Source organism: Pinus tabuliformis, chromosome 2_2 (genome assembly GCF_031772625.1).
Source record: "Pinus tabuliformis cultivar Carrire ecotype Pingquan chromosome 2_2, CPIR1, whole genome shotgun sequence".
NCBI lineage: Eukaryota > Viridiplantae > Streptophyta > Pinopsida > Pinales > Pinaceae > Pinus > Pinus tabuliformis.
Window position 1 is genome coordinate 975,733,121 of NC_142300.1, and position 72,089 is coordinate 975,805,209.

Sequence of the window (72,089 nt, forward strand, 5' to 3'; positions counted from 1 at the left end):
ATCTCTATTAAACCACCAATGTCATCCATTTCCCAATATTTTCTCTTTAAAAAGCTAAAAAAAAAAAAAAAAAAACCCCATTGTATTACTTATTGACTTTGGAACAAATGCATATAAACATAGCATACAAGAATGCACCCAAGAACAACTTTGAATTATTTTTTATATCATAACAAAAACTAAAAAATATCATCATTGTATTAATTATTGTCTTTGAAACGAATGTTAGAAATATATAGTATACAAGATTGTAGTTAATAAGCAACAACCATGCATAACACCCACGTACTGATTCTGAACACACTGAAAGGACTTCGCAAAATATATACGCTTTTTGGAACACATTGAAAAGACTTCGCAGAACATATATATGTTTTTTCTAAACACACTGAAAAGACTTCGCAGAATATAAATGCTTTTCTGAACATAATGAAAAGACTTCCCCAAATATATACACTTTTCTGAACACACTAAAAATACTTCGTAGAATATATATATACATTTTCTAAACACACTAAAAAGACTTCGTAGAATATATACGATTTTCAGTGTGTTTAGAATTTGTACATGGGTGTTATGCATGGTTGTTGCATACATAGATTGATATGTTTTATGGAAGTCACGTATGCCTTGTAAGGTTTTGCAATATGGCTTGTTGATGACATTTGATCTGTTATGTTATGTTTGTTGTTGTCTGTCAATGATGTATCTATCATGATAATCTGTGTTTGACCGTACTGGTTGAGTTGAGCTGGTTATGGAATGAAATGTTGATTAGTAAATATGATAATGTGTTGTGATATGTAATTAGATTAATGATCTATGATTGATTTAGTAATTGGTTAAGCGGTTATTTCAGTATTATAGTGATTATTATTCAGCTGTCAATATATTGAGATCTATACGCAGGTCATCTTTAGAGGGATCATGTACATACACAGGTGTGCTTCATAGAAGTAGCATATACATTCTAACATGTGTTTGATCAGGGTTTACAGTGACAACATTTAGTTTATGTGATGAATAGTATATGGTCTAGTATACTTATGAGTGGTTATGCATTGATATGATATGATATGAATTTCTTTGATTTAGTTGCATTGGTTGACAAAGATTCAGTGATTGATTTGATGATTTAGTTGGTTCAATGATTAGGTGATTTGATTCAATGATTGATTTTATGATTTAGTTGGTTCAATGATTGGGTGATTTGATTCAGTGATTGGTTTTACAATTGTTACTTGGTTTGAGCTTAGTGATAGAAGTGGGTCTGATATGAAAATATGATGAAAGGTGGCCTACATTTTTGATATGTTGAGTCAGGTGGATCTAGTATGAAACATTATGAAACATGGTCAACAAGAGGTGTTGAGGGTTAGAGTCTTCATTGAGGGAGTTGAAGCTTCCTTCGAGTAGTAGCTGGAGAATTTGTGTAGGGCATAGGAACTCCCTTCTGGTAGGAGCCGATAAATGAGATTAGGGGGTTGGAGCTCCCTTCCAATGGGTGTTGTAGAATGAGAGAAGGTTGTAGCCTTCTACAGGTGGGTCCCTATATACTAGTATGAGTATGCGCCAATACAATATTGTATTGTGTTTTCCTTTCTAATAAAAGAAGAAGACAAAGACGATGATGACGACGATTTTGTCCCACATTGGGTTTCCACATAAAATATCAGTGTTCTATGTGTGTTGCTTATGTTTTGTATTATCGTCTCTTACCTCTCATGGTTTCTTCTTAATAAATGAATAATGACATAATGATGCACTAGTTAAAGATGAATATTTAATGGAACATATGAAAAGTTAGTTAATTGAATATGTGTGGCTTTACTTCATCGAAATTGTGTATATACGTCATTTGCATAAATCACAGTAGCGTACAAAATGAAGAATATTAAATGAAAAGTTTAATGTTAGTTTAAAATACTAATTCACCCCCCCCCCCTCTTAGTATTTTTCCCAACACTAAAAGGTCTGAGGGAGGTCAAATTGCTTGGGGAAAGAGGTGCCTTGTTTATCCAAGGAAGGAAAATTAGAATTTGTATGAAAACCATTAGAGTGTGGTCGGTGTGCTGTAATAGGTAGGTCTTCTGAAGAGTCATTGGGCTGAATACTCTAGTGAATGTGATTGTTATGCATACATGTTAGTTTTCAATGTGTTGGTTGTGCATGCGTTGTGATTATTATGTTTATCATGCATAGTAGGTTAGACATGCATTGTGGTGGTCATTACTGCAATTGTTTCATCATGATGGTGCTGGTGTAATTATGTATATTATGCTAATATCAATTGATGTTGCATACAGGATAGCCTCCCTTGAAACACACTAAGGTATTATTTGATTATATCTATATTTGGTTTATCTAACATACCATGTTTCCAGGTGAAAAAAGACCAAATATGACGAGCAAAATGGTGGATTACAATTCACGCAGCTCTCCTTATAGATCATTCGAGTAGAAAGGAGATGAGTATTCTCCTAATTTAGCAGATACACTGAGAAGTTTGAAGGAAAAGATCAGAAGTTGCAAGGCAGACAATAACAGGTTGATTGAGTCACAGGAAAGACTTGTCAAAGCTCAGGAAAATGAAGTAGAAGGTAATGCAGTAATCCTTCATAGCCTATCAAATTTGCAGATACAAGAACAGTTGAGGATCATCCATGGGCAAGATGAAAGGACTGATGAGGAATATGATATCAGGTCTTAATCATAATACATTTTTGACATGGATGATAATTTGAGAGGTGGTAGATGGGTTGATACACCTGACAGGATGCATTAGAGGCCGTCCATCAAGCCAATATTGTGACACCAACACTCCTTGCTACTCTGATAGTGGATAATATGCCTCAAACCATTTACTATGTCTTTGAGTAAGAAGCCCCATGAGAAGTTCACCCATGTTCTTTTCATCACCATACCTCTCACCCTACGTCAATCTCTAGCAAGAAAGAGAAACAAATGAAAACAACTACCCCAAACTCAGCCCCTTTCAATGTTAGAAGCCATCTGTATATGGAAGCATTTTTTTATATGCATATAGATATGCAAGCAGATATAGAGAAATCCACTTTCCTAAATGCGCTTTCATTCCTGCATATGAAACTATCAATATATTTAATCTCTTTTTGATATTTAAGCATAGTTTCATTTCTAAGTTAAGGTCCCACCTACAACCGTCATGTAGGCTCCCAATTTTTATATACACACTTATATTAAAGTGCACGTATATGAAAGAAATATTTTGTATATGTGTGAATTTTGTAATTGCACACAAATATAACAACATGCATATCTAACAACCACACATGTATATGTGGAAGCACATATAGTAAAATATTTATAATATTATTGTCATATTTGTTGTTTTCCTAATACTTCAAATTTTTATAGGTACTCTATAAATGCGATCTCATGCAAAATGAGTCCATGCATGTCTGCCACTTGTCATTGGTGAATGATTTAGTTAAATGATGTGTCAAAAACATTAAGAAATTTTAATCAAATAAAAAAACAAATTCTTTTTCAAAAATTTGAATTTCCTATATGCACTTTCATATAACACTTCACTTCTAATGGCTTTAATGGAATCCATATGACCAAGTGTAGACAAGAAATTTAAAGGTATTTCACCTATTCATTTATATTCATATCCAAGCTTAAAATTTTATCGACTATATTTCTTTATACCCGAAGGCCCAAATAACCAAATAACCTCTTATGCACAAAATCCAGACTGTTTTTTGAACCTCAACCAAATTATTTTTCTTTTGATGAATTGAGATCATGACTTCAATCTCATGTGCATGCTACCTACACCCCTAGACAATAGGATTCTTGCATGGCATGGTATGGTCCTAGAGAAAAATAAAATAAAAAGAAAAATTATACCAAACCAATCCCACTGCAAGTCCTGAGACTTTGGGAGTTCTCATGCGGAAATTTTGAGAACCAATCAAAATTTTCCACTTGGTTCTCTTGCCATGTTATGTCTTCCATGTCACTGGCACATCATCACTTCCATGTCACTACATGTCATCACTTCAATGTCACTGCCACCTAATCTTCCAAGTCAACACATTTCCATGTGTTATTCTCTGCTACCTCCATGTGCATTTACCACCTATCCAATTAATCACCTAAAAGTGAGAAAAATGAATGTCACTTGTCATCACCTTTGGCTGCCACGTTGATGTCCTCTGCCACCTATGCCCACCTATCATTCCATCTATATCACCATTCTTTTGGGGTCCACATGTTGGCTAAGGTAAAGAAATATACATCCTACTATTTTCTTAAGCATTTCTCAGTTGCACTTGTGGAGGTCCAGATGCCTAGATATAAACAAATTATCCAAATGTATCCTATATCCAATTATCAAGATAATCTGATGCGCAAGAAAGGGCTTGATTATTGGATGCCTCAGTCCATCCCGAGATGGTCTGGATTCAATTATAGTATGACAAGTGGTGGGAATGCATGGCCTCATTTTTCATGAGATACCATTTATAGAGTACCTATTAAAATTTGAAGTATTAGGAGAACAAAAAATATGGCAATAAGACTTTATAAATATTTTCGTATATGCACTTCCATATCTACATGTGTGGCTTTTAGATATGCATGTTTTTATATTTGTGTGCAATTTCAAAAGTCACACACATACAAAAGTTTGCTTTCATATATGTTCACTTTAATATATGTGTGTATATAAAAATTAGGAGGAAACATGAGCATTTTAGGTGGGACCTTAACTTACAAAAAGAAATATGCTTACATATAATGAATGTGTTCATAGTTGAGAATTTGTGTCAAATATGAATCTTGGAAGGTTAGATACATTTTTCTATTTTTTTTGTTCATCATCATGAAGAGTTACTTGATCAACAATGAAGGCTTTGGACTCGGCCAACCTTTGTTTCTCTACTCTCATTTCGGCTTGAAATATTTTTCTTTCAAGGGCCTTGGCTTTAAGCCTTTTCTCTTCAATTATCGCCTTTCAAAGGGCCTCTACTTTTGAAGGGAATTGCTTTCTTTGTTTTTCACTTTTCCTTATTTTGCGGTAGTGAATAGGAAGCAAGTCATCATATTCTCTCTATTGCATTTGGTTCCATAACTCTTCATATGTGAGCATGTCTTAGAACACGAGTTCTTAGGGAGAGACTAATGTTCATATGGATGTAAGAGTTACATATACTTGCAATTCTCTTTAACTACATGATCAGGGTTGTGTCTTTTAAAAATTCTTGTTTGGAGCTCAAGCTCCTTTTTTTCCTGCCCATGTAAACTTTGCCAGATCATAGCTGTATATTTTGATAACGAAGCCTAACCATGACCTTGTATTGATGTTTTCTAAAAATAATGTTATCCCAACTTCCATAGTTTGATCGACATATTTTAACATATATGTATTTGAATCTTGTTTTATGCATGCCCGTGGTTTATCTTTTATGGTTTTTATTTCATGTTATTATGTCATGTTATGTATATGTATCTTTTATGATTATGGTAATGGTGTCGGTATTGGTTGCATCACCCCAGTTGGGCGAATTGGGGATGTTTCAAGTCCCAATATATAAGTATCAAATTCTTGATACAACATCATTGGTGATTGCTTTAACCCATACAAGGAATTTTTTAGCATGCATATCAACTCTTTATTTCCTTTCACAAAAAATCCTTCGAGTTGCTTCATGTAGTTTTCTTCTTCTAGATCCCCACAAAGGAATGTTATGATTATCTTTTATAATTATGTTATCTTTTATGTTATGTTATATTTTATGATTATGGTAATGGTGTCGGTGTCGGTTTCATCACCTTAGTTGGGCGCATTGGGGATGTTTCAAGTCCCAATATATAAGTATCAAATTCTTGATACAACATCATTGGTGATTGATTTAACCCATACAAGGAATTTTTTAGCATGCATGTCGACTCTTTATTTCCTTTCACAACAAATCCTTCCAGTTTCCTCATGTCGTTTTATTCTTCTAGATCCTCACAAAGGAATGTTATGTTCACATCCATTTGTTCTACTTCAAGATCAAAAGCAGTACAATAGATATAAGAAATATAACAGAAGTAAACTTAGGAACGAGAGAAAAAATATCAACAAATTTAATTCCTTGTAACTGGGAATAACCCTTTGCTACTAACTAAGCTTTCCTTTTCTCCTTTTTTGACAACCTATTTTTACCATGTGCATCCTTAATGCATTGTAAGTTAGGAGAATGTTGAAACTATCTTGGTTGTCCTAATGATAACAACTCCTTCTCAAAATGTGTTATATAATGGGAAAATTTTACAATACTCCAATGGTGTAAAGATACGAGCTTTTCACCATTGGGAAAGGTTCAATTCCAGTGAGGCTTCCCTAGACCCATGGGACACCTTGACTAGTTGAACTTGTGGTTACACCTAAAGAGAGGATGCAATATTGAAATGAGAAAACTCATAGTAGTTTCTTACATCTTGAGCTAGGAAGTTGTCTGTGCATTCTCCCTTTTCACTATTGATCATACCACTTTTGAGATTGGTGTGATTGGTAACTTATTTGATCAATCTATCGTTGAAAATGCTAATGCCCTTCCCACTACCAAATGTAAAGTTGATTTCTTGATAAAATTGAAAACAAAATCATCTACCTTTCATTGGTATTGTTAACTATATGATGTGAACTATGTGTGTTCTTGGACATAGTATACTCGTATTTCTAGGATATAATCATCATCAACAATCATATGCTTTCTTTTCTATCCCCAAATCAAAGGATCCTCATATCCAAATTTCTCTTTGACAATGAAATAACATTTGATCATCTTCCTAATTTATATTCTTCCTCATGTATCATCATAGGGATAGATGTTATGACTGCTTCCTTAGCCTTCATATTTGGATTATTTGGATATTTCCACACTACAACTCCTTTTTGTAGCATTTCTTTGTTTGACCCTACATGCAAAAAAAAATCCAATTTTTTATATAGAAAAAGAAAAAGGATGGGAAATGTTTGGAAATTACCATGAATAACTCTAAACTAAGGATGATTTCACCTAATGTAAAATATGAAGGTTGCATCTCAAATCACTTAATCATAAAACAATAATCAAATATAATTAAGTGATATCACCATGTATTGAAACAATAGTTGCTTCATTGTTTCACTTTTGTTTGAATTTTTTTTATGGAATGAAACATTACAAGATTCTAGGTGAATTTAAATCCACCTGGGCACCTAATATATGTTATTTATGACAAAATTTCTAAATTGTCTAGTCCTAATTTAGTAGCATATGCTCGAATCGACATTGATTGCTGGTATGATGTTCCAAGCACATGAAACTTCCATTTGGTGATTTCAAAAGGATTTTGGATGAATTCGTCAATGATTACCCATTAGTGGATGACATTATGGATCGATAATCAATGTTATGTATTTCAAGTTTTGATGTTTTCCTTATGGTTACATTGATGCTATACTAGGTAAATTCCATCAATTATTGATTTTCGACCATCACAAATAAAATTTTCACGTTAAATATTTGTTGATTGTGTCAACAATGACATGGAATTACATGGTTTGATCATTGGGACTACTTTATGATAAGATCGACTCGCTCAAATCAAACTTTATATTTTAAATGGATGGTTCAGAAATATTATTAGTGCCCTATTGGGTGATTTGGTTAACATGAAAATCAATTTACGATTTCACTAATGTCCATTAAGTCATTGAATATTGATGACCTTTTGGTGATGGATAAACTCTATGATATCAATGTCATCCTCTAGGCAACACAATTTTCTAGACACTTATGGGATTCATTGGCCATCAATGAATTCTTTTGAGTTACATCATGTCCAACCAAAGATACTTCATTGTCATTGATAGGATTATTGGTGATCGATGAAATGCATTGTGTCACACATTATGTTACCCATCAAATCTCGTTCAACACTGATAGGCCTGTTGGAGGTCAATGAAATATTTTGGGTGACACATTTTGCTACTCATCAAATTTCTCTAATCATTGAGAGGGGTGTCAAAAATAGGTGAAATATGTTAGGTTGCACATTATGTTTCCCATTGAATTTTTACTAATGCTAATAGGTTTGTCAGTGGGTGGTGAAAAAATTCGGGTGCCACATTATGTTGGAAATAATACTGAGAGGGGGGGTGGGGTGAATCAGTATTATTAGGTCAATTATTTTTCATTTCACAATCATATTTTCATACGCTACTCTAATTAGTAAAAACCACGTATGTATGCAACTGCAGTTAAGGAAACTAGTGTATAACCAGCAGACTTGTAATTTAAATTATTCTTCATATGTTGTTCATTAATCTATGCATCAAACCATATAAACAGTAACCGGGAACAGTAAACCAGAACATGAAGTCACACATAAGAACACAAGATATAAGGTGGAAACCCAATGTGGGTGAAAACCACCTGCTGTAATTCGTCTCTATCTTCTTTTAATTAGAAACTTCTTTTTACAATGATTCTCTACTGGTGCAGTCTTATACTAGTACGTAGACTGCTACTTGCAGAAGGCTACAACCTTCTCTCATTCTCCAGCTTCTCTTGGAAGGAAGCTACAACCCCCTTAGCTCTTTACTATCTGAGGTACTAGTACGTAGGTGCTGACCTACAGAAGGCTACAACCTTCTCCTTTCTTTCAGGGACCACGTTTCATAAATTTTTAGACTGGATCCATGAATAACATCAATCAAACATCAATTATATCTGCATCAACCAATCTCCTTTGCACCAAACAAAATAGAATCAAATAGTCACTTCTCTGAATGTTGTACCCAGAAAATAGTAACAATAACCAAACACCAATTCTGAACCCAGAACACTGCAGCAATAAACAGAAGTAGCTAAAACACATTTCAAGAGATGTACGCTACTTCAATGTGTACACCCTCCATGCATACGCTGTTGAATTAAGGCCAACCTACATATATGCTATTTTGAATTCTAGAACCAGCATGTGTATGCACCTTTGCTTCGGTGAACCTACGTACAGATCTATAAAATATAATTTATACTTTTCACTTATTCAGATATCAGTTATAGCGATATTATCAGATTTATAGATCAAGTCATGTGCCAAAAATAACAGATCAAAATCACACAAAGATACTACTCTTCAAGCCTTAAGATCTCGACCCATCAATAGTACTTATCCTTCTTCTTGCGCTAAGGTTCCTTCTTGATTCAGATCTAGCTATGCACCATTACCCAATGACCAGTATTCTAGATCTTTCTCTTCATAAGATATTCAATACTTGAGTGAATGCCTTTGCCCAATGATCTCCTTCCCCTTTTAAAATCTTAGGCCTTACTCAATACCATGGTCCAAAATCATTAATAATCAATACCTTGGACCGAATACCTGGGTTCAACACTTCAGACGAGATACCATGGTCCAAAACCATAGGTCCAAATATCAAGGACTAAATACCATGGACAAAAAATAAGTTTTCCCACATGTACGTGCTTTTCCTTGCATGAAAGTGTGTGCATACGTATACGCAGCTTTTGATCATCAAGCCCGCGTGTATATGCGACTTGCTTAAGAGAAAACTGCATATATCTCTTTTTCTTTCATTTTCAGGTCCTGAATAGTGATTTGTCATTTCAGTGAGTTGCCATCAAGGACAACACCTGTGTCATAGCACCAAACCTGTGTCATAATGCCAAAAATATCCCCCTTTGGACTTGATGGCAACCCCAAGTCACTCAAAGTCATTCTCCCCCTTTGTCGTCAAGTGAAAAAGGTTATGCTCCCCCTGAGTTTATGTTGAAATCTCTACTCTGCTGTGCTGTCCATGCTCCCCCTGACTATAGGCAAGGTCTTCAAGAAGATGTTATAAAACAAAGAACATGACTCTATACATCGTGAATGACCTTCCTATCACCAAAAGGCTCATACATCCATCTCCCAACCAAGTGGGGATATACCAATATTGACTCATCCACCGAGCCAAGTGGGTATACACCAAAAGTTTACACATGATAAAACAAGAACATTACATCATCCATCCCAGGCATATTGGGGAAACCAAAATAGGCCGTTACATGACCTTGATAAGAAAATAAATACATGAAATAGAGACGAAATATCTTGAATAAGAGTATGATAGTCATCAACAACTATCATTAGCAACATATGTCAATCATCATTCAGACTAGCAACCATGTTCTTCCTCAACACCTGTTCCACCTGAAACCAAAAATAACTATGAAATTGAACCAAGATATTCTAAGATAACGCCAACAATGAATTATTAGAAGTATATGCTCCCCATGAGCCTGTGCCACATGGCTTCTATCATACCTATATTAGAATCTTTTCATCTTTAGTCTGGCCCACTGATTCCTTCAAACCAACATATACGCGATTGTATCCACTGAAATCAGCGTATGTACGCAAATTCTCCTCATGAAACCTGCTTAGAACCACTTTTCTCTGCAACAGATAAGTTTCAACAGCAAGATGATGCATCAACTACTCCCATCTTTTGTCTGAGGTATTCAAATTTCTCCCTGGGCAGTGGTTTGGTGAGTATATCAGCAACCTGTTCCTTGGAGGGAACATACTCAAGTTTAACCTTTTGTTCAAGCACTTGTTCTCGGAGAAAATGATATTTGATAGGTATGTGCTTGGTCTTTGAATGCATGACTGGATTCTTTGAAATAGTTATTGCACTTGTATTATCACATAAAATGGAGATAGGTGGAGTACAAGCGATTTTAAAATCTTGAAAATTTTGCGTCATCCAAAGGAGTTGTGTGCAGTAAGATGCAGCAGCCACATATTCCGCTTTAGTTGTAGGTAAAGCAATTGAACTTTGTTTCTTGCTGAACCAAGATACTAATCTGGAACCCATAAAGAATGCACCACCACTAGTGCTTTTTCTGTCATCCACACTTCCTGCCCAATCTGCATCTGTATATGCATGGAGTGTGAGATATGTATCTCTAGGATACCATAAGCCATAGTTTTGTGTCCCTTGAAGATATCTAAAAATTCTTTTAATCGCCTGAAGGTGTGATTCTTTCGGATTTACCTAGAATCTTCCAATTATTCCCACTGCATGCATGATGTCTGGTCAGGTACCTGTCAGGTAGAGCAGAATACCAATCATGGATCTATAGGTTGCCTGATGTACTGCCACTGAATCATCATTAGCGCTGAGGCTGCATCCTATTACCATAGGGGTACATACTAGTTTCGAATCTTCCATGCCATATTTCTTCAAGATCTCCTTGAGGTACTTGGTTTGTGACAAAAAGATACTGTCTTTATTTTGTTGGACTTGTAAGCCAAGAAAATATGTTAGCTCACCAAGCAAGGACATTTCAAATTCTTTCTGCATCATCAAAGCAAAATTTTGACTCGTGGCTTCTTCATTTCTACCAAAGATGATATCATCAACACACACAACAAGTATTAGCAATTTACCATTATCTATTTTTACATATAGATTGCTATCGGCTGATCCTTTTGAAAAACCTTGTTGATGGATGTATTTGTCTAGATGATAATACCAAGCCCTTGGAGCCTGTTTAAGACCATAGAGTGCCTTCTTAAGTCTTCATACAAGTTTTGGATCATTTCCAAGGATCAATCCATCTCATTGCTCAATATACACTTCTTCTTCCAAATCTCCATTTAAAAAAGAAGATTTCACATCCATTTGAAATACTTTGAACTTCTGAAAGCTAGAAAGAGAAAGGAACATACTTATGGCTTCAAGTCTAGCAACTGGTGCAAAAGTTTCTTCAAAGTCTATACCTTCTTGTTGAGCATACCCTTTACAAACATGTCTGGCCTTGCTTCTAATAACATCTCCATTTTCATTCAACTTATTTTTGAATATCCATTTTGTCCCTATGACATTCTTATCATTTGGTCTAGGTACCAACTCCCAAGTGTTATTCTTTTCAATCTGCTCAAGTTCTTCATTCATGGCCTTGAACCAACATTCATCTTTGCATGCTTCACTTACATTTTGTGGTTCAGTGGAGGAGAGAAATGCTAAATAGCTTGAAGCTTCTGAAGTAGTTCTTCTTGTTTGTACACCTGCCTCTTTCTGTCCCAAAATTTGAGTTTCTGGATGATTCTTTTGAACATACCTGGATGGAGTCCTTTCTTCTACCCTTATCTGTTCTTCTGGTGCCTCAGGGGTTTCTTCTTCATCATAAGTCCAATTTGATGTTGAAGGATAGTCTTCATCATCTTAGAAATCTTCAGATTTTACCTACCTAGGGATATTTCCTTCTTCGTCAATCACTACATCAATAGTTTCAACAATTTTTCCAAGTCTTTTATTGTAACACTTATATCCTTTGTTGTGGGGAGAGTAACCAAGGAGAGTGCCTTCATCTGCTCTAGGTTCAAACTTGCCAAGGTTTTCACCACTCCTTTTGATGTAACATTTGCTTCCAAAATTTTTGAAGTATTTTACCGTAGGAGTCTTACCATACCAAAGTTCATGAGGAGTTTGAGTACTGTTTACCCGGACGTTTGTCTTGTTGAGAATAGTAACTACAACAAATGCAACTTCACCCCAAAAGGTTGCGGGAGTTCCAGACTCATCAAGCATAGCATGAGCCATTTGTTGAACCATTCTGTTCATCCTTTCCACTACTCCATTTTGCTGAGGAGTCCTTGCAATAGAGAATTCCCTTCTTATTCCACGTTCTTCACAAAAATTGGAAAATTCATCCAAGGTAATTTCCCCTCCTCGATCAGACTTGAGGCATTTGATTCTGCGATTTGATTTATTTCCAACCAAGGCTTTGAATGCTTTGAAATTTTCGAAAGCTTCATCTTTATGCTTCAGAAGTCCTATCCAACACATCCTTGAAAAGTTGTCAATGAACAATATGAAGTATTCTTCTCCTCGAGGTGACCTCTTCCTAGATGGACCACATACATCAGTATGGACAAGTCCAAGTGGCCTACTAGCTGATCCTTCCTTCTCAGGGAAATTAGTTCTTGTTTGCTTACCAAACTGCCATGATTTGCATATTGTATTGTCTGGAATTATGATGTCAGGGAGATCACAAACCGCCTAATATTTTCATGCTTTCCTTATCTGAGAGAAGCTTAGATGCCCCAATCTTCTGTGCCATAGTTAGTGCTCAGCATTCTTGCTTAGATATCATTGTTGTTGTCCTCCCTTGAGTATGTATAAATTATTTGGAGTTCTTATGCCTTTGATCATTGTTTCTCTTGTATCTAGCTCATGAACAATACATCCATTTGATCGAAATATTACCTCATTTCCTTGATCACACATTTGACTGACACTTAATAGATTATTTTTTAAGCCATCAACATACATAACATTCCCAAATTTGACTTTTTCTTTCAACATAACAGAACCTTTACCTTTTATGATTGCAGGCTGTCATTTCCAAATGAGCCCTTCCTTTCCTTTTCAAAGGCATTATATGACTGAAGTTTTTCTTTATCACCTGTCATATGTTTTGAGCAACCATTGTCGATGTACAACTGATTTTCCTGTCCTTCTGCATATAAGGCTATACCACATCTTTTTGGTTGTGGTTCTTTCTTCCTCCATGTTTTGGGACTCTGTGAAGCTTGATCCTTCTGAGTTGTTTGCCGAAACCTACTCCTGCATTCAGAATATTCATGACTGAAGTTGTTATAAATAGAACATTCTATTTCATTTTCAAGAGAAGAAAAGTTATTGTAGGTTCCTTTCATGATTCCAGTCACACTCCTTTGATTTCATACTTATTTGGTCATGATGGTCATGTAGGCAACACATTGAGATGCTTTGTGTCCAAAGTTATGACAAGAGAAACATTGGCCATTGAAGAAATTCTTGCAATTATCAAACCTTCCGTCCAGGTGATTGTAATTTCCATAGCCATTCATTCTTGAGGCAAATTGAGAATGATTTACCTATGGTTAGCTATAGCTTTTGTTCATCCTTAAAGTAAGATGTGCTTGATTTACCTGGTAATCTGCATTGTGCCTTTCCTGTCGATTGACAACCTGTTCACTTCTCCTTGCTGCTTCAAGATAATTTTTGGAGGTAGATGGCTTCTATGCTTGAGATGCTTCTTCAGTATACCCAAGACCTGTCTTGATTAGAGGAGAATGTTGCACTTTGATAATCTCATCTAAAGTTTCTGCTCCTTTAGCAAATCTAATATTAAGAGCTTTTGTTTTCTCAATATATTTTCTAAGTCCCACAATTTCACATTATAACTTTTCATTGTGTTTTTCCCTTTTAGCAAGTTGGAATGTCAGAGTATATATAATCATATTCTTTTCTTATAAACAAATTTCAAGTTTAGAAATTTCTTCATAAAGACCTTCTTCATCTATAGCATCCAAGAAATCATCATCTTCAAAAGCCATCAAAAGTCTATAATCATTACCTTCTTCATCTTCATCACTATTTGAAAATCCATCACTGTCTTCATGTGTATAATAGATCTTCTTACTTACATTCTGTTTTCTGTTCCATCTAACTGGTTCATTACCTTTGTCAAGCTTATCTTTATGAGTACACTTGGCTACATAGTGACTAACTCTTCCACAAGCAAAGCATTTAAAAGGTAGCTTACCTCTGAATCTTCCAAAACCCCGTTGAAGGTTCTTGACAAAGTTTGATTCTTCCTCTCTTTATGAAATATGTCCTGACTCATTATATTCTCCTTTTCCTGAGGCTTTAAATGCAGATTCTCTCATGTCTGATCGTCCCCATTTTCTCATTTTGAAGGCAGTTATGATTCCTTGCAGTTGTGACATGGTAATTCTCTGAAGATTTTGCTTTTCTTCTATGGCCCAAACTTTTGATTCAATCTTAGAAGACAAAGATCTTAGAACCTTTTCAACCAAATTAACTTCTTTTATCTCTTCACCCAAGTTTTTCATACGATTAACAATCTCATCTATACATAAGAAATAATTAGCCACACTTCCATCATTGTGCATTCCGAGATTTTCATATTGAATTCTGAGAGTTTATATTTTTGCACATTTTAGCTGATCATCTCCTTCATAGCTCAGAATGGTCTTCTCCCATATTTCTTTTGCGGTTTTGAGCTGCATAACCTTGACAAATTCTGATTGAGATAAACTCCCTAATAGAGTATTGACAGCCTTTGCATTTGTTTCATACTGCTTCTTACCAGTCGTATCTGTAGGAGTTGTTGATGGAAATGTTTATGCTGTTTCCATGATATCCCAAACTTCTGTACCAAGAGATTGAAGATAGGTTGCGATTCTCACCTTCCAATAGACGAAGTTGCTTCCATCAAAGATTGGTGGCCTGATAGATGCCTCCTTTTCATAGTTGCTCATGATGATAGATCTTCCTTCAAGCTATCAAGATTCTTATGAAGGACCTGGCTTTGATACCAACTGTTGGAAATAATACTGAGAGGGGCGGTGAATCAGTATTATCAGGTCAATTACTTTTCATTTCACAATCAGATTTTCATAGCTACTTCAGTTAGTAAAAACCGCGTATGTATGCAACTGCAATTAAGGAAAATAGCGTATAACCAGCAGACTTGTAATTTAAATTATCCTTCAGATGTTGTTCATTAATTTGTGCATCAAACCATATAAACAGTAACCAGGAACAGTAAACTAGAACAGGCAGTCACACATAAGAGCACAAGATACAAGGTGGAAACCCAATGTGGGTGAAAACCACCTGCTACAATTCGTCTCTATCTTCTTTTAATTAGAAACTTCTTTTACAATGATTCTGTATTGGTGCAGTCTTATACCAGTATACAGGCTACTACCTGCAGAAGGCTACAACCTTCTCTCGTTCTCTAGCTTCTTGTGGAAGGGAGCTACAACCCCCCTAGCTATTCTACTAGCTAAGGTACTAGTACATAGCTGCTGACCTACAGTAGGCTACAACCTTCTCTTTTCTTTCAGGGACCACATTTCATAAATTTTCAGACTTGATCCATGAATAACATCAATCAAACATCAAGTATATTTGCATCAACCATTCTCCTCTGCACCAAACAAAACTGAATCAAATAGTCACTTCTCTGAATGTTGTACCCAGAAAACAGTAATAGTAACCAGACACCAATTCTGAACCCAAAACACTGCAACAATAAACAGAAGTAGCTAAAACATATTTCAAGAGACGTACACTAATTCAATGTGTACAACCTGCATGCATACGCTGCTGAATTGAGGCCAACCTGCGTATATGCTATTTTGAATTACAGAACCAGCATGTGTACGTGCCTTTGCTTCGCTGAACCTGTGTACAGATCTATAAAAGATAACTTATCCTTTTCACTTATTTAGACATCAATTATACCCAGATTATCAGATTTATAGATCAAGTCATGTGCCAAAAATAACAGATCAAAATCACACAAAGATACTACTCTTCAAGCCTTAAGATCTTGACCCATCAATAGTACTTATCCTTCTTCTTGCGCTCAGGTTCCTCCTTGATTCAGATCCAGCTATGCACCATTACCCAATGACTAGTATTCTAGATCTTGCTCTTCATCAGATATTCAATACTTGAGTGAATGCCTTTACCCAATGATCTCCTTCGCCTTTTATGGTCTAAGGCCTTACTCAATACCTTCGTCCAAAACCATAAATAATCAATACCTTGGACCAAATACCCGGGTTCAACACTTCAGAAGAGATACCATGGTCCAAAACCATAGGTACAAATACCAAGGACTAAATACCATGGACCAAAAATAAGATTTCCCACATGTACTTACTTTTCCTTACATGAAAGTGCGTGCATACTTATACGCGTCTTTTGATCGTCAAACCTGTGTGTGTAAGTGACTTGGTTAAGAGGAAACTACGTATATCTCTTTTTCTTTCATTTTGAGGTCCTGAACAGTGATCTATCATTTGAGTGAGTTGCCATCAAGGACAACACCTGTGTCATAGCGCCAAACCTGTGTTATAATGCCAACACATTATGCTACTCATCAAATTTCATTGGTCATCAGTGGGTTTGTTGGTGATAAGACAAATAGGTTGGTCACGTGTTATGTTATGCAACAAATTTTGCTAATATCCAATGAACTTGGGTTATTTTAAGTAGTTATTAAAGTTGATTATGTTTTTCCAAAATTTGTTGGTTATTTTTCAAATGAATCTCAATAATAGAAAACATTATTCTTCAAAATTTTCAACAAGATGATTACATAGAAAACATAAATGGGACAGTAAGTTGAAGTTGAGAAAACAAAGTGGTATCCTAAAATTTTTGTGTAGTGAATTATAAGAGGATGTGTTGAGAAGTCAACATGGGGCAACACTCTGATATCTACACTGATAGGCTTATTGGTGATCGATGAAATGCATTGTGTCACACATTATGCTACCTAACAAATTTTGTTCAGCACTGATAGGCCAGTTGGAGGACAATGAAATATTTTGGGTGACATATTTTTCTACTCATTAAATTTCTCCAATTATTGATAAGGGTGTCAAAAATCGTTGAAATATGTTAGGTTGCACATTATGTTTCCCATTGAATTTTTCGTAATGTTGATAGGCTTGTTGGTGTCTAGTGAAATATTTCGGGTAGCGCATTATGCTACTCATCAAATTTCATTGATCATTGATAGGTTTTTTGGTAATAAGATAAAGATGTTGGTCACTCGTTATGTTATGCATCAAATTTTGCTAATATCCAATGAACTTGGGTGATTTTAAAAATTATTAAAGAGACATTTCTAGAGTCGATGAAGAGGGGATATAGGGATGATTGAGCAAAGAAACTCACAAGCAGTATATCTACTTAAAAGGGCTAGATCAAGGGGTAGTCTACATGATAAAAGATATTAGAAGCCATTAAAACATGATTTTCGAAGGAAAAGATCTTTGACTGTGAAAAATTCTGGAAAGGAGTTGCACCTTCATACAAAGAAGAGAAGCAAGCATATCTAGTGTTACCATAAGGAGAGTTATGGAAGGGAATTGTGAACTGACCGCCTTCAAGGTTTGAGGCTCCCAAGGGACGAACCGATCCAACAACATCCTCAATTAGGTCTTCTGAGTTTGTTCTTGTCACAAAATGACCATCCAAAATTCTACCTTGGAGAGGAAAGTGTGTCATCAATGAATCCATTGTTTCCTAGCCACTAGGGGAGTTGTTGCTCACCTCGAGGACTAGTTGTCAGTGAGATGAAAATGGTTTTATGATCTAGTGGGTCCTCTGAGTAATCGATTAGTGTTTCCTCCATAGTAAAAATATTTACCATAAAATGTGTGTAGCACTGACTCCTATATTGTGTGGTCATTATGGGGGAGCTTAAAATTTATTTGTTAATCATACAATGTGTTTATCTCTAGTGAATTCTTCATTGATTGGGAGGGTTAGACTTGACCCATTCTTCCATCAAAATGAAAACCAAAACATGGGTGTATGTGAGGTAGGGGTTTACATTGAAACATGGAAGCAAGTGGCAATACTGAGACCTATCAGATCAAGTTAGTGGGTGCCATCAGAGGCCGTTGTTGGAGCAGAAGCCACCTACTAGCCCTCCTCTCCTATTCTTCTTCATTTATATAATAAACTCTTTACTGAATAAAGGCATAATTTAATTATTTATTAAATGAAGTTAGTGGTCTTCGTCAAAATCCTATGAGATAGCTCACAAGCTAAAAGTATTAACATGATAAAAATTAAAAAATTGCAAATCTCATCAATTATATCAGTAACAATTATATAATTCCCTTAGTGCTCAACCTAAAGTTGACACGTGTTCCTTTTAAAATAAAAATAAAATATTCTCTAAATGAAAAATAAAAATATAGAAAAAACAAAAATGAAAATACATATTTGATTAGTTTTAATTAAAAGTATTATAAAACATCATTGCTAGGTTGATATTACAATGTAGTGTGAATTCCAACAAAGATTTATTGGAATTGCATGTTTAAATTGGGTACCCTAAAAGAAGTTTGAGCCTCATGAGATTTGATCCTTCTAGCCTACTTACTAGATCTTTAGTTAAAATGAATTTATACCATGAGATGTATTATAAAATCTTTAAATACTTATTATGGATTGATGTCTATTAATATTTATCAATCATTTAATTTATAAAACTATAATAGTATATGTTTTTAACAAAATTTGATAGTTTATATTTCGACATTCTTATTTTCATTATTAAAATATGAAAACTTAATCTAAAATCACTAAGCAAAATAATAAATTTAAAAAAATATGAAAGAATATAATTAATGATATTTATTTTTTAGTTTTAATTATAACTACATAAAATAATAAATTTGAAAAATAGAAAAGGGTCCCATCAATAATATTTTTAAGATAATAATTCATTTTGCAAGAAAACAAGGAACATGAATATGAAGTGAAGTTAAAGGCCAAAAAGCTCAAATTTCTTATTAACTCTAAGATACAAAAAGTCCAGATTGTGAGTTATCCTAAATATAGATTATGTTGCTAGTGGGTGTACTTTGATGGTGTTTGTTAAGAATATGTCATTTTTAAAGCAAAATTCGTTTAATCCATATGAGAGATTTTCATGGCAGACGAACTATCTTTGGTCATTACTCGTAGTAGTGAAATAAAAAAGAAAAGATATTAGGTAAATCTAGATTTTTGGTGACTCTCAACTAATAAGCAAATGGACTATCTTTCAAATCAGTATTGAGAGCATTTGACTTAGACTTCCTTTACAAATCTTTCAGAGTCTTTGTAGTTTTTTGATTGACTGTCCTTTAAATCCATTGTCAAAGAACTCAACATACAACAATTAAACCATCAAAGGAATTTTTGGAGCTCTCTATTGGGACATTCACTTATTGAGAAATTTGTGATGGCTTTATAATTGATGTTTTTGACATGAGGATATAGATTTTGGTTATATCTATGTTGTTTGATGTCTGTTAATATTTATCAATCATTTAATTTATAAGACTATATTAATATATATTTTTAACAAAATTTGATAGTTTGTGCGAATACAGAGGTGAAAACTACAATTTCATTTGCACTAAATGTCATTTCCAATCTTTCACTTTTAAATGGAATTGTCAAATACAATAATAAAGTCCTCTGGGAGGCCAAACATAAAATCAAAATTATATACATTTCATTTTTATTTCTTTCACTCTTAAATATAAATATCTTCCATTTTTATTTCTTTCACTCTTAAATATAAATATCTTCCTTTCCTGATATATAAATATATTTCCATATTCTTACTTACATTATTAAAAGATGAAAATTTAAGCTAAAATCACTAAGAAAAATAATAAATCTGAAAAATAGGAAAGAACGAGATGAATGATATTTTTTTTACTCTTAGTTATAAATCTCTTTCTTTTCTTATTTACATTTTTAAACTATAAAAATTTAATCTAAAATTAGTACATAAAATAATAATCAGAGAACACGCACTAAACACAAAACACACACTTGCTTCATTTGACTACTGAACAGGTTTTTATATACAACAAAGAAGTTTCTAGAGTCAGTGGCTTCTCCAAGAAGCTATCTAGCTCTCGAGACATTCGTTGAATTCTCCAGAAGAGACTAGCTACTGAATTTATTGCAGGTGGTTGGATTTAATGTCTTCCAACACTCCCCCTTAATTCCAACCATATGAGAACTATACTATAGCACAACACATAAGACACCGTAAACATACTCTTAATTGTCATTCCTGCTGGTCTAAGTCTCAGCTAGGCTTACAATATAATCTTGATTTTCTACAACACATAACTTACTTCTACAAAACTCAAATTTTGCCTTCCCAAGAGGCTTAGTGAATATGTCAGCTACATTCTCATTTGTATTACAGTATATTAGACAAATTTCTTTTGATTGGACCTTTTCTCTTACAAAATGATATTGTGTCTCTATATGTTTTGACCTTGCATAACATACAGGATTATTCCCCAGTTTGATGGTGCTTTGATTGTCACATTTGATCGCTATAGGTTCTTGTTGACCTTCACCAACATCTTCAAGTATTCTTCTAAGCCATATAGCTTCACAGGTGCCACTACATAATGCTTTATATTTTGCTTTAGTTGATGAGAAGGAAATTGTTTCCTGTTTCTTACTGCTCCATGATATAGCTCCCGATCCTATATTGAATATGTATCCAGTGGTGGGTTTTCTATCATCTGGATTTCTAGCCCAGTTAGAATTAGAATGACCTGTCAATTCAATATTACAAGCATTAGTATATTCAATACCAATATTGATAGTTCCTTTTAAATATTGAAGGACCCTTTTTGCAGCTATCCAATGGCTTTCATGAGGCTTAGCCATGAATTGACTAAGTATGTTTACTGCATAAGGAATGTCTGGTCTAGTGGTAGTGAGATAATTCAGACTTCCCACTAATTGTCGATACAATGTTCCATTCACCTCTTTTGTTCCATCATTTCTTCTTAATTTGATATTTTGTTCCAATGGAGTACTCACTACTTTACATCCATTCATATGAAATCTTTTTAGTACTTCATTTTTATATTTTCTTTGTGTGATTAAGGTTCTTCCATCACCTCTCCATACTTCAAGAGCTAGACAGTAGCGCATCTCACCAAGATCCTTCATCTCAAATTCCTGTGATAACTTCATTTATATATCTGTAATTAATTTATCAGCACTCCCTGTTATTATTAGATCATCAAAATATATAGAAAGTAATACTATATCCCCATTTCTATCTGTCTTGAAATACAAATTAGGATCATTTTTACTCTTTTTAAATCTTTACTGAAAGAAGAATTTGTCGATTTTTTCATACCAATATGTGGGGGCTTGTTTTAGTCCATATAAGGCCTTCTTTAAGTTGCATACAAGATGTTCTTGACCATTTTTTACAAATCCTTCTGGTTGAACAAGATAAATCTCTTCTTTTCAGTCACCATTTAGAAAAGCTGACTTTACATCTAATTAATGTAGCTTCCAATCATATTTAGTTGCCAATGCTATTATTATTCTAATTGTATTCATTTTTGCAACCGGAGCAAAGGTATCTTCATAATCTATACCTTCTTTTTGTGAATAACCTTTTGCAACCAATCTTGCCTTATACTTGTCTATGCTACCGTCCACATTAAATTTTGTCTTGTACAACCATTTTGATCCTATAGGGACTTTATTTTCAGGTAATTCTATTAATTCCCAAGTTTCATTTTTCATTATAGAGTCATATTCTTCTTTCATAGCTTCCATCCATTCTTTATGATTTTTGGCTTGTTCATAATTTAAGGGCTCAAAAACAGTCATTACTTGAGACATTAAAGCATAATCTTTATACCTCACGAGGGCTTGAATCTGTTGTGTTGACCTTCTCAGAAGTTCATTACTTTGTGGAGTACCTTCTCCTTTTCTTCTCTGTGGAGTGCCTTCATCACTTCTTTGTGGACTTTGATTCCTCGATGTGTCTTTTGGAATGTCCATGTGTTCTTGTCCTTGATTTGATTCAACAACTTCTTCTTCTTCCTTAAAGCTTTCATAAGGAGACTGCCATGTATTATGTTCATCTTCTTTTATTTGTTTATCTACATGCTCATGAAATATAACATCTCTACTTGCAAAGACCTTGTGAGTACTTGGATCATACATTTTATATGCTTTTTGATTAGTGCAATATCCAATAAAAATACATTTGATGGCTTTGGCATCTAACTTTATCCTATCCTCTTTAGGAATATGAGCAAAGGCCTTGCATCCAAATATTCTTAAATGACTAACTTTAGGTTTAAAACCATAAAATGCTTCAAATGGTGTTTTGTGCTCAAGATACTTAGTAGGGCTTCTATTTTTAAGATATACCACTGTATTAATGGCTTAGGCCCAAAAACTATTAGAAAGTCCTTTAATTTTTAAAATACTTCGAGCACATTCAACTAATGTTCTATTCTTTCTTTCAGCTACTCCGTTTTGTTTAGGTGTATGTGGTACTGTAAACTGTTGCATAATTCCATTTTGTTTGCAATATTTGATGAAAGCTCCTGAAGTGTACTCACCACCTTTATCTGATCGAAGAATTTTAATGCTCTTTCCTATTTTCTTTTTAACCATACTCTTGAATTCTTTAAAGTATTCAAACACGTCACTTTTGTTTCTTATAAAGTACACCAGTTGAAAATAATTAATATTATTTTGTATTAATGGAGAAATGGTTACACAAGTTGTAACGTATCTCCTTACTTTAGGATTTGTTCCTATAGTTTAGGAGTTTGGTTGCAACTTCCTGAGTTCTAGTAATGTAACTAATGATGTAATTGCTCATTTGATGCAAGTAGAGTGTATGGAGAGAGTTCTCTTTGTTTGAGTACAGTCTGAAGGTGCAGTACTCACCTGTGAGCTATAACTCCTTCTTTTTCAATTCAAGTCTGATTTTTATCTTGGTATCAGAGCACAAAGTAGGGACAGACTTAATTTTCTTTAGAATGCATCATTGATTATAGAACTGTAGTGGCAGTGGAGTAAATAGAAGCATTTGTAGAATCAGGTGGACTGCAGTAACACCTGAAGCATAGGTCTCAGATGACTGATCATCTCTGAGTGAAAGAAAGGGTTGGCGCAGAATCTTCATGAATAGTCGTCCCATTTTTTAGCAGAAGCAGTCGCTGGCGCAGTTTTGAGGGTGATAAGGGCATCAGCGCGCCAGAAAGTGCTATTGGCGTGGAAAATAAAGGATTAATCGCGCTAATTTTGTAAGATGCATCGATTTTGTTTCTGGCGTGGATCCTTGGCCGTCAAGAAGCGCCAACCTCTTTCTCTTTGAAAAATCTGCAATTTTTTGCAGATCGGTCTTGCCCAGTGGTGGCACGTGGAAATTTCAGATCTGCTCGGTGGCAGCAGATCGAACTTGCCCGGTGGTGGTGCATTGGAGTTCTTTGATCTGCTCGGTGGCAGCAGATCGGACTTGCTCGGTGGTGGTGCATTAGAGTTTTTTTATCTGCTCGATGGTAGTAGATCGGACTTGCCTGGTGGTGGCGCATTAGAGTTTTTTTATATGTGTGGTGGCAGCACATCAGATTTGCCCAGTGGTGGCGTATTGGAGTTTCCTAATCTGTTCGGTGGCAGCAGATCGGATTTGCCCAGTGGTGGCGCATTGGAGTTCCTGATCTGTTCGGTGGCAGCAGATCGGACTTGCCCGATGGTGGCTCATTGAAGTGTTCAGTTGGATAGACTTATTCATCAAAGGATCAGAAATTTTATCTGTCCGATATGAATAACAGTATAGAATCATATCTCCACGAGTCTGGAAAACTCGATGCATCAAATTTTTCCAAATGGAAATTCAAGATGCAGACTTTACTTAAAAGTGCAAATGCATGGTTGATCGTTACAGGAAATGAGCTGAGATCAGGAACAACTACATAAGAACAAGATTGGGATAAAAGGGAGACAAAAGAAAATGTTATATTAAAGATGTCCATCAAGGACAATGTTATCCCACACATTAGAGACTGTAAATCGGCCACTAACATTTGGACGATGGTCAAAAACCTATACGAGACGCAGAATACAAATCATGTCTTGTCACTCAAAGGCAAGCTATTTGCATTATAGATGGAGGAGAATGAGTCCATTGCTAGATTCATTGCTGGAGTCAAAGACCTGAAGGACAGATTGGGAGCTATCGGAGAGAAAGTTTTTGATTCAGATCTGGTCACGCTCACACTTGAACAAAATGACCGATGAACACTAGACGTTTATCACAGGGCTGTGAGCAAGGGAGAAAGACCCTGCATTTGAAGAGTTGACAGGGATCCTACTATAGGAAGAAGAGTGACGACAAAATTTGAAAACTCAGAGCAATGACCTTGCTCTGATGGAAAAAAGGAGACAGTATCAGCAACCGCGACAACAGCAGCATCAGCAACCGCAACAGCAACAGCAGCAGCAGAAAGGAGCCAACACATTTTAGAAGAGACCGTTTAAAGGTATGACTGATAATAATTTTCCCAGCAAGAAATGTTTTTACTGTGGAAAACCTAGTCATCACATTAAAGATTGTTATAAGAGGTAGGCAAACAAAGGAAGAAACAAACAGAGAAAACATAAGGGTTACTTTATTGGGGAAGAAGAGGACCAAAACCACGAAATTCGACTATTTACAGTCAATTGTGCTCTTTCAGCTTCAAAGGGAGATGAGGATGACATATGGTATGTCGACTCTGGTGCATCCTCACATATGACTGGTAAGAAGGACTGGTTTGAATTTCTTGAAGAAACTTCATGTGGGTCGAAGATCTATTTAGGAGATGATAGTGGATATGAGATCATAGGACATGGTGACATTCCTGTAAAGTTACCTAGCGGTGACGTTAGACACCTTAAATATGTATTGTATGTTCCAGGAATTAAAAAAAATCTGGTCTTTGTCTCAATGATTACTGATTAGGATATGCAAGTTCAATTCTTTAAGAATAATTGTGTCATTAAGGATAGCCAGATGGAAACAGTTGCAACAGGAGTGCACGTGGGGAGCATGTATAGACTATATGCAAAGACTATGCCACAACAAGCAATGGTTGCAGCTGGATCAACAGTCGAAGATCTCTGGCATCAGAGATTCGACCATCTAAATCTGCAAGACCTCATCCTACTTCAGAGAAAAGGTATGGTTGATGGACTCCCTATTTTCCATAATGTTAAGTTGGATTGTGATGGATGTACATTAGGGAAAATGCATAGAGAAGAGTTCCCTTTGCATGTTAATAGGAAGGAAAGAGACATTTTAGAACTGGTGCATATAGACATCTGTGGACCTATGCAAACTAGGTCATTAGGAGGAGCATATTATTTTCTCTTATTTATAGATGATTGCACTAGATTTTCATGGATATACTTTCTGAGTAAAAAGAGTCAAGCCTTTCAGTATTTTAAAGAGTTTAAATCCATGGTAGAAAACCAGACAGGAAAAAGGATAAAAATTCTCTGCTCAAATTTAGGGGGAGAATATAGGTTGGGAGAGTTCATGGATTTCTGCAAGCATCATGGGATTGTGCAACAGTTTACAGTGTCCCACACTCCACAATAGAATGGAATGGCAAAACGGAAGAACAAAACTCTTGAGGAGTGTGCAAGGAGCATTCTTCAAGGTAAGGGTTATCAAATGGTCTTTGGGCAGAAACTATTAACACTATTGTGTATTTAAAGAATAGGAGTCCTACTAGATGTCTAGGCTTCAAAACCCCTTTTGAAGCATTGTTTGGATTCAAACCAGCAGTGAGTCATTTAAGAATATTTGGGTCAAAAGCTTATGCTCATATACCTAAGGCAGATAGGAAGAAGTTTGATCCTAAAGCCCTGAAATGTATATTTGTTGGATATGGCATTGAGTTCAAGGCATATAAGTTATTTAATCCTATGACTCATAAGGTTTTTGCAAGCAAGGATGTCATATTTCATGAACAGGTTGAAGAAGGAAAGAATGACTCTAACAGTGATTGGCACATTCCATTGCTATTGGAAGGAAACAGTGAGGAAGATGAAGAGCAGGAGGAGAAACAAGAAGAAGAAGTAACAGACAATGCAATCAACGATGATGCAAGCCCAGAAAAGGCTGAAGTAGACAGAATTGAGGTAAGTCCCCTACCAAGGAGATAAGGTAGGAAGACACGATTATCTTCTAAATTGAAAGACTATGCATTAATGTCAAAGATTTTAAACATTGTAGAACCTGCAAATTATGAGTTAGCAAGTAAATCTGATGCATGGAGGGTTGCAATGTATGAGGAAATAGAATCAATAAACAGAAACCATACTTGGGATTTGGTTGAATTGCCTGAAGGTAAAACCCCCATAGGATGCAAATGGCTGTATAAACCAAAAATAAATGCATATGGGAGTATAGAGAAACTTAAAGCTAGATTGGTAGCAAAGGGTTACTCATAGAAAGAGGAAATACATTTTGATGACACCTTTTCTCCTGTAGCCAAATTAAACAACATTAGAATGCTAAATTCCTTAGCAACAAAACACAAATGGCAGTTACACCAGCTAGATGTTCAGTCTACATTTCTGAATGGTGACTTGAAGGAAGAAATTTATTTAGTACAGCCTAAAGGTTTTGTGAAAAAGGGGCAGGAACATCTTGTGTGTAAATTGAAAAAGGCACTTTATGGTTTAAAATAGGCACCCAGGTCGTGGTATGAGAAAATTGACTCATTTTTTGTTCAGCATGGCTTTCATAGGAGCTTGAATGATCCAAATCTATATACCAAGTTTAATAAATAGAGGCAAATTATTTTGATTTCTTTGTATGTAGATGATATGATCATAACAGTGAATGCCAACAATTTGATCAAAGAAATCAAACAGCAGATGTCACAAGTGTTTGAGATGAAATATCTTGGAAACCTTCATTGTTGCTTGGGATTGGAGGTATGGAAAGACTCCAGGCAAACTTTTCTCACTCAAGGGAAGTATGCCAGAAGCTTGCTGGAAAGATTCAGAATGGAGCAGTGCAGATCAGCAGCAACACCATTACAGCATAACTTAAAGTTGAGCAGTGACGACGGTACTAAAGAGGTGGGTGCTACCATGTACAAATAGCTAGTTGGTAGCTTGATATATCTGACTACAACTAGACCAGATTTAGCATATTATGTTAGTGTGTTGAGCCAGTTCATGTCAAAACCACTCGAAAGTCACTAGGTCGCAGCAAAAAGTGTGTTGAGGTATCTTAGTGGTACTAGTAATTATGGCATTTTGTACACTGACACTTATGATGTTATTCTAGTAGGTTTTTTAGATTCCGATTGGGTAGGTAACTTGGATGATCGAAGATCTATCACAGGTTACGCATTCAGGATTGGATCCAGGGTCATAGCATGGAGAAGCAAAAAGCAGCACACTGTAGCTCTATCTTCATGTGAGGCTAAGTACCAAGCATTGTGTGCAGCCACATGTGAAGCTATCTGGTTGAGAAGACTTCTCAATGATGCATGAGAAGAGCAGAAAGAATCAACTATTATCAAAATCGACAACCAGAGTACCATCAAGCTTGAATACAATCTAGTCTTTCATAAAAATACCAAACATATCGATACTCAGGTTCTTTTTTTTCGAGAGAAACAACAATCAAAAGAGATATGTGTTGAATATTGTAATACTTGTGAAAACATGGCTGATAGTTTTACTAAGCCTCTTGGGCATGTAAGGTTTGAATTGTTTAGAGGGATGCTAGGAGTTCAAGATAATCCTTTCTCCATTAGGGGGGGAGTTGAAAATAATTAATATTATTTTGTATTAATGGAGAAATGGTTACACAAGTTGTAACGTATCTCCTTAGATTAGGATTTGTTCCTAGAGTTTAGGAGTTTGGTTGCAACTTCCTGAGTTCTAGTAATTTTCTTAATGATGTAATTGTGCATTTGATTCAAGTAAAGTGTACGGAGAGAGTTCTCTTTGTTTGAGTACAGTCTCCAGGTATAGTACTCACCTTTGAGTTGTAACTCCTTCTTTTTCAATTCAAGTCTGATTTTTATCTACACCCAGGTGTATCTAGTGCTACCATCAATAAATAGAAGAAAGTAATATGCTCCACCAAGTGACTTAATTTGCATTGGACCACATACATCAGTATGCACTAGTTCAAGTATTTCATGTTTTCTTCTATTTTCATGCACAACAAATTCTTCCCTATGTTGTTTTCCTAGTGCACAACCTTCACATTCAAAGTGTTCACCCTTAATAATTGGAAGACCTTCTACCATCTGTTTCTTTTGTAGTAACATTAAGTCATTATGATTTAAGTGTCCATACCTTTGATGCTAAAGCTCTATAGTTGACATGCCTATTGATGCCAAAGCTTGATGCCCATTATTCATTACATCCAACTTGTATAAGCCTCCAACTCGCATTCCTTTTGCAACAACCTTGTAGTTGTCCTGCACATCCTTTACCAAATAAAGTGATTTCACAAATTCCACTTTTAAATGTTGATCTGTGATAGTAGAGACGGAAATTAAGTTCTTCTTTAATCCTAGAACATAAAACACATTTTGAATTTGTTTTTCTTGTCCATTAGGCATCATAACACTTATATTACCATATCCTTTAATTTCATGTGATCTATTCTCTCCTAAATAGATGTGTCAACCATTATTAATCTCATGATAAGTATAAAACCAATCTCTTTTGTATGACATATGGATTGATGCACCAAAATCTATAAACCAAGCATTATCATCATTAGTTTATGTTGATAAAGCAGCATTGGACACAAACAATTTAATATTGCTAATGTCATGACTAATTGCTTCATCTCTATCAAATAATTTCATAAATGTCTTCTTTGCTTAAATTGATCAGACCTTCTTTTCATGCAATTCTTAGAAAAATGACGAGGTTTTCCACAGTGATAACACACATCATCTCTACTTGATTTTGCATTTGTCCTTGTTAAAGGGGTACCTTGAAATGATTTCACCTGTGGCTTTTTGCCTTTATTTTTCACCCACTATTTGCCTTAGAAAGACTGCTTCCCTCTGGCCATCAATGCCAAATCTGAATTGGGAGATTTATGTTTAAGGCTTCTTCTTTGCTCTTCTTCCTGCATAAGTATACCTTCCAACTCATCAAAAGTAGGAGCCTTCTCTCTAGCTGAAAACCCAATGATAAACATTTGATATTCATCAAGAATTCCATTTAATGTCATAGTAACCAAGTCTGTACTAGATATTGATTCACTAATGTCACCTAATTTATCCTTTAGATCTTTAATTTTAGAAATAAAATCACTAACACTTTCATTTTCTTCAATCTTAATTGAAAGGAACTTACTCTTTAAATAGAATATTCGAATTGTAGTCTTCGTCTCATACAAATTTTTGAGAGTGTCCCATGTCTCCTTGGATGTTTTTCACTCTCTAATGTGTGGAATAATGTTTTCCTTAACCGTAATCCGCAAAAGCACCTTTGCTTTCTTTTCCCGTCGCTCCCAATATTGAATTGCAACATCTGTGGCTTGAGGGGACACTGGCTTAACTTCAGCTCTAGACACAATCACCCATGTATTGTTGCCTTCCATCAAAGTCTGCAACTTAAACATCCAATTTGCATAATTTTCACCATCTAACTTGTTAGACTCAGACAAATAATATTGTTAGATTTAGATAAATAAGATTCTTCCAATACATTAGCCATGTTACTTATTTTCACCTTACCAATCACCAAAAATTACTAATTTTTACAAATATAAATCGTCAAGCAAAAATTTTATCCAATGTCATTGGATAATATGGATGCCTTCTTCTTTTGTTTTTTATTTAAAGAGCCGGTATCATCATTTTTATTTATTTAAATTATCATACAAAACAAGCTTTCACATGGGTGACTTTAATAGATAGAAACAACCAACCTTAGGAGAGATAGGCACGTTGGAATTAGTGACCTTGCACAGACCTGGCAGATTGGCAGCCTTTCCCAGCTTGAACAGGATGGCCTCTTCCTCGGAGCGCCATATCTTACTAGCACTCCAACTTCACACAGATGTTCTCAGCGGTTCGGCTCCCTCCTATGAGCCTCACGAACCAATCCTCCAGACCAGCAAAAATTAAAAAGGATTCACAATTAATTGAAAGAAAAATTTTAAACAGAGGTGTTTCCCAAAAGAGACAGCAATTAGTTTAGTCCAAAAACCCGGTTTGTCGCCAGACAACATTGCGCACCCATCTTTGACCCCGTCCTTGAGCATTCGCACCAAGCCCCCGCTGCTTTAGCAAAATGCCTTCTTCAAATATTTTATTAACATCAATAGATTATATATACAAAAAAGTTCGGTAGGGTGACGCTCTAATCAAAATGAGAGAACCTTGACCACGATACAAAACACCATAGAGAACATGAAACAAGCCATTAAGCCAAAAACAATGGACTAATAACATCAAGCAACTGACGAGAGTTTAGTTTTCCCTCATCCCACGAGCACAAACTTACACATAGCTTCCGGACAATACGCCCTCCATAACAAGCTTGTTGCGCATAGATGCTCAGAAACTCTCAGCGCTCAACGCAATGGTCTTTCAAAGGCTCACATAGCGATCTCTCAGAATGATCACTCACATAAAACCTCAAGCACTCAACTCTGAACCTACCAAATTAGAGAACACGCACTAAACAAAAAACACACACTTGTTTCATTTGATTATTGAACAGGTTTTTATATACAACAAAGAAGTTTCTGGAGTTGGTGGCTTCTCCACGAAGCTATCCAGCTCTCGAGACATCCGTTGAATTCTCCAGAAGAGACTAGCTACTGCATTTATTGCAGGTGGTTGGAATTAATGTCTTCCAACAATAATAAATTTGGAAAATGGAGAAGACATCAATAATATTTATAACTATAAGATAATAATTCATTTTGAAAAATTCCAAGGAATATGAAGTGAACCACATTAGTTGGTTCGAAATGTCACCAAATAGCATTGATGTGATTAATCCGAAAACAATTCTTATTACAATATGAAGTGAAGTTAAAGGCAAAAAGGTTGAAATTGCTTATTAACTCTACGATATAGAAAGTCTAGATTGCGAGTTATCCTAAATATAGATTATGTTGTTTGTTGGGTGTACTTCAATGGTGTTTTCTAATGAGATGTCATTTTTAAAGCAAAAGTTTTTTTAATGAGATGTCATTTTTAAAGCAAAAGTAGTTTAATCTAGATTAGAGTTCTTCATGGAAAAAAAAACTAACAACTAACGCTGATTTTATTTATTTATTAAGGAAGTCTAGATTTTGGGTGACTCTCAACTAGTAACCAAATAAACTATCTTTCAAATTATTATTGAGAGAATTTGACTTAAAAATCATTGCTTTGAGTTATTGTCCTTTAAATCCATTGTCAAAGAACTCAACCCACAATAGTTAAACTATCCAAGGATGTTTTGGAGTTCTCTCTTGAAACATTCATTTATTGAGAAATTTGTGATGGCTCCATAAAGAAACTTTGACATCAAAATGTAGATTTTGGTTATATCTATGTTATTTGTTCGTATTCTCAGATATGTCTATCTTAATTATCTTATCCTCGTGTAATTTCTCACCATAATTTTTATAAAAGTATAATTATATCTAATTTTTCCTGTAATCTTTTTTAATCATAGAATAATATCTCATTCCTTTTTATAAAAAAAAATCCAAATAAATGGCTTTGGTTGAACCTAACATCTACATTTATTTATTTTTAAATAAAAACTTTCTTTCTTTTCAAAAACTCTACCATAACCATTCAATTTAAAAATCATCCATCATTGCAAAATATATGCAGAGTATATATATATATATATATATATATATATATATATATATATATATATATATATATATATATATATATATATATATATATGGAATCAATGAACAGAAGGATGCTGGCTCTGCAACTAAACCCTAACGGCGGGCGAAGACAGATGCGGCCATGGAAGCCAAGGACGGGTCTTTACTGCGGAGCTAGATCAGCCTAGCGAAGACTCTTCTCTGTGCGACTTTGATTGCAGACAAATAGGGATTCCTCTGGCAATGGTAGCGTAGATTGAAAGAAGGAATCAGTGCGTGCAGGGAGGCGGAGAGCTGGCCAGGGTAGTAAGCTTGTGGGACCGTATTTTTGAAAATACTATGACAGTTTTTAGTTTTGAATATTAATGGTGGACCCAGGAAGTGGTGCTTATCGCGAGATGGCCCAGGAGGTCGAGAACGTCGATATAGACCCAGCTCCAGAAGACCTTCTTGCCTACTGGGGTCTTGATGTTTCCGAGAAAAACCTAATACATTTCTTCCCGAAAAAAACAAGGTACCCTCGGTCTCCTGACATGGCGATGAGAGGAGGGAGCTTGAAGTTAGGAGGCCAGGAACAGGCCTCCGCTATAAAACCTGCATTGGAAGTCCCAGCTGCCATCATATCCAAAGACCCATATAATAAAGGAAAGGGAAGGGAGCTGACAAGTATCCGAGAAGAGGATCGAGGGAGAAGAACACCTCTTACTCCAGGGGCTGGGATAAAAAGGCCAGCTGAGGAGGAGGAAAAAGAAAACAGAGTCTATGTTGCTAATAATCCTGAGCTGAATGAGGCAGATAAGGCAGTTGATCCTACCATTAAGAAGACAGAAATGGGAGAAGCCAAGAAGGTCGGCGGGGATGGAAAGAGGAAAATGATCAACCCCATCAAAATGAAGGAAGCGTGTCCTAGCTGTGTGTTTGGAGTGGACATCCTCATTGACCAGGCTATGGAAGCCTCCGAAACTTTACTAGTCGGTAGAGTCCGAGGAAGAAAGTTCTCGGTAGGTTACATAAAAGAGTGGACTCAGATGGAATGGAAAGAGGCACCGGGACAACCAGAAAAAATCAAAAACTTGGACAGAGGTTGGTTCTGTGTTAGATTCGAACACAAGGAGCACGCTGACTGGGTGATGAGAAAAAACTGGAGCTTCGGTAAGAGGCCAATCCTCCTCAAAACATGGACGCCCCTGTTTGACGCCCAGAAAGAAAAAGAGGTGGAGTCTCCAGTTTGGGTTAAACTTCCGGGCCTCCCTATGCAATTCTGGACTGATTCTGCCTTCACCTCTATTGGCAACACTCTGGGGAAATTTCTCGACATCAATAGAACATACCTTCGAACGCATGAATGGGGAGTGGCCTGTATCCTAGTCAGTCTAAACCCCAGGGTGGGTTTGGCGGACGCTATGAACCTGAAGTATCGTGGTCTGGAGTTCGTTCAGATCTTGGACTATGAAAATCTCCCTTTCAGATGCCACCGATGTCATCAATATGGTCACCTGGCCCGGGAATGTCCGCTTGGATACCGTCGGCGCAGAGGACAAAGGAGAAGCAGAAAAACCTAGAAGACAAATCAGAAGTCGATCCCTCAGGACGCAAAGGCTTAGACAACGGAAAGCGATCCCCCGACATCTTCTCAGGGTTTGGCCACGGAGCAAAGAGAGATAGACTTCTAGGACCATCCAGGGTTAGCAGTAAAGGACCACAACTCTCATCAGATGTTCTCCTGGGGACCCTCACTAATCTCTGAAATGGTAGGTGAGGATCAGGCGAGTTTGATTCTTTCCCCTCCCTCTTCTTTATGTCTTTCTTTTGCTCCATCTATGCCTTGTAGTGATAAGGCTGGTCCTTTAAGATAGCTCTCGAATGATTTGATGGAACTGAGGAAGGGGAAAATCTCCTCTGACAGCATTATTATGACCATCCCCTCCTCCCTGCTCCTATCCTCTTCTCCCTTCGAAATTGTCTGTTCTGCCCCTCCTTCTGTCCGAAGTCCTGAGCCCCCATACAACCTCAGACCTTTGGCCAATAGAAAAGGAAAAGGGCCCGCAACGAGTGGATTGGAGCTGGATACGGAGAATTCGGGACGGAGGATCAAAAGAGGAAGGAAAATCGATCTGTCGAAGGCTCAGTTGAAGGCATTCATAGACATTGCAGATGGGAAGCAGTTATCTATTCCAGGGGTGCTTAGAGCAAAGCAGACACCCTCTGCGAGTTTACGATGATCATTTTATCCTACATGTAGGGGTCTAGCTAGCCAACCCAAAAAGCTAGCTCTGAAGGAAATGGTCAGGTCCAATAAACCTGACATTATTTTACTCCAAGAAACTTTGGGAAAAGGGGAAGAAGTCACAGGCTGTCTCAACAAGCTCCTTCCGGGCTGGAGTTTTCATGTCCTAGATGCCAATGGCCACTCAGGAGGGGTGGCTTTGGGTTTCAATTCGAAGGTTCTTAGAGAGATCTCTTCGTGGGGATGGGAAAATGTTCTAGCTGTGGAACTCTTCTCAAGCGAACTATGCATCTCTTTCCTCATTATCAATGTATATGGTCCTGTTGCGGATCGGGAGAAATTTTGGAATCCCTTTTTTGCTAAGTCGTTTATGGCGCACCCTAATCTGGTTATCGGTGGAGACCTCAACTTTTCTCTGGGGATGACAGAGTCCTGGGGGGTCAGAGCCCGAGCAGACCCTCTCACGGATTTCTTCATAAACAAGCTGGCCTCCTCTCCTTTGGTGGATGTCACTCCGCTTAAGATGCGTCCGTCGTGGAGAAACCGAAGAATAGGTGATGACTGGGTTGGGAAGAAGCTCGACAGATTCCTAATTTGTGATTCGCTGTCCGAAAAGTTACAGGCTTTCAGACACTGGGTTGGAGAAGGAGGTCTCTCGGATAATTTCCCTGTTTTCCTCGAGGTGAAGGGTGCCTCCCCAAAACCGGGCACGCCGTTCAAATTTAATGCTTGCTGGCTTCAGGATACATCATATACCAGCCTCTTCCACAACACCTGGATTAATGATAACCTCAGCGAAGATGGAAGTCGCGGCAAGGCTTTCATGGAAAATCTCACAAGGATGAAGGCCACCTCCAAGTATTGGGCTCACCAGAAGAAACTAAATGAAGAAAAATCTCTAGAAAATGTCAATGCGGAAATAGCCCTTCTTGAAGATTCAGGAGGTATTGGCTATAGAACTGAAGAGTCTCGGGCCAGACTCAAAGACCTGGAGATGGAAAGGAAGCGGATTCTTCAGAACAGGGAAGAAAGCTGGTGCTTAAAAAGTAGAGCGATCTGGTTGCAAGCGGGGGACGACAACACCAAGTTTTTTCAGAACTACGCAAAAGGCAAGAAAAATTCCAACACCATATGGGAAATGAAAAAAGCCAATGGTGATAGGGCTCTCTCTTTTGAAGAGCTAGCTACTTTAGGGAACTCCTATTTTAGGAATCTCTTTAAACAACCAGAGGAAGCATCTATCGCTGAAGTCATTCGAGTTGCTCAGTTCTTCCCTAGGTTCATAGAGGAGGAAGGCAATGATTCCATCATGGCCCCTGTTTCTAAGGATGAGGTAGAGGACATTCTCAAATCATTGTAAAAGGACAAAAGCCCTGGCCCGGACGGTTGGACTGTCAAATTCTTCCATCACTTTTTTGAGTTCATTGGTGATGAGCTTGTGGCGGTTGTAGAAGAGTCAAGGTGTACGGGATCAATTTTACATCCCTTCAACTCCACTTTTCTCGCTCTTATCCCTAAATCTGACCTCCCGGGCTCCTTTGCAGACTTCAGACCCATATCCTTGCGCACCTGTGTTTACAAAATCATTGCTAAAGTCATTGCCTCCAGATTAAAACCCTTCCTCTCCCGAAACATATCCCCTGATCAATTTGGCTTCCTCGACGGCAGACAAATCCATGAAGCGGTTGGAGTTGCTCAAGAAACTCTCCATAGCCTCAAAATCGGGAAAAAAAAAGGAGTTGTAGTGAAAATCGATTTTGTCAAAGGCTTTTGACAGAATCAGTTGGCTGTTTCTCAGGCTTCTGCTTACTCACCTGGGTTTCAGGTATGACTTTATGAAATGGATTATGAGCTGTATTTCTTCCTCTTCCATAGCTGTTTTGATTAATGGAGTGGCTTCCAATTTTTTCAACCCTGAACGCGGATTGCGTCAAGGCTGTCCTCTCTCTCCTCTTTTGTTTTTGTTGGCTGCAGAGGGCATAAGCCTTTTGATCCATGATGCTAAAAGACAAGGAACCCTCAAAGGCATTGAAGCAGTTGAAAATCTCTGGGTTACCCACCTTTTATTCGTGGATGACATAATTCTGTTAAGTAATGGCAGCCTGGAGGATTGTAAGACGCTCAGAAGGATCATGGACCTTTTCCTGAAGGCGACGGGACTCTATATAAATGAGAAGAAATCCTCTCTTACGTGTTCTGGTTTGTCCAGAGATATGGTGCACAGCGTGAAGATGGTATTAAACTTCGATGTCAAAGCGCTGGAGAATACCTTCAAATACTTGGGCTTTCTCCTCAAACCGGACAACTACAGAAACAAAGATTGGACCTGGATTCTTGCCAAAATCAAATCCAAGCTGAAACATTGGAGCTTTAGATGGCTTTCCAGGGCGGGAAGGCTTGTGTTAATAAAATCTTTGCTTATGGCTGTGCCTGTCTACTGGGCTAGTCTGTCTTGGGTTCCTAAAGGAGTCCTTTCCCAAATCGATAAAGTTTGCAGCAGGTTTCTGTGGGCAGGTTCCAAGTCAGAAAAGGTTACTCCCTGGATCGCCTGGGATAAAGTGGCTCGCCCCAAAGAGTGGGGAGGCTGGGGGATCAAAAACCTTCAATGCTTCTCACAATCTTTAGCAGCAAAACTAGCTTGGAGGTTAATCTCTTTTGACAATTTGTGGACTTCTGTTACTAAGAGAAAATACATCGACCCTCTATCAATGACAGATTGGATCAGACTGCCATCAAAGGCCTGCAAACACTATTCGATGGTCTGGAAAGCCATGGTTGCCTCTGTCAATATCATTGAAAATGGATTGGCTTGGAGTGTGGGAGATGGCACTCAAATTAGGCTGGACAGAGACCCCTGGATTGGCTGTTCAGAGCGCTACTCCCTATCCTAGGGGTTGGCTGCGGTGTTAAAAGAGAAAGGTCTCCTCACATTAAACCAGGTGGCCGATCCCCGGACCACTTCCATATGGAACCAAGGGTGGATGCAAGGAATAGATCTTCAATAGAATGGCTGGAGGAATGGGATTCGTATAGGAATGACCTCCTTAACTCCTCTGTCAGACTCTTCGATGCCCCAGATGAACTTCGATGTCTTTTTGCTCAGAATGGCATCTACTCTCCAAAGATGGGGTACAAATGGCTGATGACCCAGAAAGGGTGGGAAAATCCGCCTTGGTGGGCCTAATCTCTATGGAAGTTAAAAGGTCCAGCGAAAACCAGACTTTTTTTCTGGTGTGCTCTACTCCAAAAAGTCCCTACCTGGGATTTTCTTCAAAGATGGGGTAGGATAGGCCCGGGCTGGTGTCCTCTGTGCAAGAACAGCGATGAATCAGTTCAACACCTATTCCTCTACTGCCCCTTCAACACTAGTCTTTGGGCTGAATCGTTAAGGTTAATTAAAATCCCTTATAGGTGGGAAGGGCAAGGGATTTCAGAAGCCTGGCAGAAGTGGTGGAATGAAGCTGCAAATGACAGAGAGAGATCCATCCCGCTCCTCATCACCTGGGGGATGTGGCTGGCTAGGAATCAGGTCATTTTCAAGGACTCTGTCTTCCCGATCACACGATTGGCCGTTGAAGGAGCTGCAATTTTCGATAGTATCCCTGCTCCGCCTACTTCTCCTTCTCCCAGGCTGTTTCGACTAGAAACAATAAGGTTTTGGATTTAAGAGATCTGTGTCTTGTGACTTTTGAATCAGTGATCGGAGAATCCACAGTTTGAACATCTTTATACCAATGTTTCAAATCCCGTGGGCTTACTTTGATGGAGCCTCTGATTTAAATGGCCGCTGTGGGGCTGGTTTAATAATTCATCTTTCAAAAGACAAGACTATCAAGGCTTCAGTCGGCCTCGGACAAGGCTCCAATAATTTTGCTGAATTGAAAGCCCTCCTCCTTCTACTCGATTCGCTTGTCCTGCGGAACATGCATGAGGTTCAGATCTTCGGGGACTCTATGAACACTGTGCGTTGGTTCAATGGGACACAGTCTTGCAACAATTTCACCCTGCTTCCCTTGCTCAGAGAAGTTTCTCGACTAAAAAATCACTTCACGGAGCTCTCTCTCAGTCACATATACAGGGAAAGAAATACTGATGCTGATCGTCTCTCCAAAGAAGGTGTTAATCAAATGATGGGGTCGTGGATTGTCCTGGAAGAAGAAAATGGGGTTGCTCGTCCTCTTGAGCATCCCATTTTTGCTTAGTTCTATTCTCTATTTTTCTCCTTCCTGTGCTCTGTACATACATGTCTTGTTTCTCTACTTTTTTCTTTGCTGTTTCATTGCTCCTTCTCAGGTCTCGTGGGTTGTTTTCCTTGTATAAGGAGGCCCGATTCGACCTGATCCTTATTTCCATTTTCCTTTTCTTCAGAATCCTGGTCGTGTTTACGCAGGATTTCTGCCTGGACGATGGTGCTCCTTCCCTGTGCGAAATCTTTTTTTCTGCATGGGAAATTCTATTCGTTGGTCGGCCCTTCCTCGGGCCTCAGAGAGGCGTGTTTTTTATTAGGCTTTATGGCTCTCTCCTTCCGGCTCTTTTCGGCACTCGTTTTCTCCTTTCTGAATGTAAACATTTGTGATCTCCGCGCTGGTTCATAGCATCCCGGGTGCACTTTGACGGTGCTGATCTCTCATTATTTCAGCAGCGACTTTGTTCTTTCCCCTGCCTCATGGCAAAGAACGAGTCCTCTTGCAATGCATTGCATTTGCTGTGTAACTACCTATTATTCATAATAGAAGGTTCGCTTTTTTCTGTGGAAAATATATATATATATATATATATATATATATATATATATATATATATATATATATATATATATATATATATATATATATATATATATATATATATATATATATATATATATATATATATATATATCGTAGTGAGTTTGAATGCTAGATATGTTAAAGAAATCGAAGAGATTTGAATGTATTGATTGGCTAGAGAGTTTGCATTCAATTGGAAATATTTAATGGTTATTAAACTGAGTATTATTTTTTTTCTTAGTTTCAAACTTCATTGTGGGATATTTTTAACCTCTCCTAATAAAGTTCAAAAATAGGCTCTTATCCTAGTAAATTTCTGCTCTTAGTAAATCATAAATTATTACTAGAGGTTAGATGTACTATTGATGCTGCTATAGTGGCAAGTATGTACATATATGATTTCCTGCACGCCCTTTTCGTTCAAAACACCTCCTTTTCCTTCAGACAGGCGAGTACGATAAAAATAGATAAGCTATACAAGTATGTACAGATATGATTTCCTGCACCTCCTTTTCTTTCAAATAGGCGAGTACGATAAAAATAGATAAGCTATACGATTGTAATGGTGAATAGGTATGTGAACGATTCGGGATTCATTGTGTTAGCGTTTGTTGTTTTAGAGCTTGGATTTTTTCCCAAGTTTACCAATGAAATAAAAGGTAAATGGTGGTTATAAACGAATGCAAATTTATCATTAATCAATATAACTCGAGGCCTCAATACCAAACAATTCCAATATAAAATAAGGCATCAATGTCTTAAACAATGAACAAAACACGTCTAATACCATTCTAGTTGTATTCTAATAAATTTGACGGAGCAATCTCTGCGATTTCCTGGCAACACAAACTACCGCGGCAACAAGATCTATCTGAGACGCGTTGTTCATTTTACGCCTGTTGTCCACTTGAAACATGGCGATAGAGACGCTCTGATAAGCAACTGCGATGGTGTTGCTTACCAGCAAGAGCTGCCCGATCCTTATTTCATGGGTGGCGTAGAGTCCTCGGCAGTGACTGTCTTTGGTCATCTTGATGTGCACAGAACCCACGAATTGGTCACTCTCGAAGGAGAAGATACTCGTCCTAGCAGGTAGTCCGAGATGTCATACTCACCATTCAGCCTCTGGGCCTACAGACTCTTGGCCTCGTAAAGGGCGTCTTATATTTCGTTCGTCTCAATTTTTATTCGGTTTTTATAGTTTCAAATCAGAATTTTGAGTGTTTTGTAATTTTTTAAACTGTATTTGAGCGGCAAATCACTCTATGAGGGGCAATTTGACCGTCAAATTCCACCCCTTCGGGCTGGAAAAACGATGGCCATGTATGGGTATGCATATTAAAAATGCCATACACCAAGCATTCCAGGGTTTGTTGAAATATAATTTCAACTGCAACAAACTATTTTTTTCTTTGCGATGCAATGAGATCGCAGATCGCATATCGCATGTGTGCTTGGATCCTCCGTTTTGTTCACTTGATTTCTGGCGATTACGATGGTGCGATGCGATCCGATCACATATCGCAGATCGCACCATGTGTGTGTGCTCCATTTTTTTGTTCCGCCAAATGCGATATGTTTTAGTGATGCGATATTATCGCACATCGCTGATCGCTCAGCTCTCAACTTGTCTTAGCCTCCCGATAGCCTTCTGCAATGCGATCCAATTGAAGTCAATGATTAAGTACATGCCTGCATCATGAATTTTACGTCAAGTAAAAGTTACATTATTGACCACCGGTAAATGTCAGTAAAACAGTAAATGCAATTTACTGTGGGTTGGTAAGTTTTGGTGAAGTTTTTAATTTTATTTCAGCGGGAGTATGGGCTCAAGTAATAGTTGGTAAAAGCATTTAATTTTTATTATTTCTTTTATGGAAGTAAGTTCTTATTGTTGATATATATATGTAATTTTTTTTTTGTGTTGATGAGAGTGTGAGAGAAGAGAAAAAGAACGCAGCAGTGCGTATGAAAATATACACCACAGTGTAAATGAGCATTGTAATGCACAACAGTGTGAAGAAGTAAAAAATATAGAACGCAGCAGCGCGTGAATGAAAAAGAAAGGCAGCAGCAGCAAAATAGAATATACATCAGACACAACAGTCTGAGTCTTTTGTTTTTGTAAATCCCTCTGTGAGAGAGGAAGATCATATTTTTGTAACAACAGTTTCTTTCCTTTATTAATGAATATAAATTTGTTGGTGTGTGAAAACTCTGTCAGCTGCAAATGAATTTTTAAGTTTCCCTGTGCTAAGATCCTGTGGAGAGAAAACAGAGCATTGTTCTTTGTTCTGTGATTTTGTTCTTGGAATTTTGCCAAAAAAATTCCCAACAGTGGTATCGGAGCGTTGTTCTCTGGTCTTTTGAGTTTGAAATCACCTGAAATTTCCAACAACTGGTATCAGAGCTGGTCTAGGCTCTTTGAAGGGTTCAAAGAAGCTAAAGGAAGGATTCTTACTGCAGCAACTTCTCCAGCAAAGTGAAGTCTCAGGCAAAAGAATCCAAGGTATTTCTCTTAAATACTTGACTGTATTTTGAAGCATAGTTAAGAGTGCAAAAATGGCTGGCACAAGCACCAGCAATAGCATGGGTATGCAGCTCCCATTATTTGATGGTAAAAATTATGACTATTGGGCAATAACAATGAAAGCCTTGTTTGCTTCCCAAGACTTATGGGAAATAGTTGAGGATGGTTTTGAACAACCAGCAGATGAAAATGAGTTTAATAATCTAACTCAAGGAGAGAAGGATCTGTTCAAGAGCTACAAGAAGAAGGATTCAAAAGCCCTCTTGTTCCTGTATCAAGCAGTGCATGGAAGCGTGTTTCCAAGGTTAGTAGTAGCTAAGACATCCAAAGAAGCATGGCAAACTCTTAAAACAGCCTATCAAGGAATGGAGAGAGTGAAGAAAACAAAACTACGGTTGCTGAGGAAAGATTTTGAGAACCTGTGCATGAAGGAGTCAGACAATATCGACTCATTCTTCACTCAAGTAATTGGCCTGGTCACACAAATAAGATCTCATGGAGAGATACTTGAAGAAAGGAGGATTGTGGAGAAACTATTGAGGTGCCTACCCTCAAGGTTCCATGTGATTGTCACCACGATAGAAGAGACAAAGGATCTCTCAAAATTTTCAGTTGATGAACTTCATGCATCATTGATCACACATGAGGAGAGGTTGAGTAGAAATGAAAACTCATCTCTAAAGTAAGCCTTTAAGACCCAGATGTCCTTTGGAAGAGGAAGAGGTCAAGGCAGAGGAAATAAGAGAGGAAGAGGCAGAAGCCAAAACAGAGGTGGAAGGAACAGTCCAGCAAATGCTCAAGGAAAAGGCAGCAATCCAGATCAGAACCAAGGCCAAGGTAGCAGCCAACAAAGTGGACAACATCATGCTCAAGGACAAAGGTATGAAAAATCCAATGTCCAATGTTATTATTGTAAAAAATATGGGCGTTATGCCAGTGAATGTAAAAAGAAGCAGCATGATGTGAGTAATAAATCAAATGCAAATATTACTAGATAAAATGTCAGCCAAGATAATGTGTTGTCAGCTTGTAACATGGCTGAAACAAATAGTGAAGATATATGGTTTCTAGACTCCGGTTGCAGCAACCATATGACAGGAAACATAGCCTTGTTTTCTGCTTTAGATCAAAGTGTGATGTCACAAGTCACACTTGGGATTGATAGCAAAATTTCTGTTATGGGTAAAAGAGAAGTTAAAATATTTACAAAGCAAGGTGAAAAGAAAACCATAGAATATTTCTATTATGTTCCTGGAATGAGATGTAACCTCTTGAGTATTGGACAGCTTGTTCAAAAAGGTTACAATGTTTTCTTTGAAAATGATGTATGCACCATCATGAATATTGCACCCAACAAAAGATGTATTGCTGAAGTGAGGATGACGAGGAACAAGATGTTCCCTCTCAAAATAAGAGCAAAATTGAAAAACAAAGAAGTAATTGCAACAGTTTCCCAAGAGGCTTCCAAAGCCAACCAAAAGATGAAAATTGGTTGTGGCACTTGAGATTTGGACATCTCAACTTTGGAGGTCTTAACTTGTTGAACAGAAAAGGAATGGTAAGAGGATTACCATTGATAGAGAAACCAGACAGCCTTTGTGAAGGCTACATATTGGGAAAACAACACAGAGAATGTTTTCCTTCAGGGAAAAGCATAAGGGCAAAGGCACCCTTAGAAATTGTCCACTCAGATTTATGTGGACCAATGCAAACCCCATCTTTAGCAGGCAGCCAATATTTTCTAACATTTATTGATGATTTTACAAGAAAGACTTGGGCTTATTTCTTGAAGAACAAAAGTGAAGTGTTTGAAAAATTCCGAAATTTCAAAGCACTTGTGGAAAACCAAAGTGGGCTGCGTATTAATTTCTTGAGAACTGACAGAGGAGGTGAGTATATCTCCAAATAATTTTTATGTTTTTGTAGAGAAAATGGAATACACAAGCAGTTTACAGTAAGGTACACCACACAACAAAATGGAGTTGCTAAAAGGAAGAACAGAACCATTATGGATATGGTGAGGAGCACGTTGAAGGCAAAGCATTTGCCAAATGATTATTGGGCTGAAGTCGTAAACTATGCAATATATATATTGAATAGGTGTCCTACAAAAGCTATGATGAACAAAGTGCCTGAAGAGGCGTGGAGTGGGAGAAAGCAAGGAGTCACCCACATGAAAATTTTTGGATGTGTGGCCTATGCACACATTCCTGATCAGCTAAGGAGGAAGTTAGACAGCAAAGGGGAGAAATGTATCTTCATCGGATACAGTGAGGAATCCAAGGCTTACAGGTTGTATATCCCATCCACCAAGAAATGTTTTGTGAGCAGAGATGTTCAGTTCATTGAGGAGGAAGCTTGGGATGGAAGCATAGAGAAAACAGTTAATGTTAAAAACTGTTTGTCTCATGATGAAAATGATGAGGATATGGTAGAAATACATCCCCAAACAGCAACGCCAACACAAGGACAACAAGGAACATCCTTGAGGAGAAATGGGAGTGCTTCTCCAAGCACACTACAAGGAGGGAATTCAAGTGCATCTTCAAGCACTTGCACACCAAATGAACGAGGTAAGAAGTTCAGAAATTTAAGTGACATTTATAATGAAGGAATGAATTCCTTATTTGCCTTGTATTGTCATGTTGAGGATCCTATTCATTTCGAAGAGGCAATTAAAGATAAGAAGTGGATAGAAGCTATGGATGAGGAGATGAAAGCCATAGAAAGAAACAAGACATGGGATTTGGTTGAGCTACCAAAAGGTAAAGAAGTTATTGGAGTTAAATGGGTCTATAAGACCAAGTGCAATGCTGAAGGCAAAATTGGAAGACACAAGGCAAGGCTGGTTGTCAAGGGATACAAGCAGCAGTATGGAAAAGACTATGAGGAGACTTTCGCACTGGTTGCAAGAATGGAAACCGTGAGAGCAGTGTTGTCTATAGCAGCACAAAACAAATGGAAAGTCTACCAAATGGATGTGAAGTCGGCATTCCTAAATGGAGTGTTAAAGGAGGAGGTTTACATTGAACAACCTCTAGGCTATGAAAAGAAAGGCCAAGAACACAAAGTGTGCAGATTGAAGAAAGCTCTTTATGGGCTGAAACAAGCGCCAAGAACATGGTACAGTAGGATAGATTCCTATCTACTGGAAAATGAATTTGACAAGTGTGAGGGAGAACCCACCGTCTACATCAAAGAAAAGGATGGTAAGATTCTGATTGTTGTCTTATATGTTGATGATGTAATTTTTACAGGTAATGATGACTACCTCATTGAAAACTTCAAATCAGTCATGAAAGAAGAATTTGAGATGACTGACATGGGTTTGCTGAGATACTTCTTGGGAATAGAAGTAGATCAAAATGAAAATGGAATTTTTATCTCTCAAGCAAGATATGTAAATGAAGTGTTGAGCAGATTTAATATGCAAGAGTGCAAGGCAGCAATCACTCCCACGGTAATGGGATTAAAACTCAGCAAGGAGGACATCAGCAAGGATTTTGATTCTAGCTTATATAAGAGCTTAGTTGGCAGCCTTATGTATTTAACTGCAACTAGGCCTGACATAATGCTTGCTGTTAGTTTGATTTCCAGATTCATAGAGAAGCCAAAAGAAGCACATTGGCAGGCAACAAAAAGAATTCTGAGGTATGTCAAAGGCACAAAAAGATTTGGCATTTGTATACTTTTTCAGAAAGTTCAGATTTGGTTGGCTACACTGATAGCGATTGGGCTGGAAGTGTGGATGATCAGAAAAGCACATCCGGTTATGTCTTTCACATGGGTTCAGGATCAATTTCATGGGCTTCCAAGAAACAGCCAATCGTGGTGTTGTCTATAACAGAAGCAGAGTACGTGGCAGCTATAGCAGCAACCTGTCAAGTGGTTTGGATGAGGAGACTGTTAAGAAGTCTATGCCAAGAACAGGCAACAACAACGGTGATTTTTTGTGACAATAGCTCAGCTATTGCGTTGTCCAAGAATTCTGTGTTTCACAAGCGAACGAAACACATTGATACAAGGTTTCACTACATCAGAGAATTGGTGAACAACGGGGAAATTGTTTTACGACATTGCAGGACTTAGGAACAGGTTGCAGATATTCTGACCAAGCCATTAGACCAGAAATGTTTTGAGTTTTTAAGGAAGCGTCTGGGTATGATTGATAACCCAGCAGTTAAAATTAAAGGGGAGTGTTGAAATATAATTTCAACTGCAACAAACTATTTTTTTCTTTATGATGCGATGAGATCGCAGATCGCAGATCACATGTGTGCTTGGATCCTCCGTTTTGTTCACTTGATTTCTGGCAATTGCGATGGTGCGATGCGATCCGATCGCATATCGCAGATTGCACCATGTGTGTGTGCTCCATTTTTGTGTTTCGCCAAATGCGATATGTTTTAGCGATGCGATATTATCGCACATCGCTGATCGCTCAGCTCTCAACTTGTCTTAGCCTCCCGATAGCCTTCTGCGATGTGATCCAATTGAAGTCAATGATTAAGTATAGGCCTGCAGCATGAATTTTACGTGAAGTAAAAGTTACATTATTGACCGCCGGTAAATGTCAGTAAAACAGTAAATGCAATTTACTGTGGGTTGGTAAGTTTTGGTGAAGTTTTTAATTTTATTTCAGCGGGAGTATGGGCTCAAGTAATAGTTGGTAAAAGCATTTAATTTTTATTATTTCTTTTACGGAAGCATGGGAAGTGAAAACGTGAAGTAAGTTCTTATTGTTGATATATATATGTAATTTTTTTTGTTGTGTTGATGAGAGTGTGAGAGAAGAGAAAAAGAACGCAGCAGTGCGTATGAAAATATACACCGCAGTGTAAATGAGTATTGTAATGCACAGCAGTGCGAAGAAGTAAAAAATATAGAACGCAGCAGCGCGTGAATGAAAAAGAAAGGCAGCAGCAGCAAAATAGAATATACAACAGACACAGAAGTCTGAGTCTTTTGTTTTTGTAAATGCCTCTGTGAGAGAGGAAGATCATATTTTTGTAACAGCAGCTTCTTTCCTTTATTAATGAATAGAAATTTGTTGGTGTGTGAAAACTCTGTCAGCTGCAAATGAATTTTTAAGTTTCCCTGTGCTAAGATCATGTGGAGAGAAAACAGAGCATCGTTCTTTGTTCTGTGATTCTGTTCTTGGAATTTTACCAAAAAAATTCCCAACAGTGGTATCGGAGCGTTGTTCTCTAGTCTTTTGAGTTTGAAATCACCTGAAATTTCCAACAGGGTTAAATACCCTATAGCATAGGAATATTGGTCGCCATACACAAGGGCTCTGGATTTATAGGGAATGCAAGGGCTCCGGATTGCGAGCCATATGATTGTGAAATTGTGAGCGACAACGTTCCATGGCTACTGACTAATTAACACACAGATATAGGAATACAAGGACGGTGTGGAATTGGTTTACCGAATCCACAGCATCATTTCACAGAAATAAACTCTGTGTTTTTAGCCATTTCTTGCTCTTCATCGTTCCTCTGATCTGGGTTGCACTGCGAAGTCACGACATGAGAGCCTATTTCTTTGTTTTTTTCGCTTAGTTTAAAGACGTTGTAAATTCGTCTAGAAAATAACGTAAAGTTTTTTAAAATTTCGATAAAATTTTGGATATAGTTGATAATGCTTAAGATTTTGGCTACCTTTAAAATTTCTCTTATAGTGCTAAATTTTCACTATAAAAAAATAAGATTCACACACTATTTTTTCATAAAGAGAACCACTATTTTTCCATAAAGACAATGTTCCCCGGTAGACAACCACTATTTTTCTTAAAGAGAATGTCCCTTCATAGACAACCACTATTTTTTTTTGATGTAACGCCCTAAACCAAATAATTTAAACGAAGAATATAAGTTATTTATTTTTGTTACTTAAAATACCCATATTATGCCCAATAGTCCATACCAACTATATGAACTAAACCTATGTCAAATTTCCAAGGGCATAGCATATGCTCATTATGGTTGATTACATTTTTTGTTTGCACTTTATGTTTATTCGGGCATTTGATAATTCTGCGGGTACACATCAACTCTTAGCTATACATCCACGTAGCTTGCATTAATGCAACCCAAGCTGGCATACCTTGTGTAAGGCCTTCACAAACATGGGTCGGTTGTGTGCCGGGTGCGACGGGTGCGCGAGCACGGCGGGCACGCGTTGGTGCGACGGGCATGCGGAAATGCGACGAGCGGGCACCTTATTTGCAACACTATGCGATGAAAATGCGACGAAGGGTAAAACATGCGACAACACTTGGAACGATGAAACAAGTTTATATGCGATGAAACATGGACTTGCAAGCCGACTTGCAAGGGGTGTCTTGAAGGGCGTATACAATGAGTTTGGGGGTTGGCCTTAAGGCGTACACACCCCATACGTTAATGCTACCTTGTGTATATATTGGAGGACGCAAGGATCATTTGGAGCAAGCAATCGATCAAGCAACTTCGCATCTCTACTACGCAAAGGACAAGGGGTAAAGTAGTGCGCAGAAAAGAGGAGTGTGCATATCTCATGCGCTCCACTTGTGAAGGGTGAGCCAGTTTACCGGAAGTGAGTCGTAGGTTGGACAAGGGTGTTCAAGGTGCGGTAAAGTTGCAGAAATCGTGCAAGACTTAAGGGGGAGTTCTAGGTGTCTCGGGTGAGCACCCTCCTACCGTGTAAGGTTGGCATTGATGTTGTAAAGGCAGTTTAAGCCTGTGTTGTAATTATTCTAAGTATAGACTTGGAGTTTTGCCAAGTATACTTGATGATGTATTATTGAAGAAACTATTATAATATATTGTTGGGAAGACTTGTTCGGGAGTTTCCCCTCCCCTTTATACTTGTGTGTAATTGTTATTGTTCTTGGTTAATTGCATGATGATAATGAATGAGTATGGGCTTCATTAAGTATAAAGGATAATTCTTTTACTTGGTTGTGAAACACAAACAAAGTATGTTAATGTTGAAGTATTGTTGAAAAGAAAGCGTTCGGTGGTGCTGCACCTCGCTATAAGCGGTTGGAAGACTACCGCAGGTGTAGGGGCGTGACAGTTGGTATCGGAGCAAGGTTTGCTCGTGAAGGTTTGAAGCTGATACACAACTTGACAGTTGGTATCAGAGCAAGGTTTGCTCGTGACAGGTACTGCATGTGAAGGAAACTATTTCACACAAGTGGAACAAGGGTTGGTTCTAGTTGCAGGTGACCTGGTGAAGCCGTTGGATGGTCGAAACTAGATTGCAAAGGAGAAAGAAGTTTTTAGAGATGGAAGTCGAATCTCAGGCTGGGTCTAGTCATGTGACGAAGGATACTACTGTTGGGTTCATTGAAAAGGTGTTGGAAAAGATGGAGAGTATGGAGACTTCTTGGGATAAGAAGATGGAATTGTTTGCTAAAGAACAAGAGGCCAACTTGAAGACAAGGGAAGAGCTCGATGAACTCCGAACACAGCATGATGAACTCCGAACACAGTATGAGTACACTGATCTTATGTGTACACAACTTGAAGTAAGGGTCAAGGAGGTTGAAGAAGCAAGGGATCAAGGTCTTGCAGAGATCGTGAACTTGAAGAAAACTCTTGACGAAGCCAAGGACGAGATAGCGGTGTTGAAGAAGGCAGTGAGGCATAACTCAGGTGGAGGAGTACCTCATGTGAAGGTCAAGGAACCAGAATCTTATGATGGCACAAGGAATGCGAAGACTCTTGGCAACTTTCTATGGGACATGGATCAATACTTAGAACGATTGGGTCTATCTGATGATGAGACAAAAGTCAAGGTAGCCACTCAGTTCTTAACAAAGGATGCTAAGATGTGGTGGTGAAGGAGGTTGGATCAGATTGCCAATGGTAGTGCTGATGACATCACTTCGTGGGATGACATGAAGAAGGCTTTGTAGACTCATTTCAGTCCTCAGGATGAAACATGGGAAGCAAGGACGAAGATTAAGTACATAAAGCCGACCGGAAGCCTACAAGCATATCAGCGAGAGTTTGCAAGTGCAGCTCTGGAACTTCCTGACATGGCGGAAAGGGACAAGGTGTTCAAATTCATTATTGGATTGAAGCCTTGGGCATGAAATGAGGTGAAGAGGTAGAAGATTAGGACACTTGAAGAAGCTTTTGCTGTTGTTGACAGGTTGGTGGAGCATTATGATGAGACTTCTGATGATAGGAAGAAGAAGTCTGATAAACCGAAAGATAAGAAGAAGGAAAATGCTTTGAAATGAGATGATAGTTCGAAGACGAAGAAACCCTTGAAGTGTTGGATATGTGCTGGACCACATACGGTGAAGAATTGTCCTTCTAAACCAAAGGTGGCTGCTATTGCACAATCTGATGTGAAGAATGAAGGTGCTTCTGTGGGGATGATGTAGATACTTGGTGCTTCTACTACTATGGAGGTGGTCTCTAGGAGGGATCCTGAAAGGAACAAGTTGGAGTATGTTCAGATGAAGGTTGGAGGTGCTGATATACTCACTATGGTGGATAGTGGGGCTTCTCACAACTTCATGAGTGAAGATACTGCGAGAAGAATTGGGCTAAAGTTTGTACCGGCAAAGGCACAAATGAAGACAGTGAATTCTCCTCCTATTTAGATTCTTGGTATAGCTAAGAAGGTGGACACTACACTTGGTGAATGGACCGGGAAGGTGGACTTCACTATAGTGTGGATTGACGACTATGAAGCTGTATTAGGGATGGAATTCATGAAACAATTTGAGGCTATGGTTGTTCCACATTTGAAGAAGCTCTACATTTATGATGGAAGGGAAGATGTACCCATCGGTGTGCCAACCATTGGTGTGACAAGGCCTGATTGTAAATTGGGAGTGATGCAAATGGAAGATAAGGAGAAGGTGAATAAGCGATTGTATACTATTGAGGCGAAGCTTACCGAGCAGTCGTTGGTCATTAGATCACTTTCAGATAGCATCTTGGATTTTTCAAGAAGGCTAGAGCTGGTGGAGGATGATGATGATGAGGAGGAGGCATATGTGAGGCCGGATGTCCAGAAGGAAGACCGGGATGCATATCTACAAAGGATGGATATTGAGGATCCTAATAGATGGATTGAGTTGATTAGTGAGGGACAGCCTTCAGGCTCTACTCCCTCTACATATTCTTAGATGGATGAAGAAGATGGGGCTCATTGTTAACTGCTCATGGTAGTGAGTCCTTAAACATGTTTGAGCAGGTATGATTGATGGTGCAGGGATGGCTTAGCATCAAGCATCATGACATGTTGCAGATGGATGGGGTTTCCATGGACCTGAGCATGGATTACGGAGAAAGATTCTTGATGAGTTGAGGATGTGGCAAATGTTTGAGGAACAACGGATGATGGCATGAGGATGTTCACTCTCATGGATTGAGCGTGATGGTTGGATTAGCTACCCAACTAGTTCAGACATGGGGTCACGAAGTGTGCAGAAATGTGTTGACATTTTGTTGGAGTATCATGACAGAGGTTCACATGATGACACATGATGGGGTCGACACGAGATGTTGCAGTAGAGATTGTGGCAGAGGAGTCGATGATCATGGATCGAGATGATATCTGATGGAGAACATACCGTAGAGGTACATACCTTGGTATGGATATCTTGGTGGCAGTTAGTCACTAAGGTGAGGCATGATGGAGATGGAGTTCTATATATGTTGCAGGGATGTTTGCATTATGTAGAGGAGTCGACATCATGGATGATGATGATCTTGGTGGGTGGTTACCGAGATGGTATGTTGTCGAGGACGACAACGATTTCAGGTGGAGGAGGATGTAAGGCCTTCGCAAACATGGGTCGGTTGTGTGCCGGGTGCGACGGGCGCGCGGGCACGGCGGGCGCGCGATGGTGCGACGGGCGTGCGGAAATGTGACGAGCGGGCGCCTTACTTGCGACACTATGCGACGAAAATGCGATGAAGGGTAAAACATGCGCCAACACTTGGAACGATGAAACAAGTTTATATGCGATGAAACATGGACTTGCAAGCCGACTTGCAAGGGGTGTCTTGAAGGGCGTATACCATGAGTTTGGGGGTCGTGCTTAAGGCTTACACACCCCATACGTTAATGCTACCTTGTGTATATATTGGAGGACGCAAGGATCATTTGGAGCAATCAATCGATCAAGAAACTTCGCATCTCTACTACGCAAGGGACAAGGGGTAAAGTAGTGCATAGAAAAGAGGAGTGCGGATATCTCATGCGCTCCACTTGTGAAGGGTGCACCAGTTTACCGGAAGTGAGTCGTAGGTTGGACAATGGTGTTCAAGGTGCGGTAAAGTTATAGAAATCATGCAAGACTTAAGGGGGAGTTCTAGGTGTATCGGGTGAGCACCCTTCTACTGTGTAAGGTTGGCATTGATGTTGTAAAGGCAGTTTAAGCCTGTGTTGTAATTATTCTAAGTATAGACTTGGAGTTTTGCCAAGTATACTTGGTGATGTATTATTGAAGAAACTATTATAATATATTGTTGGGAAGACTTGTTCGGGAGTTGCCCCTCCCCTTTATACTTGTGTGCAATTGTTATTGTTCTTGGTTAATTGCATGATGATAATGAATGAGTATGGGCCTCATTAAGTATAAAGGATAATGCTTTTACTTGGTTGCGAAACACAAACTAAGTATGTTAATGTTGAAGTAGGCGTAGTCAACGAATGTTAGTATTGTTGAAAAGAAAGCGTTCGGTGGTGCCGCACCTCGCTATAAGCGGTTGGAAGACTACCGCAGGTGTAGGGGCGTGACACCTTGGATGGCGCCCCTCCATTAAAGCGAGGAGCCCCGAGGTTTTTTCCTGTCATCACAATCTTTCTTTACACTGGCACCACAATCCTACATTAATGTCGTTGAGTCCAGCTGTTCGGAATGATCTCGAACCCTTGCCTTTGGTAGCCACTCCACCATTGGATCCGAGAAGATCCACGGTCTCAGTGATTTGGGATTGTAAACGGGTAAGTTAATGCATTTCTCGGCGAAGTAAGGGTCATTTGGTCATGCCGAGGTGGGTGAGCTATGGCTCTGCAACAACAAGCGGTCGAATGGCGGAATGGCAGAAATTCCCTCAATAGGCCTACAGGTAAAACATAGACATGCCATAGACCTCCATTTCGTTGAACTGTTATCTCTTCCTTCATTTAATACTTACATATATACTCTGAAAACCATCTATTTGGCTTCTACACATGTGGAATCGATACTGGCGGGTTCTTGGTTATGGAGGAATGCATCGAGGGCTCATTCTACAAACCAGAGGTAACGTAAGCAGACCCGCGCGATTTCATACAGGGTTCCTTTTGATTTTTTGTGAACTTGATACAATAAAATGTCAATTTCATATGCAACTTGCCGCTTGTTGTTCGACAACTCCATCTTCAGGTAAGCTCGCTATTCAATATTCACATTTCTCTCCTAAAACCCTTTCGATTACTCGTTAATTGTCTGTAGGTATGCTTTGTTGCGGGGTCTATGCATAAATACTCAAAGGACGTTCCTTGGAGCGAAGCGGCGTTCTAACAATGGTTTATGCCTTCGATTACAGGTTTGTTCCTCACGGTTGTGTGTCGAGTTCTTGGTGACAACCTCCGTTTTAGATGGAGGATAGTTAGATTTCTTTCAATTAATGTGTTAAGGTGGCTCACCAGTCGATATGTTACGGTCGTTCAGTAGATATATGGATCTTAGGGTTACTGTAAAACAGAAAGATGGGGGACAAATGCACCCAATATTGAGCCCGATACTTAAACGGATATTTGACATTTTGGGATTTATGCATGTAGTTTTATCCGAGGGTTTGAATAACTTCGATGTAATTTGTGCATTTCAAATATGATTACTCTATTTCTTCTTTTTTCTGAACGGCTTGTCGTTAGGGTTTTCCCAATACAACGGTGGTCACCTAATCATTCATTTAACACATGGTTGTTCAGTTTGGTAATTTTTAAAAGGGACTGGTTCTTATCTCTGTTTCCATGGTTATAATTCAAGGTTATTGATCTTCACTGTAATGGATTATTTTTTTAGCTTAGGTATTATCACTATTACACCAAGGGCACTTTTGAGACATATTTTTAAGACAAGAAATATTTTGTCTCAAAAACTCATCTTTTATTTTAGTTATTTTACATTAAAAATTAATATCAATTGATTTGTCTTAAATATAAATTTTAGGACAAAAATAAGTTGAGACAAAAATATTTTAAGACAAAAGTTTATATTTAAGACAAAAATAGTTTAGGACAAAAGTATTTTAAGACAAAAGTAGTTTGAGACAAAAAATATTTGAAGACAGAATTTTATATTTAAGACAAAAATAATTTAAGACAAAAATATTTTGAGACAAAACTTTATATTTAAGACAAAAGTAGTTTGAGACAAAAATTTAAAGACAAAATATTATATTTAAGACAAAAACATTTTGAGACAAAAATATTTTAAGACAAAACTTTAAATTTAATACAATGACCACTTTAGATTAAACCTATGTTTAATACGATATTTCACTTCGAATGAAAATGGAGGGCAGCACTGAGTTTCAGGGTGATCTGCGCACGCATTTTGAACTGGAGCTTCGCGGCCCTTGCGACCCTCCACAGGCACCTTGCCTGGCAGCCCCTGCTGTTGGGCTCTCAATCCTTCCCGACATCCCCGCAATCAGGCTCTGCCTCTCTCCCCCGGCCAGTGCTGCTGCTAGCACAGCATCCGCGTCTGGGTTTTCTAATTGCAAAGGAGGATAGCCGCTGCCATGAGTGTGCCTCGGGGTGGGGAGCCTTCTCCCACCCCACCAATCTCTTCGTAAGAAGCATTCAGAAGATTGCTCTCGCAGAAAGGGAAGAAACGTTTGATTCCAGAAGTCCCAAAATTCATCAAAAAACTGGAGGAAATTCCTGAGATCGTCCTGCGAGAAGACCAACCGATAAAAATCACCCTAGCCCTCGCTGACAGAGGTTTGGTAGGACAATTTATGGGACGCTAGCCCTCTACAAAAACAACAGATGACTGGATCCAATGCAACTGGAGGCCCTAGCTGGAAAATAATGTGATCTGCTATGTTTTCGGAAGAGGGTATTTCATTTTCTAGTTCACCTCCAAAGAAGATCGAGATTTGGTTTTCAAAAACGGTCCGTATTTTATGGAAAATCAGGGTTTATATCTTAATAAGTGGACCGCCAACTTCAATCCCTTAATCGATACCCCTAAAGAGGTCCCGGTCTAGGTCCAGCTTCCCAATCTTCTGATCCATTACTGGAGCTATCACACCTTGCAGAAGATTGGAAATGGCCTAGGTCGTTTCATTGACAAAGCAGATAACAAGGGCCAATACACCTGCATAAGAATATGTCTTGAAGTCGATCTGGAAGCTGGACTGCGCGAAGCGGTAAAACTTACAGTCGGAGAATGGCATCACTATCAAAAATTGGATTACGAGCAACTGTCTTTCAAATGCAGAACCTGTCAAGAACATGGACACTTCCAACGAAAATGCCCAAAAGCTCCAACCGTGGACAAAGTGGACGAAGAAGGATGGAAAGAAATCAAAAAGGCAAGGCAGTCCCAAAACCAACTTAGAAGAAAAATTCAGGGCCATTGGTGAAGCCTCGGCCTAAACCAAAAGCCAAAGAAGTTCCAAAAGAGGGTTCTTCCTCTCGGGTAAAGACAGATGCCATTAGAACCCAAGAGGAACCAAAAGACCCATTGAAGAAAGTGAAAGAAGCATAGGCAAAGTCAAATCTTCCTCCATTGGAGGATGAACAAGGGGAAAAAGAAGAAAACTAGGAGCGCATTAGTTTGGGCTCCGATTCTGAGGGAGATTTAGAAGATGGAGTCTCAGATTCAAACAGCTCACAAGTCACTCCTATGAAGTCGGCTAGGGATTGAAAATTCAAGAAGAAACGGAGAGAGGAAAAAATTTATCTAGATGTTCTCCAAGGCTCTCAGAAAACTATCAAAGGAATGATGAATACCAGATCTAGCTGCAAGCATGGTTAGGCTCCAAAAGGAGCCATGACCTTGCAAGCCAGTAAATAATGAAATACATCTCCTGGAATTGCAGAGGGTTAGGCAGCAGGTTGAAACAAGAAGCTCTGAAAGACATTGTAAGGATGTACTCACCTGAAATCCTTCTCATCTAGGTGACAAAACTGGAGGACCTTCTACTCCTCCAAGCAAGCAAAGCATTTTGGCATAAAGGCCAAGGGAGAGCAGTCAGCGCCAGAGGTGCCTCTAGAGGGATTGCCTCTTTTTGGGATAGCTCCAAATATGATCTGATTCACGAAGAATGTTACCCCCATTGGCTACTCACTAAGCTCCTCCATAAAGAATCTGGCCACCAAGTAAGTATGTTCAATATTTAGTCTCTGGTCTTACCATCTGAGAAAAAAATATGTTGGGACTCACTCCAGTCCTATATTTTCTTGCACAACCCAGAAAATATTGTTATTGTAGGTGATCTAAATGTTGCGCTAGCTGCAGAAGAGAAAAAGGGGTGCTCGTTGGTCAGGGACCCAGCTAGAGAATGGGTTGAAGACCTAATTTTAGATTGGTAATTGGAGGATATTAAGCCCACATCTAGGAAATTCACCTAGTCAAATAAAAGGATAGGCCCCAGCCACATTGCTGCTCGTCTGGACATATTTCTAGACCAATCCTCCTTCTTGACTGGTGGTCTAATGGCCATGTCTAAAATTCTGCCAAACTACACCTCTGACCATAAACCCATTATGCTTGAGATCTCCTTGGATGGAAATCTTGGCCCCATTCCCTTTAGATTCAGTTCTCTATGGATTCATCAAGAAGGGTTCCAGGAGGTCGTCTCCGAGGCCTGGAACCGGCAAGTTTAACGATCCGGTTTCTTTGTGTGGGAAGAAAAAATGAGGAGACTTAAAAGGGAGCTCAAGGAGTGGGCTAAAATGCGAAAACGCCCACCGCCAAAAGAAAGTAGATGCATGATAGCTTAGTAGGCCATCAATTAACAATGGAGAATTCTGATGTAACTCAATCCTTCTTCAAGAAGAAGTAGAGCTGCAAAAGGATCTCCATAGAGCAAGTAGGGATGAAGAAGAGTTATGGAAACAGAAGTCCGGAAATCTTTGGTTACAAGCCGGAGACAAAAATACAAGCTACTTCCATAAGCAAGCTGAAGCGCGCAAGAACTTCGAAACAGTAAATGAAATTCACTATCAAAACATTGTGGTTAAAGATTCTGAAGGCATAAAGTGAGTAGCCTACTCCTTCTTCAAAGATCTTTACTTTGCCCCGGAAGACCCTCCTATAGATTCTCAAGCCTATCTGATTGATCTTATTCCTCACTGTGTTCAAGATTTTGATAATATTATGCTGAATGCTCTGATCAGCATGAATGAGATTAAAGAAGCTTTGGATTGCATGGATCCAGATAAAGCCCCGGGCCCTGATGGGTTCACTGCAAGATTCTACCTGACTTGCTGGCCTACAATTAAAAGATACCTTCTGAGAATGATCCATAAATCTCAGACCTGCACCAATATTGGAGGCAGTACCAACTCGGCCTTCCTTGCCTTGATTCCTAAAGACAAAGGTGCCACCGATTTTAGTAGATTCAGGCCCATCTCTTTGTGTAATACAAGTTATAAGATGATTACAAAAATAAAAGCCAACCGTATTAAGAAAATTTTTCCGGTCATCATCCGTGAAAACCAAGGAGGATTCATAAAAGGGAGAAAGATTCTGGACAATATTGTGCTGGTGCAAGAAGCAATTCATTCAGGCAGACATCAAAAAGAGAAAGGCATGGTGATTAAGCTAGATTTGACAAATGCCTTTGATAGGTGAGACATGATTTCATGTTTTCTGTGATGGAGAAATTTGGCTTTCAAAAGTTCTCATAACTTGGGTGAAAGCCTGCATTGCCTTCCCTTGGATAGTGCCTCTAGTTAATGGTCGTTCAACGGAATTTTTCTAGGCCTCGAGGGGGTTAAGACAAGGTTGCCCTTTGTCCTCACTTCTTTACGCCATTCAAGCTTCGGTGCGCAGCATCCAGCTAGACTACTGTCAACAGATCCAAAATCTGCCAGGCCTGAGAATGGCTCACAATGTTAAAGACATAAATCATGCCTAGTTTGCTGATGATACATTATTTCTTGTGGGAGCTGGCATAGATTCTGCTAGAACCTTCAGGAAGGAGCTGGACATTTATAGGGAGGTTTTGGGCAACAAGATTAACTATCTAAAAAGCACGATCTATGGATGGAATTTCTCGATCAAAGATTTGACAGGCATAGCAAGCCTATTAGAAATGGAAAGAACCCTGACCTAGGAGTCATTTAAGTATCTTGGGATCCCAATGTTCAAATCAAATCCTAAGGTAGTTCACTGGATGCCCCTACTAGATAAGCTAAAACTGAGAATACAAGCTTGGGGAGCCTCATGGTTGAATAATGTTGGGAAGGTGACCCTTATGAAATCTGTTCTCATAAGTCTCCCAGTTTATAAGAACTCCATTCTACTAGCCCCTAAAACCTTTATTGGTAAAGTGGATGGTCTCCTGAGAAGATTTTTGTGCGAGGGAGGGAAAAATAATGGAAGAAGGCTCCATTTAGTTAATTGGGACACTATTAAGAAGCCATTCTTGGAAGGACGTCTCCAAATGTGGGATCTGGCAGCCCAAAATCCTGCTCTAGGATCCAAACTCCTTTGGAACATTGTTTCTAGGAATCCTAGTTTGAGCAAGAGAGTTCTGTGGAAAAAATATTTTCATGGGCAGCGTTTGAGGTGCTTGGACCAGCCTCCTAGAATTTCCAAAGGATCACCAGTTTTAATACTCTATCTCACATATTCGAAACTTTTCAGTCATAAGCTTTATTGGATCCCAGGTAATGGGAAAAAAATAAAAATTTTGGAAGATTTGATTCTTAGAGATCAGCCTTTGAATCAGATGGCAGAATTGGAAAATATCAGAGCTTGGCTTCAGACCAGCAATCTGGAAAGCCTTTGGTACATCTCCAATTGGACAAATGATGTAGAAAGACTATGGGATGGTTTGAATTTGGAGGAGGTCCCTCATTGGCTGGATGGTGAAGCCAATTTATAGTTGGATTTTCTCCAAGGAAAATCTCCCTTAAAGACCTCTTCTAAGGACAAAAGAGGGTGGGGTTCCCTTTTAGGCTCTTACTCAGTAGAAGAAGGTTACAAAAGTATGATGGTTGTTCCTAGCATCCCCCTAGAGCCAACTTAATGGAAATTTATTTGGTCTTTTCATGCTCTCCCCAAAATTGACTTCTTTTGCTGGACTCTAGTGCATAAAAGTATCCTCACTAGAGATAACCTAAGGAAGCATGGAATGGAAGGTCCCTCCAGGTGCCCTATTTATGCATTGTATGAAAATATGGCTAACCACCTGTTCTTATTATGCCCCTTTGATCAAGAAGTTTGGAAGGGTGTCGTGATGTTAGGACCTGACAAAATAGAGCTTTCAGGAAATATTCAGGACCTGCTAAGAAACTGGGCCAAGTTATCCCTGTTCTCTCTCTCCAAAAAATGCCTTCTCAAGAATGGATGGATGTGGATCCCCAAATTCACATGCTAGAAACTGTGGTTGGAGAGGAACAACAAAATATTTAGGGAGGAGAGTTGTAACCTGGTCAGAATTATCACTAAGATCAAAGCTCTGTTGGGGGAGGCCTTAGAAACCAAACCCACCATAAGAAATGGCATGATTCTGGATAATGAGGAAGATCAATGGTTAAAAGAGCTTGTTCCAATTCATCAGAATAGATCCATTCCTCCTGCTAAAGCCCCTTCTCATTGGGCAATTTGTCTGGAAGAATAGGAATTCATCAAATGGAGATCTTCTTTAGATGATCACTGCCTATTCTTCGGTGGGGCCTCTAAAGGTAACCCAGGAAAGGCGGGTGGCGGGGGAGTTATCTTAAGCCTAGGTGGCTCAACTCAGCTGTGCTTTTCTTGGGGTCTCGGGCATGAAACAAACAACGGAGCAGAGGCTCTTGCTCTGTGGTAGGGTCTAAATCTGGCTATCAAGAGGAATCTCCTCTCCATCTCAATATTTGGAGACTCTAGACTAATTATACAGGATATGAACTCTCAAAAGATCCCTTCTCAGGTGTAGTTAGCCGCCATCCTCAAAAAAATTAGACTATTGTTGCCCAAGTTCCACAAAATATCCTTCTATCATGTTCTGAGGAAGTTAAAATCATTGGCAAACTTGGCAACCAACCTGGGCTCTCTCAGGAGCAAGGGATCTCTATTAGTAAATGACATTGAATCAGACTGCAACATTCCTTAATTTTGGAGTTGTCTCGGCCTCTGTTCCTTTGAGCATTTTCCAGATTCAGATTCTCCAGAATTTGGGACCGAATCATTTTGAGCTGGCTGTTGTTAGGAAATGTGGACTCATCCACAAGGGAAAATTCAGAAGGCAACCGTGGCGTTTTCGATCTCTATTCGCCGTTGGAACTCACTGTTGCGTCTGGGTAGGTGGTGGGGAGTTCACGAGGGCCTCTTCAAGGCCAATTTACCACTCTTGGCATTCTTGAACACTATATAACACTCTGAAAGACATTTCAAGAAGAAAACACAGTGATTCTTGGGATGATCCGGCACTCTGCCGCGTTGGCTCTCCTCTCTGCAAGCTAGGAAGTAGAGCTACGTCACAGAAAGCAAAAGCAGCGGAATTTCAAGGGACCATTCTAAAACCAATTCAAGTTGTTTTTCAAGCCTCTATCTGCATTCATAGTGTAACTCATTCAGCGGACTATTCAAAAGCAAAATCTTCTTTCCCTGCCAACTGTAACAAGGAAATGCAGGGTTTCAATGTTAAATTCCTCGGCAGTTGGTTTGCCGAATTTTAAATAAAAACTAACCATTTATGTCAAAAAGAAAAGAAAATGGAGAGCAGAGAACTTAGGTTTTGATGCTGCTATGCAACTGGTAGACCTTCATAGATTGCGTTGTTCTATCATTAACCTTCAGCCATAAGGTAGCTACAACACAATAAGGAATAGCTATCATGCAATGGAACCCCCTCAGGGGGAGGACATGATGCCTCCCCCCACCGATATGGAAAATGGCCTGTGACAGACTGAAAATGTCAGGATGGACCATCCAGAAGATACAGCAACAGAGAATGAAAATACGCCAACGAATAACAACACAAATGAAGAGCCACGAGTGACGTCAAACACCTGCAAGCTCGTAGCAGTTGACAGACCCAAAATCGAGCTCCCAAGTTAGCCCATCAACACTCAGATACTGATTATAAGGGATCATGCTTTGATAGGAAAGTTCATAGGCCTTTGGCCAACGAAGAAAGCTTTGCACGGCTGGATCGTAGCCAAATGGAAGCCAAAAGGTCACATAACATTGCAGTTAGGGCCTAAGGGCTTCTTTACTGCCATTTTCAATTGTCTAGAGGACCGAAATAGGGTATTGGATGGAGGACCATATTTCTTCAATGTAGCAGGGCTATACCTAAGAGGATGGATCGAGCACTTTAACCTGGACAAAGAAGATCTGAGTTGGGCCCCTGTGTGGTTGTGCCTTTATTCTCGCCCTCTGGAGTATTGGGACGAAGACTCTTTGCAAGACATTGGTAATGGTTTAGGAAAATTCATAAAAGTGGCAGAGGAGACAAAGTTGAAGCAATACACCTCTTATGTGCAGATCTGTGTACATACATGCACCTCAGCAAAGCTCTCCCAAACGCGGTAAGCCTCTACCATGATGATTATGAATGGTTACAAATAATATATTACGAGCATGTACCACTCCACTATCGAAAATGCCACGCCCTGGGCCATTTATTCCAAGAATGTCCCTCCAATATGAAATCCATGACCACCCCTTCTGTTATCTCAAAATCACGCCCTGGAAGGCTACAGACTAGGAAGACTTCAAGTAATTGTTTCAAACCAATCTTTTAGCTAAGGCTTAGCCTCCTTAGCCTGAGAGGGCTCTTTCAAAGGATTAAATTTTTTTTATTATGATTAAGATGGCTAACTCTTTGTGAAACAAATAGGAATGAAGCCAGTGGAATCAAAATTAGCAAGCATCCATTGGGCTTATGGAGTCATATATCATTTAGCATGAACAGTAGAATTGGCTTTGCAATAAAATCAAGGCATTCATATTTCAATATAGGTAGAGTACACCACACACAAAAAGGATAGTTTACGAGTATATGAAGGAAATTAGAACACTGCAAGTGATTTCTAGGTAATCAAATACTCATAATACTGTAGACAACATGAAAAGACAACAAAGGAACTTATACATTGAACTTCATATGATTCTTGAGCAGTAGAAGCCAGTACTGTATTACCAAAAGAAACAGAGTCTTTACATAAGCTTAATAACAGAGCTTTTTTACATAAATTTCCAACCCTTATTACATTTCACTTTCTTCTATATATAGAGTTCTTCTACCTGACTGAGATTCCTCCTCAAACATGAGGGGAACTCGAAATCTACTTCTAATGACACCTGTTCAACTTTTAACTGCAAATTAAATGTAACAAACTGCAACTAGACTTTCTAGAGATCTAAATCAAGTAGGAGTCTAACTCCATATTAGGCTAATAATAGCCTTGATTACAATCACTCTTGTTCTTTTACATCTACTCCCTTTTTAATTTGGCTATGGTGTATGTTCAAAGCTCCATGCTGGTCTTCAATGTCACATCTTCTCCATTGCCCGGAAACATAGGAAACTACCCCTGTTTATCGGTCTTTGGTTTGCCTCAAAACTTTTGAATCCAAAGAACCATGCCCTTCACCATTGATTATCCAAAATATATCAGATTTCCACGTCCTTGATGTGTTGTCAACCTTTTTCATGTGTGAAGGCAAAAGTTCTTCCAAGATGTCTGACATATCTTGGACTGTAGCAAATGTGCTCACTTTATGACAAAAATTTTAGAGTTTGGATTCGAATACATGTTTCCTCCACCTGTCTTGACCTTGTTGAAAGTTGATAGCTTCAGATGATCCCTTGTAGATATTCCCTTTTCAAAATTCCCGCTTGTATTTCAAAATCGGTTGACTGAGATTAGATTGTGTAGCTTCAGCAGTTTCGTAGCACGGTACAAAACTGCTGAGCGTTAGTCATCATCTTCAGCAGATTCGTAGCTCGCTACAAAACTGCTATGTTGTTCCAAAAATCACAATTTCAACCCAAAATTTTGGTATTTTGATCCCTTTACTATTTAAACACACTTTCAACTACTCCAAGGCCTTTCAAAACTGAATGAAAATGTATAATTCTTCAAGAAAGATTATACCAAGCAAAACCATCAAAATTTGAAACATAGCCTTACTTGAAGTGGAATTTTTGAAGGAGATTCCTTTAGTTGGCTTAACTTTATCTTTAAGTCTTCAATTTGTTTCTTCATGACCTTGATCCTAGATCTGAGGTTTGTATTGACCTTTCTGATAAATTGAGCTTCCTTTATTGCAGGAACAGTCCAACTACGGAATTGAACACTACAATCAACCACCTCAGGAATTTGAAATGTTTGGTCCTCCCACCGAGATTGCATTTGGTTAAAATAAGCCTCCTTAACTGCAAATTTCCTGGCAGCTTTCTTCAATCTAGCAATTTCAAAGTCGGCCGATTCCAATCTTCTTTTCAAGACTTCCACACTATCTTCTTCTTGAATGGCAACTGCTTTGCCTTTTTCCTTTGTTTCATGAGGCCGTGTCACCTCCCCTGTTTCATCTACTCTTGGCAGTACCTCTTGTACTTGTTTAAACTTCCTCGTTATGGGCCTCCTGGGCTTGAAAACAAATTGATTAACCTGCTCATCAAACTTGAGTTTTTTCGAGGCTTTGACTCTCATAGCCTTGTCTTTTCCTGACTCTATCAAATTTTCCTGAACTAGTGGAGACTCTTCAATGTCAATGGCTTGCAATAAGTCATTTAAGTCTCCCTTTGAAACAGGGCTTTCTTAATTACTCACTGACTTACCTTTTTCTTTAGTCACCTGGCTCCTAGTCCTTCTTCTTTGAACTCCTTCACCTGTACGCTATTCATTTGTAGTTTCTTTTACCTGAGTTTTCTCTTTAAGGGACTACTGGGGTGTATCGTGGATATTCAGTAGCCAAGTGGATTCTCTAACCTTTTTTCTTGCCTTTAACTTTGAAAACCTTTTGGATCTTGTTTCTTCCTGATGACCAGCTGTTTTTAGAAGATCTTTTGCAGCTTGAGGGCTGAGACCTGTCTTGTTCTTGAAACCAGATATGAATATGAATGTGTCCCAGTCCCTACCAACCCTCTGGAGTTCATGCAGAACAATCAACTTAACCAAGCCAATGGTGTAACAATGAAGTCTGACAGGCTTCTTTTCTTAGTTGCACCTTGTCACACATTTTGCTTAAGCTGCGTAATAAGTAAAAAGGTAGATCAATAGATGTCTTTCCTGTGAAATGCAATAGAAGTTTAAAATGATATTTATACACCTTGTTATATCTCCCTTCACAGGTAAGGTACTTCTGTATACAAGTAAGCAAATTGGCATATGACTCTTTGACATAACTTCTAGGAACTGACTTGCTTAAACCTGAGTTAATGTACTCCTGCTTTAGAAATTATTTGCATGGGGTCATATCAAATTTGAAATTCTTGGACCAACTTTCTTGCCCTCTTGGAATCTCTGTAACTGTGGATATCATGTCTGGTGAGACATGCAATTCCAGCATACCAACCTTTGAGTTTAGTCCTATGAAATTCAGGGCAAATTCCTTAGTAACTTGTGCATGACCTCCCTGGAGCTTCTTGCAAAAATTATAACATCCAGCTTCTTTAAACACATGCTCGACTTCTCTATTATTCAAGGTTATGTCTAAACCTTCAGGTTCATTTCTCAAACATTTGCCTCATCTGTGGTCTTTCCTTTCTGCCGATCCCTCCATGAAGGTTTGAAACACTGTCGCTGCTCAAATTTCAATCTCTGCCTTGTTTGAATGGTTGCCTCACTTGATAACTGCCTCGCTTGATAACAATGTATTCAAATTGAAAACTTGCAGACTTGTTCCTCATGCAACGAATACAATCATCATTAAGACTATGAATACCTCTTTTTTCTTGGAACTTGCAATCCATGTGTACCAATGTACCTAGTGACTATAATAATGGAGATAAGTGGTAGGACATGATATGTGGAGTGCATAAACTGACAATGAATGACGCAACTTTAACTTAACTTGATAGATTTGACAGTTGGGAGAGATTCGCTACAGAATGCATGAATTTCTGATTTCGCAGTGCGATCAGTGTAAATTTTGAATTGTGCACTATGAAATCACCTAAGATGTGTCGCGCTGCGAAATCACCTAAAACACATCACGCTGCGAAATCACCTAAAGGACTTTTGCCATGCGAAACTGCTAAAAGGATTTATGTGCTGCGAAAACATTTCAAAATGGTTACATGCACTATGAAATCACCTAAAAGGCTTTGTGGCACATAGTAATTTTTAAACCAAACTGACACATGGTTATGAGACCGGTGATGAATGAGAATGACCAGTGATGAATGAGAATGCATATTTGACTCAGGACCCCCTAAGACTCAGACTCTAAGGAAAAACAAAATCAAACTTAGACTAGCACTGACCTTTATCATCAAACTAGTATGAGAAATTTTGGCCTTAGAATTCTTAAGCGATAACACCTTCAATGGAAAAATCTGACTCAGATGGGTTCACAAAAGTTCACAATCGCAAAAAGACCCATAAAAAGCCCTCTGTCTCAGTCAAAAAACCTGTCACCAGCATCTCCTTGCCTTCAACAAGCAACAGCTTTGAAATCCTGCTCCAACTCGAGGTTCTTATTTTAGATAATCAGAAACAACCTGAAGACATTCCTAAGGCTTCCGCCCATTCTGCTCCATCAAGCTCAAAGAGAGCCCTCACTTCTAAGCAACCCACGGACACCAAAACGCCCTCTCCCAGTAACATGCAGAAAAGGACTCCCCAAGGTATGGAGGTAGATAGCACTCAGATGCAGCTCATGATTGTAGATGATATAGAGGCAGAGCAGGAAACAATACAACACATGGAAGAGGAACCGAAGAGCTTCGACATCGGAGATCTAGATATACTGGGACTTGAACAGGCTTGTAAGAAAAAGGAATATGACAAAATTCCTGAGCGATAGCTAGAGAACTTAGAAGTAATTCTCTCAAGAGCATAGAAGCAAAGATCATTAGGCGTCCAAACTGGTAGTTAGTGGGATGGAATAAATATCTTCAAAGACAACAAGAAACGAGGATGGAAAATCGATCTTCAGAGAACCATCTGCATAGGGGAGATGCTGGTGGAATCTGGAAGATACTCCAAGCTCACCAAATACTATAATCCCCTTCCCAATCATGAATCATGAAGCTCATCTCATGGAACATGAGAGGGCTCAACAACCTAGGGAAGGGACGATTAATAAAGAACATTCTACAACAGGAAAAGCCTCAAATTCTCTTCTTGCAGGAGACCAAGTGTAATTCCACAATGTTGGATCAGATCCTTGCCAAAGCGTGGCCAGGAAGCAAATAAGTGGCAGTGGAAGCCATGGGAGCCTCAGGAGGGTTATCCATTGTTTGGGATGATAGAGCTATAACACTTACCAACATACATGACAGTAAGCACTTTATTCAAGCCAAGTTTCATTTAACAGGGACAAATGTTCATGGACACTTGACTAATGTCTACTTCCCCCGGGAGGAAACAAAAAATGTAGACACACTGAACACCCTAACTCAGATCAACTCAGAAAGATCCCACCCACTTTCGATCATAGGAGGGGACTTCAACATGATTACAAGATTGGAGGAAAAAAGAGGAGGATGGATAAAGTTGGATTGTGAAATCACACACTTCAAAAAATACATTCATAACAATAGGCTTATAAATATGGAATTCGACAATGGCGTTTATACTTGGAACAACAAGTGTGCAGATTCCCACCAAATTGCATCTCGGTTAGACAGATTCCTGATCTCTGATAATGCAATACATCTTGGCGAGGATCTCTTGGCCGCTATATTTCCACTCTCTGGCTTGGACCATTGGCCTATTAGGCTTCACTAGCAAAGACCAGGAGACAATGTTCGTAGGCCCTTTCGATTTGATTCCTTTTGGCTGAATCACCCCGATTTTCATAACTGATAACAGAGACATGGAGAAATTTCACACCACCAGAAGGTGCAAAAATGTACAAGCTCCAACAAAAGCTAAAAGATATCAAGGAAAAAATAAAACAGTGGAATCGCTTTACCTTCGGCAATATCTTTCATGCACAAAACACTCTTGAACAAGAAATGAAAAAATATAGCAGAGAATCATAGCTAAAGGCAGCTCCGAATCCATAGAAAAACAGGAACGTCAACTACAAATGCAGATCTCAAAAACAGCAAGACAGGAAGAGATTCTTTGGAGACAAAAATCGAGGATCCGATGGCTTAAAGAGGGTGAACACAATACAAATTTCTTCCACCATACCACTATCCAATGGAGAATGCACAACAGCATTACTCTCCTCCAAAATTGGCAAGGGGAACATCTAGAGAAGCATGAAGATATAGAATAGGAACTCCTCACCCACTTTTAGAGGGTGCATCAAGAAACAAAGACTGATCAGTTGCCATCTATAGAGAAGATCATCAAGATTATTCCTAAGATCGTAACTGAGGAACACAATCAAATACTCCTTAGGCCTATTTCTTTACAGGAAATGGAGATAGTTATGCGATAGCTCAAAGTTGGGAAAACCAAGACGAGATGGCTTCACTTCGGACTTCTTTAACAACTTCTAGGATCTAATAAAGGAGGAAGTCTGGAAAGTAGTCAAGGAGTCCAGAGTTAACAGATGGATGCTTCCATCCTTGAATGTCACCTTCATCGCCCTCATCCCTGAGGAGGAGAACAACCAGACTCTGGAGAAATTCTGACCTATTACACTATGCAATGTATTGTATAAAATTGTCTCCAAAGTGATCGCCACAGGCCTCAAGCCCCTGCTTCCTCTTCTTATATCACCAGAGCAATCAGGTTACGTGGAAGGAAGGCAGATCACCGATGGCATAATTCTCACTCATGAAATCATTCACTTCCTAAAGCAAACCAAAAAGGTAGGTATGCTCCTAAAAATTGACGTCTCAAAAGCTTTTGATACTTAAAGCTGGAAATATATTCAAAAAATACCACTAGCCTTTGGCTTTACCAACCCTTGGGTAAGATGGATTATGAGTCTCATCACTTCTACCTTTTTCTCAATTCTTGTCAACGGGACCCCCTCCGCCCCCTTCCACCCATCCAGAGGTATTCGACAAGGGGACCCTCTCTCACCCTTTCTATTTGTTATTATGGTAGAAGGTCTTGGACGTTACATCAAATATGCCCTTCAAAACCAGCAATTACATGGTCTTTCCTTCCAGAATACCCCTGCTTTCACCAACCATCAATTTGCGGATGACAATATGTTATTTGGTAATCCTTCGGTCCAGGAAGCCCGTAAGCTGAAATCAATTTTATCTGACTTTCTGGATGCCTCTGGCACCTGCATTAACAAATAAAAATCTCAAGTATTCTTCTTTCACACACCTCCCATCACTCAAGCCTCCATAACCAGAATTCTAGGCTTCTCGATTGCATCTCTTCCCTCCAAATACCTGGGAGCCCCAATGACAGCCTCTCGCTTAAAGCACTCATCCTGGAAAATTCTCCTAGAAAAAATGGAAGCCCGCATATCTTCATGGACCTTCAGAGCTCTCAATATGGAAAGTCATCTAGTTCTAATCAAGGCAGTGCTACAATCTATGCCGCTTTACCTCTTCACAGTCCTAGCAACACCCAAATGGGTTCTTAAAGCAATCAAAAATCTTCAACAGGATTTTTTATGGGGGAATACAAAACAAAAAAGAAAATGGGCTTTGGAAAAGTGGGAAACAGTTTGTCACCCGAAATCCTTTAGAGGCACTGGATTATGGGATCCTCAGCATAGCAACGAGGTCATGGGAGCACGCATCTGGTGGAGATGGCTCTCGAACTCATATACTCCTTGGGAAATCCTCTGGACAACTAAGTATGCTCATAATAGACAAGTGGATGATTTAATTCGGCTCAAAGAAGTTGGCACAGGCTCTCTAATTTGGAATGGTGCCAAAAAACATAAAGATCTAATCCAGCAACACAGTCTTTGGGAAATTAGGAATGGAGATAACGCGAGGTTTTGGGAGGACTCCTGGTAGAAAAGACCAAAATTGAAGGACCTACTCACACCCCACCAGCTTCAGGATTGGGTAGAGAAACCGACGATCAAAGTAAATCAACTTTGGGGGAAGTTCACAACCAAGGTTATAGGAAATGGTTATGCTCGAACCTCATTCTTGGGAAAGCCATGCAATTCATAAAAGATACCTTAGATACAGAACTCTCAAACAGGAAAATTCAACAATCATATAAGAAATACATCATCAGATGGGGTTATGAAATGAGAGGTACCTTCACTTCCCGTGAAGCATATCATATAATACTAAGGGACCATACTGTCAAGGATATCCTCTAGCACAAATTTTGGGAACCACCAATTTGGCCAAAAATCTACACCTTTCTCTGGTTGTTGTGCCAAAATAGAATCCTTATTTGGGATAATCTAAGGAAACAGAGTTTTCATAAACCTTCCATTTGCCCAAATTGTAAACAGGCAGAAGAAACTAAGGAAGATCTCCTAAACTCATGTCTATTAGCAACCTGAATTTGGGAGAAGGTTAGCTTTAGATGTCAAAGAGATGGACAAAATAAGGGGAATTCAACTAGCACTATTCGTTCTTGGGCACCTCAACCTTATAAAAGAAAAATCTCAAACGCCTTATGGAAGCTAATACCAAGTTTCCTCATTTGGACAATCTGGAAAGAGAGAAATAGCCACATCATCAAAGACCATTCCTCTCCCATAAAAATTCTATGGATCAATGTATGTCAAAACATACGAGAAACCTTGATCCTCCAAACGTGGCTTGATGATGATTTCCCATCCACACCACAGCAACAAAATATATGGCTGAACTGGAACCTTCAGTGGAACCATGAGAAGGTACACCTAAGGAAAATCCCTCCCTCTGGAGATACACCTGACAAATGGACTTCACCACCACTGCACATGGTACTACTCAACTTTGATGGAGCGTCAAAGGGAAATCTAGGTAAAGCAGGATTTGGGGGAATATTTAGAAATCACAAGGGCAATGTTCTCCAAACACTCATGGGTCAATAGGTTGGGATACAAACAACTCAGTTGAATTAGAACGAATTTGGCAACTGGCTCAGAACAATAGATTCTTCCCAATCATAATTGAAGGGGATTCTCAGATCTTAATTAACATGATCAACTAGATCTTACAGGGAACTTGAGCACATAAAGTGGGTAGTAGTTGGAGATTGGTGGAAAGGCTGGAACAGATTGAACAGTGGCTACTCATTCATAGAGCAATTACCATCAGGCACACTCGTTAGAATGGTAACAAAGTAGCAAACCTCCTATCAAACATTGGCATTGAAAGTGGTAAGACACTTCATGTAGGAGCTCTTAGCACTATAGCCAATACTCATCAATTACAGGATTTCAATGATCTAGTGCAAAAGGAAAGGGAAAATGCAGAGGAAACACACCAAGATGCGGGTGTCACCAACAACATTTAAATGACAAGACAGATCGTCGGTGGGTTGGGAATCCATCTGGCTAAGTGCTTCGTCCTGAGAGCTCACCGCAGATGGATTGAAAACACCTTACAAGTGAAATTTATTGACTCTAAAGGCTACGACGAGCTCACCTCCTTCAACACCATGGCCCCTGCAAACTGTTTTGTTACTCCTCCCCTTCTCCATGGCGTTTTTCCTCCACAAGTGGCTGAACCGTGTTTCAGAACTGCTACAGGCAGTCACTGCGTAATTCTCTCTTGTCAGGATTTTGGTAATGGTTTTCATTTTTCGCATTTCTACCATTGTCTTCTTGATTGTGGTTCTCCCACCCCTTCCCTCGCTCATCGTCGTCTTCATTCCAATTCTTCCGCTATCAATTCAGCCATGGCTCGCCTCAGGCACCGCATGCATAGTAGGCGTGAAGGTTCACGTGGAGGTTTTAACTGCTCACGAGCTTCTACCAGTTCCACCTTTGACTCCCCAAACTCAACTACTGAATTGCCCAACTCGCTCATTAACCCCACTCATAGCTACCTGAATACCAGAAGTGGGAGAGGTTGGAGGGACAATGTTGTCCACATTGTGGATCTCCCACTTCCTCCTCTTTCTGGCCTTCACAACACACAATTTCGTTTTTTCAGTTCACTAAATAGGCTTACAATCACTGCTACCATCACAATTTATTTCAACGAAGAGTCTGTGATTCAAGCTACTCTGTCCAGTTATGGGAACAAGCAGAACAGGGAAGAGAGGGGTAGTTATGGGATTAACAACAAGTAGCAAGGTGAAAGCAGTAAGGCTCTGCATGACAAAGATAAAGTTGGGGATTCTGGTAAGCTACAGATGGATGTTGAAGGCAATGTAGATGCTCCAACTGTTCAAGGTTGCGACACATCTGAAGAGGATGATGATTGGTATTAGTTTGCCTGTCGGATTGAGGAAGAGTCAGCTCCGGAGGAACCACTAGCCTAACACTTGGCCTCATGCAAAGGTCTCTAGGTCCTAGGTGGATTCATCTCACCTTTTGTGGTTTTTGGTCTCTCACAAAGGTGTCTGGCTTCCAGGTGGATATGTTTCTATGATTCGTGGTTTTGTGGTCTGGATGTGTTCTGTCTTCATGCCAAGTGTCTTGAATTCTCTGGTTGACTCTCTACCAGGTGGAAATGGCATACTGCTACTTGGTTATGTCCCTATATTTTTGGTTCAGGATTACATTCCTCTTTGTTCATTTTGGAAAACAAAGGTCTACTTTGAAATAGTTATTATGGTTCAATGGCTAGTTTCCCCCATAATAGGGGCAGTCTCCAAAGCTTCTTGGACTAGTTTCCCCTCTGTTGGGGCAGTCCAATACCAACAGTTGCATTTTGTTATTGACTGATGCTTAATATCTCTGAGATTAGGTTTCTCTATAACTTTTTTTATATTATATTAATAGATCAATACTACTTAGAAAAAAAACCTACGTTAAATACAATTAAAAATTAAGACACAAACATATCAATTTATTATGATATTATCTAATTACAACTCAAAAATTGACTGTGACAGTGCGCCCTAGGTCG

At 38.7% G+C, this 72,089-nt stretch overlaps 1 protein-coding gene across 1 annotated transcript; it reads left to right on the top strand.

Annotated features, from left to right (window-relative positions):
- The first annotated feature begins 34,594 nt into the window (after window positions 1-34,594).
- Window positions 34,595-37,430, top strand: LOC149196514 (uncharacterized). The gene is made up of 2 exons (XM_089408310.1): window positions 34,595-35,895; window positions 36,365-37,430. Exons 1-2 carry the CDS (start codon window positions 34,595-34,597, stop codon window positions 37,428-37,430), a joined length of 2,367 nt encoding a protein of 788 aa, XP_089264436.1.
- Window positions 37,431-72,089: the final 34,659 nt, after the last annotated feature.

Coding starts and splice junctions, on each gene's coding strand:
- LOC149196514 (XM_089408310.1), top strand. CDS start 34,595: ATGGTCAGGTCCAATAAACCTGACATTATTTTACTCCAAGAAACTTTG. Junction 35,896..36,364: donor GAGGACATTCTCAAATCATT/GTAAAAGGACAA, acceptor CCTGGGTTTCAG/GTATGACTTTATGAAATGGA.